At 31.3% G+C, this 72,089-nt stretch overlaps 3 protein-coding genes across 3 annotated transcripts; 2 read left to right on the top strand and 1 right to left on the bottom strand.

Moving 5' to 3' along the window:
- Window positions 1-23,080: 23,080 nt before the first annotated feature.
- On the top strand, window positions 23,081-24,713 carry LOC134827414 (uncharacterized). Its single transcript, XM_063840035.1, has 4 exons — window positions 23,081-23,226; window positions 23,343-23,477; window positions 24,035-24,396; window positions 24,453-24,713. The coding sequence occupies exons 3-4, from the start codon at window positions 24,121-24,123 to the stop codon at window positions 24,663-24,665; spliced, it is 489 nt and encodes a 162-aa protein (XP_063696105.1). The 5' UTR covers window positions 23,081-23,226; window positions 23,343-23,477; window positions 24,035-24,120; the 3' UTR covers window positions 24,666-24,713.
- Window positions 24,714-27,939: 3,226 nt separating this feature from the next.
- LOC134836383 (neurogenic locus protein delta) lies at window positions 27,940-56,214 on the bottom strand. Its single transcript, XM_063851610.1, has 6 exons — window positions 55,761-56,214; window positions 45,411-45,719; window positions 38,997-39,060; window positions 35,081-35,332; window positions 32,023-32,083; window positions 27,940-30,480 (listed from the first exon to the last, which is right to left on the bottom strand). The coding sequence occupies exons 1-6, from the start codon at window positions 55,818-55,820 to the stop codon at window positions 28,785-28,787; spliced, it is 2,442 nt and encodes an 813-aa protein (XP_063707680.1). The 5' UTR covers window positions 55,821-56,214; the 3' UTR covers window positions 27,940-28,784.
- On the top strand, window positions 41,662-43,873 carry LOC134836393 (phenoloxidase 8-like). Its single transcript, XM_063851620.1, has 3 exons — window positions 41,662-43,270; window positions 43,327-43,591; window positions 43,649-43,873. The coding sequence occupies exons 1-3, from the start codon at window positions 41,662-41,664 to the stop codon at window positions 43,845-43,847; spliced, it is 2,073 nt and encodes a 690-aa protein (XP_063707690.1). The 3' UTR covers window positions 43,848-43,873.
- Window positions 56,215-72,089: the final 15,875 nt, after the last annotated feature.

Genomic DNA, 72,089 nt, shown 5'->3' on the forward strand with positions numbered 1-72,089 from the left:
TTTCATTTACTATTTGTGGTTTGAAAATCAGTAGCACGCTGAAAATGACTGAAAGGCACAAAATCTGATGAATTACTTTTGTTTTTTTCTTTTCTTTTTCCTCACAGGCTTTTTGTCACCTACGAACAAAACAATCGAAGAGCATTAAAAGCTTTTATCTATGAAGCGAAGTTATGAAGTATATGGATTAACGTTTATGGTCGTTAATGATCATGCATAAAATGCAAATATTTCGCAATGATTCGTATCTCATAGCATATGCGGCGATGACAACAACCAGATTTCAAGAAGATAAAACGATATTTAATGTGATTTGTATCATTATGCACTTTTCATTTTGTATGGCGCGCGAGATATTTGTGCATGATAAAGCTTTTAAAGTGTCTTTTAATCATTTAAAACTCTGAACAATTGACATTTTGCACAATCATCATCATCATCAACACCAATTGACTACACAATGCGCTCGAGACATATAATTACTAAAAATTTCTGTGCATTTTTTTCTCCGTTTCATGTCAACATGAATGATCTTTTATCCTGAAATGGTAGACAAGGCGCAACCAATTAAGGAAACGTCTCGAAAGAGGAGCACAGAAGCCGTTTATCTAAATTTTTACCGTGAAATTGGTTACGCTTCCGTTTATAAAACTATTGCAATTATCTAAAAAAAAATCGACTCACGAAATGCATCCCTATTAATAGCATGCGATACGCTTTTTTTTCTTTGCAGAGATTTATGAGAGTCGATATCAGACAAGACGAAATTAGCACAACATTGATGTTTTTCTAATCAAACGCGAAACACGAAAAATATTCTTCCTGTACATTACATGTGTAAGTCGAAAACATGCATGTTATACATCATCATTCTCGGCGAGATAGCAAAAAACAAGACAATTTAACGTAAGGCCGCTACAAATGCAAATCAAAAATAAAATCCAAAATTTTTTGAAAATTAAAAAAAATTGAAATACTATTTTCATACAAAATGACAAAATTTTAACAATTTATTTAATAAATTAAAATTAAAAAAAAAAAAATAATTTCTTGAAAAATTGTGAAAATACATCAAAAAACGGTAATTTTTTAAAATTATTTAAAAAACATGCAAAAAGTATTTTTAGAGATAAAAAGTTGATAAAAGTTAAAAATTCAAAAAAAAAAAAATTTTTTTTAATTTCTTGAAAAATTTTTATAATTCATAAATTTTCATTATAAAACGGTAATTTTTGATGAAATTTTTAACTTTTTTTTATTTTACCCCATTGGACTTTATTTTTGATTTTCATTTGGAGCGGCCTAACTTCGTGTTAGGAGAGGAGAGACTATTTATTTCGATTTGGCGAAAACGTTGGATAAGATAAATTTCTGTGCAACCTTGATAACACGGCAAACACGACATCTCAGGAAAAATATATAATTGAAACGAGTGCAATTTCTACGTAAGCAAGCCGAGAGAAAGAAATTAGAAGCAGCGCAGACGAAACCCTGCAGCGATTTATATATAAATTGTCGAAAAATTAACCTATAAAGAGGCGAGTATTTAAAAGAAGAACGACAAGATGAAAGAAAAGGAATGAAGGAAAGGCACAAGGAAAGGAAATCGCTTCTCTATACGAGCGAGGAGAACGCAAAGAATTTATTTGATGTGAATTCGTTAATTCTCTTTTTTTTTCTTAGTTTAGTGCGATTTACAGGCAATTGGGGTAACTTGAGTTTACAAAATGGATCTTCGCGAGTTTAAATGCTCTCAACATAATTGAGGGTTTCGGAAGAACGAGAGGTGAATGAAACTTGATTGCACTATTTATACACAAAAATATTTGCGAAGAATCCTAAACTGCAAATAAATTAATAATAATCGCAAACACGTCATACGAAATGTGTGTGTATGTCTGCTTAAATTATCTTAAGCCTCATCAAACATCAGGCGCATTGTTCTTATAAACGATATTTCTAAAACGATGACCATATTATTATTTTAATTATAAAAAAAGCCAAAATGAAAAGAGGCAAGCAATTTTTAAGGTGCAACGCACACACGAAAGGTGCATGCAAAACGAAAACGAAAACTAAATTGGATAAAGGTTAAGTTGACTGAAAATTGCATGTTATTTTTTGATTGATTGTGATCATCATCGTTGCTGCTCCTGCTGATCCGGAGACGATAAAGAATGTTCTAATCAACGAAATTCGAATTTAGCAGTAGTAGAAAAAAAACGCCTCAAACATGGTAAACCACCGTTACATTTATGATGAGTTTTGGACATGAACCGCTAACTTTTTTGATGATTTAATGAATTTCGTTGCCTGTAGGGCGGTTTGTTCCAAGTAGCCAGTTAAACGCAGCATTTTAGAGACGAAAAATATGTTTTTTTCGAGTTACTTCCAATTCCAAGTAAATACCGATATCTTCTTGATAAGCGCAAAGAGACACACAACACACGAAAAAAATAAATATAATATCAGAACAATATCATGCAATAGCGGTAAAAATACAAAAAGCTCTTAACTTGACACAACATCTCGTATTGGAGAGCAGCACACACAAAAAAAACGAACGAACGATTGTACTTTTCATTGGACGACAAGTATAAAACGTGACAACAACATTTTTGCATGCTCTTTAAATCGAGTTTTTTTTTGTCGATCTGACTGTTTTGTGTTATTCCTCTCTGCTTGCATCCTTGCGATGCGATGCGACGACGACAAAGGAACACAGAAACAGCAGCGAGTGTCATGGCTGAATTAACACTCGCGAAACTTACTTCTTCTTTTTCGCTTTTTTGATATTTAATTAACAGCGAAATGAGTAATTATTTTAATTTAATGGTTTTCTCAACACAACACAATGCGAGAGAAAATATTAGCAAAGGTCAATTCAACGTTCTCTCATAAAAATGTTCAATTTCAGACGACACACAATGCCATGTTGAACGTGACTAGAATTGGTCCTGTGTGTTTTTTCAACGTGCTTGTGACAAAAACTGTGACTATTTGACTTCAAGTTTAAAAATAATAATCTTCACATCAAGCAAAAAAAATCATAAAACTTTTGCGAATGCTTCTGAATCTCCTCCTCTATGGAATTCCTCTATGTTTGATAGGTTGATCATCATCAATAAGACTGATTATTTATTTATTTACGTGTGTTGTGTGTAAAATAAAAATATTTACCCTGCGGATTGAAAAGTGTTCAAATTAACCCCTTAAGTGATTAAATTAATCCCTTGAGAGGTTAATTTAGTCCCTTATGAGGTTAAATTAGTCTCTTGAGAGGTTGAAATAATCCCTTAAGAGGTTATAAAATCCCTCAAGAGCTTAAAATAATCCCTTAAGAGGTTAAATTAGTCTCTTGAGAGATTAAAATAGTCTCTTAAGAGGTTAAAAAATCCCTCAAAATGTTAATTTAATCCCTAAGAGGTTAAATTAGTCTCTTGAGAGGTTAATTTAATCCCTTTAAGAGATTGATTTAATCCCTTGTGAGGTAAATTTAATCCCTTAAGAGGTTGAAATAAACCCTTAAGGTATTAGATTGATCCCTTTTACGAAATAAGACATTAATTTGAACACTTTTCAATCCGTAGAGTATATAAAAAAAAACTTTACAAAAAATAACAAGAATTGCAACCACTGAATACATTACAAACAAAGCATGAATGTTGAAAAAATCTGCTGTGTAGAAGAACTGTGCAGCAACAACTTCGAGACAACGTCGAGTTTACAAGAGCGGACAAAAAAGTTACTTACTTTTACATTAAACATACTTTACAACAATTTAATGGAATCCAACTTTGATCAATGATTTCAAAAGGTTCGAGGGAAAAAAACGTGCAACAGCGTTCGATGATCATTTTTCCTGCGTGTCTTTCGTCGTCGTCGAAATCATATGCGTAAGAAGCGGGCTTGACGACAAACAAGGAGCAATTAAAATTATTATATTAACATCGTTTTCCGAAAAAATCATCTGAGAAGTCGTTCACGTATTTTTTTTTTCGCTTTTTGCATTTGTTTGATAAATGGTTTGTGAGACAAGAAGAGAAAAAAAAACGAAAGAAGAACATGAAATCTTTTCATTTCTCTAATAAATCACTAATTGTGTAATATTTAGTATTATCTGTTCGTATGTCACCGTCTTGTTCTGCGTTTTTTCTCTTCCATTGTTGTTGTCATTTGATATTTTCTACACACACACACAATTTCATATGGTATTGTTCAGGCAATAATAATAAAAAGATACAAGAACAACACAAAAATAAATGTTCCATTCAATAAAATGTTAAACAGTTTGCTCGTCGTTTCCTTCATCATCAACGTTGTTGGTCATTTGTGTGTCTGTGACAACTGATGGTGATGATAGATTTTACCTAAAGACGTGTCATGTCGATAGATCATTCAACTTCGACGGCGGCGGCGCGAAACCTTTTCCATCCAGAACCCATTTACTATTTGATTCATTAGCTTGAGTTGTTGGAACAAAAGACAATAAGGCAAATTATTATTAGCCATTGTCATTTAGTTGTTACAATAAGTTGCGCGAAACACGAGCATTGAAATCAATCAAGTAATTACTTAGGTACTTGAGAAATGATGTTTTTATTATTTATTATCTCGAACAATTTTCTTATGAGAAAAATAAAAATTCCAAAAATATCGTTCTAAAAGGAAAGAAACTTCAGAATTGACATCCGATGACGGAAAACAAGGCAAAAACTTGAATTTCTCCGATTCAAGCTTAATGAGAATTTAAATGAAATCTGCAATCTTAAAAAATTTATCGGATAAAATGTACAACAATACGATAAAATGTTTAATTGCGGAAATGAGTTGCGTTGTGTCTTTCAATACGAAAAAAAAACATGACAACAGAGAGAAGACCTATATCTAAGAAAGCATTGCAGCAAAGTGTTTTCCATGCCTCAGCATCCAAAGCGGGCGATTATTGCATCACATCCAACTCTTTGCATCTATAAAGAGATTTATATTTGATTGAATGATATATCGGTTGACTTTTAATTTAATGAACGGAAAACGAATATATTGCGTATTTTTTTTTTTTTGTTACTTTTTTATTTGTTTTATTACAGCAGCTCGAACGTGAGAATTATTGAAAAATGAGATAAAACGTCGACGACAACCAACTTTTTTTTCTGCAACGTTCATTGGATTTGAAGTAAGAAGCGATTACTTATCAATGTTTCAACACTCGACTCAATGATTCGTAAATCAAATCGATTTTCTAACAGATTTATTAACTTGCCGCAGCACATAGAACTTCGCGCGTACAATAATAATTCATAGAGGAAGGCTCTAAATTTGAAATCGGAGTCGTAAATTTTATTTTGATTTCTCATTACAACTCGTCGAGCATGAATCTTGACCATTTTGTGCATTATATTATTATTAGCTAACAAATATTTGGTGTGACTTGATTTAAAACTTCATTAAATATAAATTATAATAAACCAAAAAAAAAAGTTTAGCTGCTGTTTGGCGAGTCAATTTGTGCAAGTAATGTGGTATCTATTACAAAATACGTGTCGAACATACATTTAAATATTTATTTATTTGCCAAAATGATTGGTAAGGTCGTTCGTTAATTCGCTTTTTTAGCATAGTGCGTTGCGTTTTAATGCACGTTCAGTTGCAATTAATGCACATTTAAATAACAACAAAATGGAATTAATCCAGATTTGTCTCTCAATTTGAGTACACCTTGCGTCGATGTCATGTGCAGCGAGCAAAAAATTATCATAAACCTGATTCTCTGTGCCTGTAACGAGCGAGCATTAGAAAGAAAATATATTGCCGTTCATTTCTTAAGTTGACAACTGTATCCAATGGTAATTCTCCTTTTTTTTGCAATTATATGCCTGTAATGATTATTAAATGGACATGCATCGTGTTAAATTTTTCGTGATTTTTATAAAGATGTACTTACATTTTTTGGTAAAAATTTTCGATCATCAATTATTATCCATCTCCGCATTCACGAAAAAAAAAAAAACAATCACAATATCACACGTCGTTGATGTTTTTTTTTGTTCGATGTAACTACATGCGTTAGCTGAGAAACAAAAAAAAGCGATTGAACACAGAATTATTGATGTAATGATGAGAGAGTTTTTGCCTTACACACTTACGCAAAAAAGGAGACAAAAAAGCAAGAGTCTTGCATCGAGATATAAAGAATGCCGACATAAATAAATCGATATAATTGCCTCAATTAATGATAGCTATTAACAGTTTTGTACAATGTGTAAAATGTGTGTTCGACAACATCGTGTTTGTGCACACAGAGAGACAACAGCTAGTCAGTTAATTTGTGCAATCTGGAGTAGAGTAGTAATAATAATAATGCAATCAAAAAAGCAATATTTCTCCTTTATTTGATTTCTTGGAAGTCTCTCTCGCTTGCTCGTACTTTAAATGTAACATCGAGATATGGCAAGTGAATTGCCGTGCTTTATAATGTGTGATAGTTTTGTAATCATATAAATATTATTAATAATAATGGGTTGCGAGTACATTATAAAACACATAATCTTGTAAAAAGTTATTTGATTTCGATCATCAGCAGTTCATTAGCTATCTCGTCACACACACACAGAGTTTTCACATGGGAAGGGCATCCGCGATCAATTATATTTTACTTTTATCGTCGAGTACTTTCAAATTATATTACAAATTTTCACACAATATTTTCCTTTCTAAATGAAAAGTTTGAAATGTTAACAGGAATTGGATAAAAACCTGAAATTAAAAAAAAATATTTTAAAATTTTTTCTTAAAAAATTATTAAATACTTTATATTTATTAAATTTAAAATTTTAAAATTTTAGAATTAAAATTAAAATTAAAAAAATTAACTTAAATTTATAAAAAATTTTAAATATTTTTTTTATTGTTTATTACAATTAATTTAAATGTAATTATTTTATTTATCATATTTATTTATAAATTTTAATTTTTAAAATTATTTTTAAATCTTTAAATTTTTTATTTATAATTTTATATTAATTAATTATTTTGAATTAAACTTTAATAATTATTTTTTTTTTAATTTTTCAAATTAATTTTTTTTTTAAAAATTTCAAAAAATTTTGTTAAAGGTATACTTAAAATATATATGTATTAAAAAAATTAAAATAAGTATTTTTAAAAACTTTTAATTTTAGTCAAAAAGTGTTGTGTGAATTTTTCCGTCAAATAACAAGTCGTAAATAAAAAAGACAAATTTGTGTGCACTTGTTAGAGTTTTAAGCATTTGGTAAGTTCTATTTAACACCAAAATATTTAAATATTCGATAGTTACGACATCAACCTGAAGCTCATTACTTACGATGTTGTGTCGAACGTGCACACATTTTTTATCCTTGTTGCTTTTTTTTCTCGTTTCAGCTTGTAAAAAAGTTATCAATTTGGTGTCTAACGAACGCGATTCGAGTGTGAGTGAGCAAAAATTAATATTAACGTGACCCAAATAGTATCGAAAAATATATTGTGAGTATTTATTTATATATATAGTGTTCAATAAATGCAATTTATGACTTGAGACAAGTTACAAACAGGCAACATGCTTTTAAGAACTGCGGATTTTTCGTGTGTTTGCCGAGTACTATTTATATATTTTATAATAATAATTTATATAAATATTTTTCAGATTGTTGAGAAAAAAGGCATGCTGCTTACCGCTTGTGTGACTTATATAAAACGGCATTCCATTGCAGAGAGACACAACACACACATGTAACAAGTTCACAAGCTAAACATAAAACTGCAGGTGCTTGAAACTAATTTGTAAGTGAATTCGAGTGCTATGCGAGAGATGTTCTTCTAATGTAACGTGCATCTGTTTCAACTGAATAATCGAGTGTGCGGTGTGGCATATCAATAATTCGTCAAAAATTCTCCTTTTACGGGTATCAATGAACTTTTACGCATGCATTTGCTGTCATCATCATGTCATCTGTTTGCCCACAAAAATTCGGCATTCGAGGCACATACGATCGCTGATAAGTGAATTCGTATTTTCGATGTTCCCTTTTGGCAACATTGTCGTTTTGCGATATTTTATCAAACACTCATCAATGAACGGGCGACGGAAAACGCGCAGCCAGCGCAAAACTGTATCGGTATCGCGAATCGCGACAAAACCTGAAATGGCACGAAAGAGAAAAAAAATCACAACAACAGAGAGCATAGAAATTAAATTAAACATATTTATGCGAAGTGCATTGTGTTCTTTCTTACTTACCATTCCATTGATGATGATGATGGAAATACGACGACGACGACGTCGCGTTGATGATGATGATGAATGATGTGCACAAAAGGGAAAAAAACAACAACGCGAAACGGAAAAAATCATACATATTGAAACTTTTAACTCGCAACTGATTGTGTGTGCGTTCACAATAAAAATATTAATTTGGCATTCAGGCGCCAGGCTAACATTTAACGTTACTCACATTACACTTTATGACTCGTTTAATTTGATAAAGCAATGGCATTCATACGTGCGTTTGTGTGTGTGATAAGAAGAAAAAGATGTTTATTATTGGAAAAATGTCTTTTTGTGTTGTTGTCTCGAGATGTTGTGCAGCGAGAAAAAAGCAGTAAGAATTTTTGCGCCAGTTAGTCGTCCCCTATAGTCTTCATTTTTATGTCTTTGGCGTGCGTGATGTTATGCTTTCGGTTGTTGTAATGCCTTGTTGTTGTTATCGAACATAGAAAAATGTCTGTTTATTCAAATCCCAACTTTAATTATTCCGAAACGTAGATTCTTTTAATGCATTCGGTAGTGAATGACAGGTAGATAGTTACAAATGATACACGAAAACTGAAAGAGATCCGAAAAAAAAAATTTAAGATTGATGCACTTCACTTTCAAATGTATCAGATAATCTTCAAAAACACTTCAATTAAGAATGTTTAAAAAAATTAGAAACGAAACTGTCGGAAACTCACCTGTTCATGAAACAAAATGAAGAGAAGGCACGAATCGCATCGCCTAATTAACACATTACCTGAAGATTTATTCAAAGTCATGAACGACTCCTGTTAATCACTTTTTTTCTCTTTTTTCATTCAATTGATCTTCACAACAATAGTGTTGATCGTGCCTTATGACAGCAGCAACTGTAAAATGAGCGCCTCGGTAAGCAATGGAAAAATAGTTACAGCAACTTACATGATTGACATAATAATGCTTTAGAAGATAAATATTATTAGAAACGAAAAAAATCACAAGAAGCCTCACACACGTACATATTCACAGAATTTATATCGAATTACTGTCATGCCAAATATGGCTTTTTTGTAAGCGTTCGTTATTATTTATAATTAAGTACTGTGTGTGTGTTGCGCTTTTTTTCGCATTGAACAGGGAAATTGTTAGAAAATTGACAAAATTCCCATATTTGCATAGGACGACGACAAACGTAGAATTTCTTCACAATTGTTAGAAAGTACTTACGACAGCAAGAAAATTCAAAAGAAAGATATCTTGATGAACTTTCATTCAATTCATCCTACAATCAGGTCATTGCAATGCGCTAAGTTTGGTGTAAATTGATTTTTTTTATGTCTCTTCTCTCTTACGTTGCTTACAAAGAGACATTTTTGCGGTAATTTTGCCATGATGGATGTGATAGATCTTACCGCGCACAGCAAAAACTTTGGTAATGCGGGGTTAATGCAAATAACATAATTAAATGTGTCAACAGTGTCATGTGAGTTGAGATTGATTGACTTACAATTTTATCGCGATTTTATCGCAATCAATTAAAAATTCCATATCAATGATTTTTTAAATCTTCAAATAATTATAACTTGTAAAATAAAATCTCCTCGATTTTTAAATAAACAAAAGAAAATTTTCTTGACTGTATATTTGAAAAAGAAGAAAAACGAAAAAAAAAGTTTAAATTAACTTTTGATGGATTTCAAAGTTGAAATTGAATGAAAATTTATTTTTGCACAAAAGGCATTGCGACCTATTGTAATTTGTAGCTTTGAACCTTATCTTTCAAACGAATGTAAATTTGACCCTGTACGATAAGTACAAAGCTAAAATTATCAAATTTTATGATTTTGCAATTTTCACATGCAACAGTGTCGCGTATAGAATTTGTCAAAATACGTAATTTTGTTTTTGGGCTCCTGTAAATTTATTTTTGCGCAAAAGGCATTGCGACCTATTGTAATTTGTAGTTTTGAACCTTATCTTTCAAACGAATGTAAATTTGACCCTGTACGATAAGTACAAAGCTAAAATTATCAAATTTTATGATTTTGCAATTTTCACATGCAACAGTGTCGCGTATAGAATTTGTCAAAATACGTAATTTTGTTTTTGGGCCCCTGTAAATTTATTTTTGCGCAAAAGGCATTGCGACCTATTGTAATTTGTAGCTTTGAACCTTATCTTTCAAACGAATGTAAATTTGACCCTGTACGATAAGTACAAAGCTAAAATTATCAAATTTTATGATTTTGCAATTTTCACATGCAACAGTGTCGCATATAGAATTTGTCAAAATACGTAATTTTGTTTTTGGGCTCCTGTAAATTTATTTTTGCGCAAAAGGCATTGCGACCTATTGTAATTTGTAGTTTTGAACCTTATCTTTCAAACGAATGTAAATTTGACTGTCTACGATAAGTACAAAGCTAAAATTATCAAATTTTATGATTTTGCAATTTTCACATGCAACAGTGTCGCATATAGAATTTGTCAAAATACGTAATTTTGTTTTTGGGCTCCTGTAAATTTATTTTTGCGCAAAAGGCATTGCGACCTATTGTAATTTGTAGTTTTGAACCTTATCTTTCAAACGAATGTAAATTTGACCCTGTACGATAAGTACAAAGCTAAAATTATCAAATTTTATGATTTTGCAATTTTCACATGCAACAGTGTCGCATATAGAATTTGTCAAAATACGTAATTTTGTTTTTGGGCTCCTGTAAATTTATTTTTGCGCAAAAGGCATTGCGACCTATTGTAATTTGTAGTTTTGAACCTTATCTTTCAAACGAATGTAAATTTGACCCTGTACGATAAGTACAAAGCTAAAATTATCAAATTTTATGATTTTGCAATTTTCACATGCAACAGTGTCGCGTATAGAATTTGTCAAAATACGTAATTTTGTTTTTGGGCTCCTGTAAATTTATTTTTGCGCAAAAGGCATTGCGACCTATTGTAATTTGTAGTTTTGAACCTTATCTTTCAAACGAATGTAAATTTGACCCTGTACGATAAGTACAAAGCTAAAATTATCAAATTTTATGATTTTGCAATTTTCACATGCAACAGTGTCGCGTATAGAATTTGTCAAAATACGTAATTTTGTTTTTGGGCTCCTGTAAATTTATTTTTGCGCAAAAGGCATTGCGACCTATTGTAATTTGTAGTTTTGAACCTTATCTTTCAAACGAATGTAAATTTGACCCTGTACGATAAGTACAAAGCTAAAATTATCAAATTTTATGATTTTGCAATTTTCACATGCAACAGTGTCGCATATAGAATTTGTCAAAATACGTAATTTTGTTTTTGGGCTCCTGTAAATTTATTTTTGCGCAAAAGGCATTGCGACCTATTGTAATTTGTAGTTTTGAACCTTATCTTTCAAACGAATGTAAATTTGACCCTGTACGATAAGTACAAAGCTAAAATTATCAAATTTTATGATTTTGCAATTTTCACATGCAACAGTGTCGCATATAGAATTTGTCAAAATACGTAATTTTGTTTTTGGGCTCCTGTAAATTTATTTTTGCGCAAAAGGCATTGCGACCTATTGTAATTTGTAGTTTTGAACCTTATCTTTCAAACGAATGTAAATTTGACCCTGTACGATAAGTACAAAGCTAAAATTATCAAATTTTATGATTTTGCAATTTTCACATGCAACAGTGTCGCGTATAGAATTTGTCAAAATACGTAATTTTGTTTTTGGGCTCCTGTAAATTTATTTTTGCGCAAAAGGCATTGCGACCTATTGTAATTTGTAGTTTTGAACCTTATCTTTCAAACGAATGTAAATTTGACTGTCTACGATAAGTACAAAGCTAAAATTATCAAATTTTATGATTTTGCAATTTTCACATGCAACAGTGTCGCATATAGAATTTGTCAAAATACGTAATTTTGTTTTTGGGCTCCTGTAAATTTATTTTTGCGCAAAAGGCATTGCGACCTATTGTAATTTGTAGTTTTGAACCTTATCTTTCAAACGAATGTAAATTTGACTGTCTACGATAAGTACAAAGCTAAAATTATCAAATTTTATGATTTTGTAATTTTCACATGCAACAGTGTCGCATATAGAATTTGTCAAAATACGTAAATTTGTTTTTGGGCTCCTGTAAATTTATTTTTGCGCAAAAGGCATTGCGACCTATTGTAATTTGTAGTTTTGAACCTTATCTTTCAAACGAATGTAAATTTGACTGTCTACGATAAGTACAAAGCTAAAATTATCAAATTTTATGATATTGCAATTTTTACATGCAACAATGTCGCATATAGAATATGTCAAAATACGTAATTTTGTTTTTGGGCTCTTGTAAATTTATTTTTGCGCAAAAGGCATTGTGACCTATGTAGTTTTGAATTTGTACAAAGCTAAAATTATCAAATTTTATGATTTTGCAATTTTCACATGCAACAGTGTCGCATATAGAATTTGTCAAAATACGTAATTTTGTTTTTGGGCTCCTGTAAATTTATTTTTGCGCAAAAGGCATTGCGACCTATTGTAATTTGTAGTTTTGAACCTTATCTTTCAAACGAATGTAAATTTGACTGTCTACGATAAGTACAAAGCTAAAATTATCAAATTTCATGATTTTGCAATTTTCACATGCAACAGTGTCGCATATAGAATTTGTCAAAATACGTAATTTTGTTTTTGGGCTCCTGTAAATTTATTTTTGCGCAAAAGGCATTGCGACCTATTGTAATTTGTAGTTTTGAACCTTATCTTTCAAACGAATGTAAATTTGACCCTGTACGATAAGTACAAAGCTAAAATTATCAAATTTTATGATTTTGCAATTTTCACATGCAACAGTGTCGCATATAGAATTTGTCAAAATACGTAATTTTGTTTTTGGGCTCCTGTAAATTTATTTTTGCGCAAAAGGCATTGCGACCTATTGTAATTTGTAGTTTTGAACCTTATCTTTCAAACGAATGTAAATTTGACCCTGTACGATAAGTACAAAGCTAAAATTATCAAATTTTATGATTTTGTAATTTTCACATGCAACAGTGTCGCATATAGAATTTGTCAAAATACGTAATTTTGTTTTTGGGCTCCTGTAAATTTATTTTTGCGCAAAAGGCATTGCGACCTATTGTAATTTGTAGTTTTGAACCTTATCTTTCAAACGAATGTAAATTTGACCCTGTACGATAAATACAAAGCTAAAATTATCAAATTTTATGATTTTGCAATTTTCACATGCAACAGTGTCGCGTATAGAATTTGTCAAAATACGTAATTTTGTTTTTGGGCTCCTGTAAATTTATTTTTGCGCAAAAGGCATACCTATTGTAATTTGTAGTTTTGAACCTTATCTTTCAAACGAATTAAATTTGACTGTCTACGATAAAATACGTAAAAATTTATTTTTGCGCAAAAGGCATTGCGACCTATTGTAATTTGTAGTTTTGAACCTTATCTTTCAAACGAATGTAAATTTGACACTCTACGATAAGTACAAAGCTAAAATTATCAAATTTTATGATTTTGTAATTTTCACATGCAACAGTGTCGCATAAATACGTAATTTTGTTTTTGGGCTCCTGTAAATTTATTTTTGCGCAAAAGGCATTGCGACCTATTGTAATTTGTAGTTTTGAACCTTATCTTTCAAACGAATGTAAATTTGACCCTGTACGATAAGTGTAAAGCTAAAATTATCAAATTTTTGGATAGGTATAAAATACGTAAAAAAATACGTAATTTTGTTTTTGGGCCCCTGTAAATTTATTTTTGCGCAAAAGGCATTGCGACCTATTGTAATTTGTAGCTTTGAACCTTATCTTTCAAACGAATGTAAATTTGACCCTGTACGATAAGTACAAAGCTAAAATTATCAAATTTTATGATTTTGCAATTTTCACATGCAACAGTGTCGCGTATAGAATTTGTCAAAATACGTAATTTTGTTTTTGGGCTCCTGTAAATTTATTTTTGCGCAAAAGGCATTGCGACCTATTGTAATTTGTAGTTTTGAACCTTATCTTTCAAACGAATGTAAATTTGACTGTCTACGATAAGTACAAAGCTAAAATTATCAAATTTTATGATTTTGCAATTTTCACATGCAACAGTGTCGCATATAGAATTTGTCAAAATACGTAATTTTGTTTTTGGGCTCCTGTAAATTTATTTTTGCGCAAAAGGCATTGCGACCTATTGTAATTTGTAGTTTTGAACCTTATCTTTCAAACGAATGTAAATTTGACCCTGTACGATAAGTACAAAGCTAAAATTATCAAATTTTATGATTTTGCAATTTTCACATGCAACAGTGTCGCATATAGAATTTGTCAAAATACGTAATTTTGTTTTTGGGCTCCTGTAAATTTATTTTTGCGCAAAAGGCATTGCGACCTATTGTAATTTGTAGTTTTGAACCTTATCTTTCAAACGAATGTAAATTTGACCCTGTACGATAAGTACAAAGCTAAAATTATCAAATTTTATGATTTTGCAATTTTCACATGCAACAGTGTCGCATATAGAATTTGTCAAAATACGTAATTTTGTTTTTGGGCTCCTGTAAATTTATTTTTGCGCAAAAGGCATTGCGACCTATTGTAATTTGTAGTTTTGAACCTTATCTTTCAAACGAATGTAAATTTGACCCTGTACGATAAGTACAAAGCTAAAATTATCAAATTTTATGATTTTGCAATTTTCACATGCAACAGTGTCGCATATAGAATTTGTCAAAATACGTAATTTTGTTTTTGGGCTCCTGTAAATTTATTTTTGCGCAAAAGGCATTGCGACCTATTGTAATTTGTAGTTTTGAACCTTATCTTTCAAACGAATGTAAATTTGACCCTGTACGATAAGTACAAAGCTAAAATTATCAAATTTTATGATTTTGCAATTTTCACATGCAACAGTGTCGCATATAGAATTTGTCAAAATACGTAATTTTGTTTTTGGGCTCCTGTAAATTTATTTTTGCGCAAAAGGCATTGCGACCTATTGTAATTTGTAGTTTTGAACCTTATCTTTCAAACGAATGTAAATTTGACGATAAGTACTGTACGATAAGTACAAAGCTAAAATTATCAAATTTTATGATTTTGCAATTTTCACATGCAACAGTGTCGCATATAGAATTTGTCAAAATACGTAATTTTGTTTTTGGGCTCCTGTAAATTTATTTTTGCGCAAAAGGCATTGCGACCTATTGTAATTTGTAGTTTTGAACCTTATCTTTCAAACGAATGTAAATTTGACCCTGTACGATAAGTACAAAGCTAAAATTATCAAATTTTATGATTTTGCAATTTTCACATGCAACAGTGTCGCGTATAGAATTTGTCAAAATACGTAATTTTGTTTTTGGGCTCCTGTAAATTTATTTTTGCGCAAAAGGCATTGCGACCTATTGTAATTTGTAGTTTTGAACCTTATCTTTCAAACGAATGTAAATTTGACTGTCTACGATAAGTACAAAGCTAAAATTATCAAATTTTATGATTTTGCAATTTTCACATGCAACAGTGTCGCATATAGAATTTGTCAAAATACGTAATTTTGTTTTTGGGCTCCTGTAAATTTATTTTTGCGCAAAAGGCATTGCGACCTATTGTAATTTGTAGTTTTGAACCTTATCTTTCAAACGAATGTAAATTTGACCCTGTACGATAAGTACAAAGCTAAAATTATCAAATTTTATGATTTTGCAATTTTCACATGCAACAGTGTCGCATATAGAATTTGTCAAAATACGTAATTTTGTTTTTGGGCTCCTGTAAATTTATTTTTGCGCAAAAGGCATTGCGACCTATTGTAATTTGTAGTTTTGAACCTTATCTTTCAAACGAATGTAAATTTGACCCTGTACGATAAGTACAAAGCTAAAATTATCAAATTTTATGATTTTGCAATTTTCACATGCAACAGTGTCGCATATAGAATTTGTCAAAATACGTAATTTTGTTTTTGGGCTCCTGTAAATTTATTTTTGCGCAAAAGGCATTGCGACCTATTGTAATTTGTAGTTTTGAACCTTATCTTTCAAACGAATGTAAATTTGACCCTGTACGATAAGTACAAAGCTAAAATTATCAAATTTTATGATTTTGCAATTTTCACATGCAACAGTGTCGCATATAGAATTTGTCAAAATACGTAATTTTGTTTTTGGGCTCCTGTAAATTTATTTTTGCGCAAAAGGCATTGCGACCTATTGTAATTTGTAGTTTTGAACCTTATCTTTCAAACGAATGTAAATTTGACTGTCTACGATAAGTACAAAGCTAAAATTATCAAATTTTATGATTTATAACATACGTAAGACTTTGTCAAAATACGTAATTTTGATTTTGGGCTCCTGTAAATTTATTTTTGCGCAAAAGGCATTGCGACCTATTGTAATTTGTAGTTTTGAACCTTATCTTTCAAACGAATGTAAATTTGACCCTGTACGATAAGTACAAAGCTAAAATTATCAAATTTTATGATTTTGCAATTTTCACATGCAACAGTGTCGCGTATAGAATTTGTCAAAATACGTAATTTTGTTTTTGGGCTCCTGTAAATTTATTTTTGCGCAAAAGGCATTGCGACCTATTGTAATTTGTAGTTTTGAACCTTATCTTTCAAACGAATGTAAATTTGACTGTCTACGATAAGTACAAAGCTAAAATTATCAAATTTTATGATTTTGCAATTTTCACATGCAACAGTGTCGCATATAGAATTTGTCAAAATACGTAATTTTGTTTTTGGGCTCCTGTAAATTTATTTTTGCGCAAAAGGCATTGCGACCTATTGTAATTTGTAGTTTTGAACCTTATCTTTCAAACGAATGTAAATTTGACCCTGTACGATAAGTACAAAGCTAAAATTATCAAATTTTATGATTTTGCAATTTTCACATGCAACAGTGTCGCATATAGAATTTGTCAAAATACGTAATTTTGTTTTTGGGCTCCTGTAAATTTATTTTTGCGCAAAAGGCATTGCGACCTATTGTAATTTGTAGTTTTGAACCTTATCTTTCAAACGAATGTAAATTTGACCCTGTACGATAAGTACAAAGCTAAAATTATCAAATTTTATGATTTTGCAATTTTCACATGCAACAGTGTCGCATATAGAATTTGTCAAAATACGTAATTTTGTTTTTGGGCTCCTGTAAATTTATTTTTGCGCAAAAGGCATTGCGACCTATTGTAATTTGTAGTTTTGAACCTTATCTTTCAAACGAATGTAAATTTGACTGTCTACGATAAGTACAAAACTAAAATTATCAAATTTTTGGATAGGCAATTTTAAAATGCAACAGTAAATAGAATGTGTCAAAATACGTAATTTTGTTTTTGGGCTCCTGTAAATTTATTTTTGCGCAAAAGGCATTGCGACCTATTGTAATTTGTAGTTTTGAACCTTATCTTTCAAACGAATGTAAATTTGACGACGATAAGTACAAAGCTAAAATTATCAAATTTTATGATTTTGCAATTTTCACATGCAACAGTGTCGCATATAGAATTTGTCAAAATACGTAATTTTGTTTTTGGGCTCCTGTAAATTTATTTTTGCGCAAAAGGCATTGCGACCTATTGTAATTTGTAGTTTTGAACCTTATCTTTCAAACGAATGTAAATTTGACCCTGTACGATAAGTACAAAGCTAAAATTATCAAATTTTATGATTTTGCAATTTTCACATGCAACAGTGTCGCATATAGAATTTGTCAAAATACGTAATTTTGTTTTTGGGCTCCTGTAAATTTATTTTTGCGCAAAAGGCATTGCGACCTATTGTAATTTGTAGTTTTGAACCTTATCTTTCAAACGAATGTAAATTTGACGATAAGTACGAATGTAAATTTGACCCTGTACGATAAGTCAAATTTTATGATTTTGTTTCACTGCAATAGAATTTGTCAAAATACGTAATTTTGTTTTTGGGCTCCTGTAAAAGCTAAAATTATCAAATTTTATGATTTTGCAATTTTCACATGCAACAGTGTCGCAAATAGAATTTGTCAAAATACGTAATTTTGTTTTTGGGCTCCTGTAAATTTATTTTTGCGCAAAAGGCATTGCGACCTATTGTAATTTGTAGTTTTGAACCTTATCTTTCAAACGAATGTAAATTTGACCCTGTACGATAAGTACAAAGCTAAAATTATCAAATTTTATGATTTTGCAATTTTCACATGCAACAGTGTCGCATATAGAATTTGTCAAAATACGTAATTTTGTTTTTGGGCTCCTGTAAATTTATTTTTGCGCAAAAGGCATTGCGACCTATTGTAATTTGTAGTTTTGAACCTTATCTTTCAAACGAATGTAAATTTGACTGTCTACGATAAGTACAAAGCTAAAATTATCAAATTTTATGATTTTGCAATTTTCACATGCAACAGTGTCGCATATAGAATTTGTCAAAATACGTAATTTTGTTTTTGGGCTCCTGTAAATTTATTTTTGCGCAAAAGGCATTGCGACCTATTGTAATTTGTAGTTTTGAACCTTATCTTTCAAACGAATGTAAATTTGACTGTCTACGTTAAGTACAAAGCTAAAATTATCAAATTTTTGGATAGGTATAAAATACGTAAAAAAATACGTAATTTTGTTTTTGGGCTCCTGTAAATTTATTTTTGCGCAAAAGGCATTGCGACCTATTGTAATTTGTAGTTTTGAACCTTATCTTTCAAACGAATGTAAATTTGACCCTGTACGATAAGTACAAAGCTAAAATTATCAAATTTTATGATTTTGCAATTTTCACATGCAACAGTGTCGCATATAGAATTTGTCAAAATACGTAATTTTGTTTTTGGGCTCCTGTAAATTTATTTTTGCGCAAAAGGCATTGCGACCTATTGTAATTTGTAGTTTTGAACCTTATCTTTCAAACGAATGTAAATTTGACCCTGTACGATAAGTACAAAGCTAAAATTATCAAATTTTATGATTTTGCAATTTTCACATGCAACAGTGTCGCATATAGAATTTGTCAAAATACGTAATTTTGTTTTTGGGCTCCTGTAAATTTATTTTTGCGCAAAAGGCATTGCGACCTATTGTAATTTGTAGTTTTGAACCTTATCTTTCAAACGAATGTAAATTTGACCCTGTACGATAAGTACAAAGCTAAAATTATCAAATTTTATGATTTTGCAATTTTCACATGCAACAGTGTCGCATATAGAATTTGTCAAAATACGTAATTTTGTTTTTGGGCTCCTGTAAATTTATTTTTGCGCAAAAGGCATTGCGACCTATTGTAATTTGTAGTTTTGAACCTTATCTTTCAAACGAATGTAAATTTGACCCTGTACGATAAGTACAAAGCTAAAATTATCAAATTTTATGATTTTGCAATTTTCACATGCAACAGTGTCGCATATAGAATTTGTCAAAATACGTAATTTTGTTTTTGGGCTCCTGTAAATTTATTTTTGCGCAAAAGGCATTGCGACCTATTGTAATTTGTAGTTTTGAACCTTATCTTTCAAACGAATGTAAATTTGACCCTGTACGATAAGTACAAAGCTAAAATTATCAAATTTTATGATTTTGCAATTTTCACATGCAACAGTGTCGCATATAGAATTTGTCAAAATACGTAATTTTGTTTTTGGGCTCCTGTAAATTTATTTTTGCGCAAAAGGCATTGCGACCTATTGTAATTTGTAGTTTTGAACCTTATCTTTCAAACGAATGTAAATTTGACCCTGTACGATAAGTACAAAGCTAAAATTATCAAATTTTATGATTTTGCAATTTTCACATGCAACAGTGTCGCATATAGAATTTGTCAAAAAATACGTAATTTTGTTTTTGGGCTCCTGTAAATTTATTTTTGCGCAAAAGGCATTGCGACCTATTGTAATTTGTAGTTTTGAACCTTATCTTTCAAACGAATGTAAATTTGACCCTGTACGATAAGTACAAAGCTAAAATTATCAAATTTTATGATTTTGCAATTTTCACATGCAACAGTGTCGCATATAGAATTTGTCAAAATACGTAATTTTGTTTTTGGGCTCCTGTAAATTTATTTTTGCGCAAAAGGCATTGCGACCTATTGTAATTTGTAGTTTTGAACCTTATCTTTCAAACGAATGTAAATTTGACCCTGTACGATAAGTACAAAGCTAAAATTATCAAATTTTATGATTTTGCAATTTTCACATGCAACAGTGTCGCATATAGAATTTGTCAAAATACGTAATTTTGTTTTTGGGCTCCTGTAAATTTATTTTTGCGCAAAAGGCATTGCGACCTATTGTAATTTGTAGTTTTGAACCTTATCTTTCAAACGAATGTAAATTTGACTGTCTACGATAAGTACAAAGCTAAAATTATCAAATTTTATGATTTTGCAATTTTCACATGCAACAGTGTCGCATATAGAATTTGTCAAAATACGTAATTTTGTTTTTGGGCTCCTGTAAATTTATTTTTGCGCAAAAGGCATTGCGACCTATTGTAATTTGTAGTTTTGAACCTTATCTTTCAAACGAATGTAAATTTGACTGTCTACGATAAGTACAAAGCTAAAATTATCAAATTTTTGGATAGGTATAAGATACGTAAAAAAATACGTAATTTTGATTTTGCGCTCCTGTAAATTTATTTTTGCGCAAAAGGCATTGCGACCTATTGTAATTTGTAGTTTTGAACCTTATCTTTCAAACAAATGTAAATTTGACCCTGTACGATAAGTACAAAGCTAAAATTATCAAATTTTATGATTTTGCAATTTTCACATGCAACAGTGTCGCATATAGAATTTGTCAAAATACGTAATTTTGTTTTTGGGCTCCTGTAAATTTATTTTTGCGCAAAAGGCATTGCGACCTATTGTAATTTGTAGTTTTGAACCTTATCTTTCAAACGAATGTAAATTTGACTGTCTACGATAAGTACAAAGCTAAAATTATCAAATTTTATGATTTTGCAATTTTCACATGCAACAGTGTCGCATATAGAATTTGTCAAAATAAGTAATTTTGTTTTTGGGCGCTCCTGTAAATTTATTTTTGCGCAAAAGGCATTGCGACCTATTGTAATTTGTAGTTTTGAACCTTATCTTTCAAACAAATGTAAATTTGACCCTGTACGATAAGTACAAAGCTAAAATTATCAAATTTTATGATTTTGCAATTTTCACATGCAACAGTGTCGCATATAGAATTTGTCAAAATACGTAATTTTGTTTTTGGGCTCCTGTAAATTTATTTTTGCGCAAAAGGCATTGCGACCTATTGTAATTTGTAGTTTTGAACCTTATCTTTCAAACGAATGTAAATTTGACCCTGTACGATAAGTACAAAGCTAAAATTATCAAATTTTATGATTTTGCAATTTTCACATGCAACAGTGTCGCGTATAGAATTTGTCAAAATACGTAATTTTGTTTTTGGGCTCCTGTAAATTTATTTTTGCGCAAAAGGCATTGCGACCTATTGTAATTTGTAGTTTTGAACCTTATCTTTCAAACGAATGTAAATTTGACTGTCTACGATAAGTACAAAGCTAAAATTATCAAATTTTTGGAAAGGTATAAAATACGTAAAAAAATACGTAAATTTGTTTTTGGGCTCCTGTAAATTTATTTTTGCGCAAAAGGCATTGCGACCTATTGTAATTTGTAGTTTTGAACCTTATCTTTCAAACGAATGTAAATTTGACCCTGTACGATAAGTACAAAGCTAAAATTATCAAATTTTATGATTTTGCAATTTTCACATGCAACAGTGTCGCATATAGAATTTGTCAAAATACGTAATTTTGTTTTTGGGCTCCTGTAAATTTATTTTTGCGCAAAAGGCATTGCGACCTATTGTAATTTGTAGTTTTGAACCTTATCTTTCAAACGAATGTAAATTTGACCCTGTACGATAAGTACAAAGCTAAAATTATCAAATTTTATGATTTTGCAATTTTCACATGCAACAGTGTCGCATATAGAATTTGTCAAAATACGTAATTTTGTTTTTGGGCTCCTGTAAATTTATTTTTGCGCAAAAGGCATTGCGACCTATTGTAATTTGTAGTTTTGAACCTTATCTTTCAAACGAATGTAAATTTGACTGTCTACGATAAGTACAAAGCTAAAATTATCAAATTTTATGATTTTGCAATTTTCACATGCAACAGTGTCGCATATAGAATTTGTCAAAATACGTAATTTTGTTTTTGGGCTCCTGTAAATTTATTTTTGCGCAAAAGGCATTGCGACCTATTGTAATTTGTAGTTTTGAACCTTATCTTTCAAACGAATGTAAATTTGACTGTCTACGATAAGTACAAAGCTAAAATTATCAAATTTTATGATTTTGCAATTTTCACATGCAACAGTGTCGCATATAGAATTTGTCAAAATACGTAATTTTGTTTTTGGGCTCCTGTAAATTTATTTTTGCGCAAAAGGCATTGCGACCTATTGTAATTTGTAGTTTTGAACCTTATCTTTCAAACGAATGTAAATTTGACTGTCTACGATAAGTACAAAGCTAAAATTATCAAATTTTATGATTTTGCAATTTTCACATGCAACAGTGTCGCATATAGAATTTGTCAAAATACGTAAATTTGTTTTTGGGCTTCTGTAAATTTATTTTTGCGCAAAAAGCATTGCGACCTATTGTAATTTGTAGCTTTGAACCTTATCTTTCAAACGAATGTAAATTTGACCCTGTACGATAAGTACAAAGCTAAAATTATCAATTATAATGATAGTGCAATATGTATAGGCGACAAATGTCGCACATAGAAATTTTCAAAAAATGGAAAATGGAATGCCTTTTTGTTGTTTTCTAAGCGTCAAGTTTCAAAAAACAAACAAATTAATGAAAACTTCTCTTAAAAGATTTTAAATGTGCCATGTGCCATCGTGTTAATAATCCCTTGTTCACTCTTGTGTACTTTTTTTTCGAAAAGATATCAAATCGTTTAATAATCGTCATATTAACATTCCGCGTGCGTAGGTAATTTTTTTCGACTGTGTTTAGAATTATGTGTAATCGTAATGTTTGTTAATAACAAGTGATTTCTCAAGCAGAGTGACACTAATATTTGTCTAAGAATTTGTTTTTTTTTTCAGATATCGCTGAGCTGCGTTTAAAACAGAGAGAAACGAGAGGAGAACAACATAAGCGATTACGAGCTATTATTAGGAGACACGTGTGTGGGCGATTATTGAGTGACTTCTGCATCTTTAAAAATGAATATTCAACAGGTATGTAGATGAGACGCGATTATCGTTTGTGGGCTGTTGGTAAATTTGATGCTGGTTTGTCGTTTATCGTCAAACAGCGGCAACGGAAAAAAAGCTTTGATCGAACCGAATTTTTTGACATGTCTTTTTCAAAAAGAGAACGAAAACAGGTAAGTTCTCATCAAACGAATCTCCCTCACATGGCAAGAACTACATATTCGATGTTAATTACATGAACTATTTATGTAGTTGAAGCAGTTTAAAATCAATTAGACCGTAAATGGAAATCGAATAGCGTCAGAATTTTAATTGAGTCAATGTTACATAGTCGTCGCGGCTCATATATGGCAAATGTAGCATTTGCGAAAAAAAAATAATGATGATTTTTCCATTAACTTAGAGAGTTCTTGCGATTTTACCAAAAAATAATTTTTTATCTATTGTCATTCATCGATTTTAGTTAATTTTGCGTGAAATAAGTTCGTTTTACAATTGTGTCAATTGAAACAACACTTCAGTTCAATTTGAAACGTGAATCATGAAAGTAATTTTTCTCATATATTTTCTATTTTTTGTAGATTTTTCCGTTGGGCAACTTTTTGGACGAACAACGCCTGCGCCTCGCAAGGATCGTGAGTTTCAAACTCGTCGATATCGTTGCGAAATGTACTCAGGAATGCGCAAAGAGTGTGAATGCATCATTAAAGTTGTGAAAAAGAAAACGGGAAGTCTTTTTAGGAATCTTGGATGTGAAATTTTCAAACCAGTTGATGATTTGATGATGGAAGTGCATGCCGTTTATAACTTTACAACAATGAACTTGATGAATAAAGAGCTTTTTGGAAATACATGTCCTGTAGGAACGGATGAGGAGTTTATGGAATTTGCTCAAACCGTGAAGGATTTCTCGTTGAATCTTGTGAAACCATGCAAAATACCTGTAAGTAAAATTATTTGAATTTTTCGCAAAAAAAAACTATTTTTTTTTTATTTTAGGGTCGTTTTGAATCTGTCGATGCAGATTTCGATAGCGGGCTCGTTGAAGCTGTAACTCCTATTTTGCCGAAGGGTGCTTATAACGCTTATGTTCGCGTTTATCGTGCCGAAATGAATCAAACATTGGCTTTCCAAACGCTCTATGGAAGTACCCCGGTATTCGATCCAAGCAGTATTCCCGTCGTCAATTCAATAATGAGCTTCTTTGGTTAACATTAACGCGATGGCAACAGGATGTCTTCAATAAAATGTTCGGATAATCTGGACTTTTTAAAGATTAATCATCTTTATTGCACATTTTACTTATTTATAAGTTTTTTTTGTGTTTTGTATTACAAAACAAGTTAAGACGCTTGTAACGCAATGCAGCGCTGCAATGAATGATATTGAACCAATTTACAAGATTTCACTTCCTTTCTCTTGTGACTGGATTTTTTTTGGCACGATTTACTTCATCATGTAATAGCAAGTCGCTGATTGAGTTAATGTGATAAATTAGTACTCGTTTCTTTGATAATCGAAAAAAAACGACAAAATTAAAAAATAAAAATCTGGATGAAGGCTGCTTATTCTTATCATAAAAGCAAGTAAGAAATACTACAAGCACATATTTAGTCGATTCACGTCGCTGCTTAAAAAGAGGAAAAGTACATTATTGCGTAAAAGCTAATTTTACACGCGTGTCACATCGATAGAAAGAAGTTTCTTATGCATTAAAACTTTTCGTCATATCATTTCAATCCATAACGACGACCAACGTGAGAGAAGATAAATAATGTCGCGCATCTCTCTATGCTTGTAAAACTGAAATCCATTAACCAAATAATTGCATTCATAATCATCATCAAGTTTTTATCGTCGAAAATTAACGGAACACAAAAATTAGTTGCTCCGATGATTCATGGCACTGTTTTCGGTCGTAACGTTTAAACGATCTTATTAAAATTTAACGAGATATTTATTAATTACTGTTTAGACAACAAGTCATTTCGCATAAAAAAAAACTTGTAAGCAAAAAAAAGTTAATCCAAGCGAGTCTTGCAATCGCTATTAACAAACATTACATCCACATAACTTTTAATAGAGGTAATAATAAGCAGAGTAAACGGTTGAGATGTTTGCATTGCGAATATGGATTCTTTATCCGCGGAATTGGCGGAAAATTCAAAACATTTGAAACCATATGCAAAAATCTCTAAAAGGGCATACATTGTTGTACAGTAGCAACAAAACAACCAATAATGAACAAAGATCAAATTTTATAAGCAACAACCAATTAATTGACTATTTTCTATTGGACTACATGCGCTTCGATTCGTACGTTGTCAATAGAAAAAAATATCCAATTAAAATGCACGATTTAATTTTCTTTTTTTGTTGTTACAATTGTATGTTGTTTGCGCGAGTTGATGCAATTACGTGTTTGTTACGCGATAGATATTTCGAATTCGCGAAATATTTTTTTTTTTGTATCACAAAAATGATATTTTTTATTCGAAAAAAGAATACTTTAGAAGTAAGCAAATCACTGACCCAATTATTATTATAAGTAACATTAAAAAACGGGTACAATAAAAAAAATTATTATTAAAAACGTTATTTTTCTCTAATACACTTGATAGACAATATTGTACAACAACACGTTGTTGATTATACTATTACCATTGTAAATACCGTAAAATTAACAGTGCTCGTCTATCGAGCGACGACGACGACGATGATGTGAGCGTAGTTTCTAATCCCAATCCAATCCAATCAACCTCAAAACAAAGTGATAAATGGAAGCGAAGTTCATACAATACTGACCTCACCTATAAATTTTCATTTCTCACGCGGCGAATACTCCGCACAGAACTTGCAGTACTGAAATTGCTTTGGCAAAAACACAGTGCAGAAAAAAAGGAACTAAATCTCTTCTTGCACATGCATTGCATCCATGTTTCGAGATAAATGTCTGTTATAATAAATATTTTTACGGAATAAATATTAAAGATTATTATTTTAATAGTAAAATAATAATAATAACAATATATACTATAAAAATGTTATTAATAAAAGTATGCTAGCCAGCAATAACGTTAATATATTTCTAACAAGATGAAAATCTAATTACTGCTTAAAAATAACGCTAAATAATAATTTCTCTTTTCAATTTGTTCATTCGTAGACGTTCGTTTTGTTGCCTCTTTCATATTACGCGATACTGCAGATGACGAGAGAAAAGAAGAAAAAAAAGGGAAAAGTATTGCACGATCTAGAAAAGTATATAATATTAATAATAATCTTACAGTCAGTCTATTTTTATGAGCCATTTCACTTCTGTTACCAACTCTTGTGTCGTTAATTAGGTAGCAAAAGATTACAGAGAGCATTTAGTTTATAAATATTTAAAAGACCTCTCCTCGTTTATTATTTACTCGTTTCGTCGGAAATGTTCTCCAAGCAAGACAATTATAAATTATAACTTTTTCCTTGAACATTTTTCACATCGAATGACCTCGAAGTCAATCAATTAATCTCGCGAAATTCCCTATTGAGTTGTAACTTTTCTAACTGACTTTGTAACGGAGTATGATGTGAAAATAACGACCTTAAATACTTACGTTTTATCAATTCTCCCATAAGAATCGCAAGGAATGGACTGTTAAATAAAAATGAAAAATCGGTTTAATTTTAGTATTCAATGGTTTTGTACCAATGTTTATTTTGTTCTTTATTTTTTCGTTTTTATAAAAATTTTTTAGGTTTAGTTTTTCTCTTTTGATATTTTTTAAATAATATTATTTTATTTATTTATATATAATATTACAAGCTAACATTTAAATGGTATAGACTAATAAATTGCCTTATTAAATAATAATTTAAGAAGTGTGTTTTAGTTATATTTTAATACATATATATTTTGTGTAAAAAGGTTTTTATAAAGATAAAGGTAAATAAGAATATAATAATTATAATATACAAAAGGAGCATTCATCTACAAATGTTTCGCGACACCAAAAATGACGCGACATCAAAGTTGAATGAATAAGTTTTATAAATACACATTAAATAAATAGGATAAGTTGAAGTGTGTTTTTCTTTACGTATAAGCTTAAAAAATTAAGAGGATCATCTTTTTATACTTATTCGTAATAATAATAATTTTACACAATTAATTTTGTTTTTCTTGTTAAAAAACTTACAACTAACATTTATAATTAAGCTTATTAAATACATTTGATCACAATTTTATGTTCCACTAATTTGTTTTGCTTGAAACTTACACATAAGCTACTATCGGTCAAAAAGTTATGAGAAAGACGTCACAAACATATATAAACATGCAGAATAAATTTGAGGATATAGCAAAGAACAAATATAGTTTATTTTATCAAAAAATAAGGTTTTATAATTAAATAAATTGAATTGACATTCTCTCGCGCTATTTTTTGTTTTATATGAATTTGTTATAATATTCTATTCTAACCTAATATTTGTTGTTGATCCTAATATTATGCATAATATATATATAATTTATTATTTTTTTTATATAAATTTTAAATTTTGTAACAAATTTTAACGATTTTTGGGTACAATTTTATATATTACTATTATATTTTAAGACATTTACGAAGATTCGTAATCTTTTTGTCAAATTTTATGGTTTACATGGGAAAACTGTAACAGAAATGAATGACAATGATGTTTGTTTTTAGCACTTCGTAATTGAGAGAGATTGTCAAAAAATTGTAAAAAAAAAATAATAATAAAGAAATTTGAACAGATTTTTGGTCATAAATTTGAAACGTTTAGAAATTTGTGCGTTTGACCAGATGTTAGAGTAAGAGTTGTGCGTGTGTGTAGTCTAAACTTATTTTTATGAGAGGATTTCGTGGATATTTTGTTGTACAAATTTAATTCTGTTTCCTATACATTCGACTGGCCTGTACGATTTTCGTTTTTGTAGGAGATTTTGTTTTTAGCTTATTACAGTAAGTAGTTTTGTTTTTAGTTAGTGGTTGTTCAATAAATAAAAAATTATGCTTAATATGTACAATTATTATATGGAAAGGGGCATTTGTTCACAAAAGTAATGCCCCGTGTTGATGACTTTTTTTAAACTTATTATGGTAGAAAAAATGTACCTGACAATAGGGAGTTTTTTTTACTAAATTTTCGTATTTTTTTGTTTAAGTCTTGTTTTGTTTGTTTTTCATCTATTAAATTACCACCGTTGTAAATTATTTAGGAGATCTTAATCACATCACCATTTATGCTTATAATTTAATTCTAAGTATAGAAGAGTTGTTTTGTGTGTTTTTTGTGCAAAAAATTATGTGTGAGTGAAACTTACATATGCGGGGGACTGCAATGAGGCGATCCTGATACAAGTTGTCGGGGCAGCGGAGAAACGACGCTCGTTTGCCACCTCGTATTACATAATGCGGCATCCGATAGCACGGATATCCTTTTCATGTCGTACGTAAGATCTTTGGTGACGGGAGATTGGCTATTTGGAGGAGAAGCGGGCGATGTAATGACTTGAGATTGCCGATGCATCATTTTCATCGGATCTGTGTTGAGTTGTTTTTGTGATTTGGCGCGATGCATTTCCGGGTTGTTTTGCTGCGATTGTTGTTGCATTTGTTGCTGTTGGTAACATTCGTTGGCACTGTTGTCACTGTACGTCGATAAGCCTCCATACAGACTAGAATTCATCAAACAATCATCCATGCTTTGGGAATTCGTGATGTTATTGACACTCTTATCCCATGTATTTTTGATGACATGCGGAGCCATATCGCAATTTATTCCGCCGCTACCATTACTTTTCAAATTGATCGAACTATGATGAATGCGTGAGATGTGCGACGCATTTTGTTCATTTTGTTTTCGTGCTTCAGCATCATCTTTCTCCTGTTCGCGCTTACGACGACGTTTCATGCAAATGACAACAGCAGTTGCAATAAATGCCGTTAAAGGCATCGCAATTGAAATAATGGCGATCAAAGCAATTTGTCCTCCGCTTAAACCATCGTTATTATCCGTGCCCGATGTTACAGCAATGTGTCGCGATGAGCTTCCTCCGTCAAAAGCTGCTGCTGACAACGTTTCTTCATCGCACGTTTTTCCGTGAAACCCCCCTGCGCAAACGCATTGAAAGCTATTGACACGATTTACGCAAGTTGCTCCATTTCGACACGGATTCGACTGACACTCATCAATGTCGATACTACAATCTTTTCCCGTAAACCCGGGACGACAATTGCAACGATAATCGTTGTTCAAGTTGATACAACTTCCTCCGTTCGCACATGGTTTCGTCAAACACAAGTCAACTTTATTTTCGCACGTCGACCCAATGAATCCGGGAACGCATTGACAACGAAACTGATTCACCATATCGACGCAAGATCCCCCATTTCGACAAGGATTTCCCTGACAATCGTCAATATTTATTTCGCATCGTGTACCTTGAAATCCGCTTGGGCATGAGCATTTGTAAGCATCTCCTTTGTTAACGCAACTTCCGCCATTTTCACATGGATTTGGACTGCATTCATTCACTTGTGTTTCGCAATTTTTCCCCGAATATCCCAACGGACAATCACACTTAAACCCCAATTTCGTATCTTTGCAAGTTCCGTGCAAGCAAGGTTTTTCGGCGCATGTCACAGTTTTCTCTTCGCAATGTTTTCCGATCCATCCTTTGTGACACTCGCATTTGTATCCTTTTGTCAATTCAGAACATGTGCCGCCATTTTGGCAGGGATTCATCGAACAATCGCTCGTTTCGTTTTGACATTCGCTTCCCGAAAAGCCGGGAGGGCATTTGCATGTGTACAAACCTTCGCCCGTATTGAAACACGTGCCGCCATTGAGACAAGGACGATGATTTGTACAATAATTGAGATCTTGATTGCAGAATAAACCTCCCCATCCTTCCTTGCAGATACATTGCCATGGCGTTTTGCATGTGCCATGAACACAACCGGGATACGGCTCACATTCGTTACACAATGGGCCTTTCCAACCAGCTTGGCATCTGAAAAGAAAAAAAAAATTGAAATCAATATCGAACGTAAAAAAATAAGATGCATGAAAGCAAAAAACAATCGAACAAGCAAGTAAACAATATTTAAATTAAATTGCTTGTCACAATTTATGTTCCCACATTATTAATAAGGTGATTCGCGGTAATCAGAATCATGTCATTTATTAATATGTATGGAAGGTTCTCAGTTTTTTTGCATATTCTTTACGAATTACGTGTGTGTACAAAAGGATGGAAACACTAAACCAGAAAGTAATTGGTATGCATAACTTTGATTTATTATTTTTCCTTTTATTTTTTTGTCGACATTTATCGTTTACTGTTACTTTTTACATGTACACTTTTATCGAGTTGCTGTTTTTTTTTTTGTAATTTTATTTGAAAACAACGGAAACTTTTCTCTCTTTCTCAAGATAATTAACGCGCAGTGATAACCATTTAATTCACTTTCATAAAAAATGAAATGTTGAACAATCGAATTAATTTTTTTTCTTCTACTATTTTTTTTTGCATGTAATTAATTGCATAATAATAATAATTTTCTCTTTATTTCTTTCTTTTGTTCACAAAAAAAAATTGTGACTTATTGTAAAAAGATGGAAATTAATTAAATAAATGTCTAATCACATCGTAAATTCAATTCACTTTTAAGGAAAATAAAAACCTGAATTGCGTGATGATTAAAAATGCTCATTATATATTTCTTTTGAGCATTTTTATCAATATTGAGCAGAAAAATGAAACACCAGTCAACCAAAAGAGTAAATTATGATTCGCTAACAATGTTATTATTTTGTGCGTGCATTCATTTTGCACTACAATTTATCATTATAATATGAAAAGTTGTGCAGTAACTTTATTTTTCATTTTTTTTTTTATTTTTACATAAAGATGAACAGATAGAAACCTATCTCTTGTACGTAATATAAATAATAATAAAAAGGAAGTACCTTACTTTTGGTTTGCTTTTGGTTGATTTCAATAAAAATAATGAAAATTTTTTTTTATTAAAAAAAGGCATCAAAGTAATATTTTTCTCTCGCTCGAACTACCTTCTTCTCAGTTTCTTGTTAAATTGTATTTTCTTTTTACTATTATTTATTTTATATAAAAGTTCTTATCTATCTTTGGCAATATAATAACAACGACATGCAAGAAATTGTGTTATATTATCTGCAAATTAAAATCTACAACTCAACTACTTTGCCAAGTATTTCATTATTTATATTCTGTTGTGTTTATATTGGCAGGGCAGGAGATCACGCTCTCCTTGCCAATTATTATTATTATTATTTTTACGTTTTTTAGTGAATTGCAAGAGTAAGCAATTAAATATTTATTATTAATAACTTGTTTTTTTGATGAACTACACGAAATTTCTATTAGTTCACACTCTTGAAGTACATAACAACTTCGTAATATGTAAATAAATACAATTTTGTATCGAATTACGTCTTGACTTGTTCAATGTGATATTTCGCTTAAAAATATATATATTTTTTTTTATTTATTAATACATAAAAAAATACTTACATGCATTCATTGGGTTTTGAGCAATGTCCATGAGATTCATCACATCCAGGCAAACAGCGAGCTGAAAAAATAAAGAAGAAAAAAAAAGTTAAAAGGATGTCAATTGTCACAAATGTGCTGAGAGATAACAAAGCAAGAAATGAGATCGATGGAAGTTTAACATCATCATTCTTTTATCAATTTATTCAATACTACTGAAATGTAAATGACCGTTCGACTAAAAATAAATATGATCTATTTAACGTAGATTAAAAGAATAACAACAAACACAAAAATCTCTTATGATATGAAAGAATGTCGCGTGTAGGAATTGATAAAAAACCAACATCAATTTAATAATCTTGTTTCATCCACTGTTTAACAAGTATATAAATGCCAATAAAATATTTTTTTAAAGCTGTGCGACAACGACGACGAAAGACGTGAAGAATCTGGTTTGCTTTAAATTTATGCAAGATTTGGATTAACTAGCAGTATTATTATTTATCTTTATCTTTCTTTTTTTTTCGACGATTCTCTTCATCTCTTCTCACCGTGTGTACGTCGATAACTTCTGAACTTGAAGTAACAGGTATCAATTTTAATTTATTAGTCCGAGTTGCATATTAAAACACTTTATGAATCATTCTTCTCTCACATACGGCGATTTTTCTATCTCTCTCTATTGTACGACAGAAACGGCGGAATTATTATCATATATTTATGGGCATCTCTTGTTAACTCAATAAAAAATCACTGAACATCTTCCCATATGTTTAACATATTATAGACGAGGGACAATTGTTTTGCATATTTATATTCCGAAAATCAGACCAATCGAGCGGTATCTTTTGTGATATCAATCAGTAATAATAATTTTTTGGGAAAAAAACGAGATCTGTACCCGATAAGATACGCTCGTTAGTGAAACACAAAATATTTAATAAATATTTACAAATTTAACAAAAAAACATTCGCCGCTCAGAATCTAATTAATACACTTATGGGAAATTGTAACAATTTCAAAAAACGTCGAAAAATTTAAATTCAATTAAAATATCAAAAATGTGTCAATGCGGATCATGTAGTCCATTTATCATTCAAAACGCATCCAAATGAAATATTTTTTGGAGAAACGTCAAAAGTGACGGTATTAAGATTTCCGCTTCACTTTCCTCGCGTCTCATCTCACTTTAATAAAATAATCTAAAGAATAGAATAAATTATTCGTTTTATCCTTTATATCATTATTTACGTGTTTAACTCATTCAATCCTTCTTTTTCCTCCATGTCTCTTTCTTTCTTTTTTTCGGCTTTCGACAGACAGAATATTTTTTTTGTTGGTGTTCTTTTTAATTTCTTTTCTTTCGTCCTCAGATATTCATTTTTTGGGCATCTTCCCACGCCGGGAGCTCTATAGAACATATGTACACTACTGAACTTGCTACTATCTGCATACCCATTTTTTCAGTTCTTCTTTTTTTCTCTACCAACGTACGACGTGTCAAACACATGGAATACAAGTTGTTGTGTGATATTATAATAATAATAACAACAAAAAATATATGTATAATGATGATGAAAAGAAGAAGGAAAGATGTAGTTAGTTAACCGTGTATCCTAATTTCTACACTGCACTCAACTTGATGGATTACAATAATCGCCTCTATTAAGTTTTGTAACGAAATTAGTGGCAAGATAAGAAGGAGAAACAGAAGACTGATGATTAACTTTGCAATTTGTTTATTTGTCTGGCGATGTAAATTTGTTGGAAATTAGTGCGATATGCAGTTGTTTCGGGACGATGGAAGTCAACGCCTCGAGCCTATATGGTAAGTAAGTAATTATCAGTTTCATTCACATTTTTTTGTGTATTTCAGAAATTCAACCTTGAAAGTGAAATCACTCATAACAAAAACTTTCTATTTCCAAAAATTTGTATTTTCTCACGAGACGCCTCCCAAGTACCTTCCATGTTTGAAGATAATCTATTGTCTCCGAAGTTTAGATTTTGCATATCGCGATGATAAAATTTTGACATTTATGTGACATTTTTATTAATTTTCGCGATACAACTTTTTTTTTCTCTCTCTTCATGTAAATCTCTTGTTTTGTACGCGGTTGTTTTTAGCCTTCGGCAATGTTATTTTTCTTTTGTAAATACATTCTCAATGTTTCTCACGTGAGACTTTTGTTCTTGTTTTTATTTATTTATTTATTTAATTCGTTGAGACATTATGTAATTTTCACAGACATTCACCATTCGCATGTTTCTTGCGATATTTTGCTTTTTTTGGCAACGGAGATTTTCGAGCCAATGGAATGCAATACAGGTCAAATATCAGGAATTTGGATGCAATTTTATTCGAAAACGAGGAATTTCTATTGTTTTATAATTTTTATGCCTTTTTTTCAATGCGCCGGTTCGTCGCTTGATGCGTAATTTAAATCTTTTATTTGAGTTGAAGAACGAGTTAAGCGCATTAAGAAGTAATCTAAGAAAGCTTAACTGAAAAGCGGCTGTTTGCATAACAATTGACTTAAATTTGTCATGCTATTCAATGATGTTAATAAAAAAACGAGAAAAGAAGACGACGCGTTTTATGACAAGCTTAAAGACTGTATTGCTCATTTGTGTGTGAGAAAATAAAAGTGCATTGTATTCCGATATGAATTTATGAAAGATTTGTGAACGACCGAAAGTGTGTCAGTTAGATAGATTTCAATAATGAATAAATGAGAGTAATTACGAGGCAATTGTTAATATTTAAATGACCTCTGTACCTCTCGCATCACAGTTTTGTGAATGACAGTTTTGGATATTGCCCTCGTAAGACTCGTAAAAATTCCTTCACACATTTTTTTTTATTGCTCCATCTATAATTGACACGGCAATGTGTTAAAATTATTTCAATTCAGATAATTTTCAGTTTTCACTGAATTTTTATGATGATTCGAAAAAATGTTTTTTGTTGTTGTTCATTAAAAAAAGTGTTTCATTATGACCCGCAGATTAAAGAAACCAAACCCGCATTTCTTCGTAGCCGAAAAATTAAGAAAGGTTAATTGTAATACTTACGTTTTTCACAATATTCGCCTGTCCATCCGGTTTGACAAACGCGTTCTCCCGCAGCGGAGCACGTATAATGCCCAAAAGCATCGTCTCGTCCTCGACACAATTTGGCACAGCCCTTTCCATAATAGTGATTGTCGCATGTCACCCGATATTCGAACGTCAGAGATTTGTTCAAGTTCGAATCGTATGCATCTTGAGTCCATTCGGGTTTCACATCAAGTACTCGTTGGAGAGCAATGCGGGAAATGAGAGAGTCTGTAATGAAATAAGAAAAAAAGACATAAATGAAAAATGTTGTTAAAAATCATAAATATTTATCGAATCGTTAATCGTTATGTTCCCTTCTCTTTCTCATAAGCGCAAACACTCGCGCGACAACACCTATGAATATGTGTTATTATTGCACACATTATCTAAAAAGTTATTGCTTTAACGAGATACACACTAATAACATCATATTTCAGAGACACAAATCATCCGAGATTGGTGAAGATAATCAAGAAATTATTGTTCGTATCGAATGTAATTTATAACTGTGTTAGTCAGCGATTGTCGTTGTGAAACTCGATGTAGCGAGTCTCCAAAAAAAAGTATAAGATAAACATGAGACAACTAAAACAAAAGAATTGTCCGAAAATTTATGCATTATTACTGCAACATACGACAATTTCGGTGCTTTTTAAAAGAGATCTTTGAGTTATGATAAGAAGAGTCAAGTCATGAATTTGATGCAAAAGTTATTTTCAAGTTACATATGTTGTTCTTATTTTTTATTTTTCAACTTTTATATTCCTTCGTTGTAGATTTCTTCGCCGCTCCGAATGACACAAACGAAACAAAAGGCAGTTATTGACGCCATTAGCTCGACAGATGATGAAAAATGATCGATGATGGAGACAACTCATGAATTTTAAATTAATATTTCGCACGTCTCTTGTACTTGTCGTTGTTGTTGTTGGCTTGACTTGTTGATCGAAAATTTTAAATTTCGAATTCAATGGAGCCATGTTTGAAAAAAAAAATCGAAATAAATCATGTGTTCAGGTAAAAAATAAAAAAAAATGATTCTGAGAAATGGATCCTTTTAATTTTGTTCAGGATAATAATGACACATGTGAAGGAATCTAAAAAAAAACCAGTTTTTTTTTTTGAAAACAAAACCAAAAGTTGCACAATGTGTGTTTGGAAAAAATGAATTCCTGATAACTCCATACTGTTATTATCTCGAAACATCTGTCCTTGCTCCTTTGTAAGATTTTGAAATCAATACAAAATGAAACCTTGACATACTGATTGTTGTTCTAAAACACTCACGAGTGATGATGTAAAACTCGAAGCTATCGAATGCGAAGTAAAATATTTGCTAAACACGATTCTGTACATTCCGTCGAATGATTCACCCAACTAGTTTTGTGAAGTAGAAGTTGGAGTTGTGTGTGCCCTTCATTTCACCGCATGCCTGCTCTTCAATTACAACAGCGGGGATGCAAGTCTTATCTACCTTGCTGAAGCAATCGATTGCTTGGAATGTAATGCAAAAGTATGTACGTGAACTCGCAGAACGAAAAAAAAAGAATGCAGCACGCTAAAAAGTGTCTTACAAAAATATAATAAAACGAGATGCATGATCATGCACTTATTGGTCTCTCTTTCTGCATACGACAACGACGACAACGACGAAGGAATTTCATGTAGAAAAGATTTTTCGTTTTGTGTGCTCTTCGTTCATCGTATTACTCGGGACCTTTTAGGTCAAACAAACATCAGTCAGTTGTACTTTTAGTTTTTGCTCATTTTATTATTTCATTGCTTCGCATCTCCTCTCCTCTCTCCGGTTGTTGTTTGCAAAAAAGAAGAAGAATATTCTAACTGTTGTGGCATTTTATGGTTGTCAAGATAAAAACAGCAAATGAACAATAGAATTATTATTTGTAATTTTCGATGATTGTCATTGTCATTGATGGGATGGCATCACGAAGAGGGTGAGTTTTTTTCTTCTTAAGATACAACATCTGTTTCTTGGCTTCTGAACATCTTCCTTAAGCAAATATTTGACCAACTGCCCCTTCAATGGATTCGCATTGTCATTCGATGTCAATTTATTTGTTATTACCGATGATTAATAAATTAGTTGTGTAACATGTACGTTCACAGCTGAGCTAAAAGATTCGCATTTCTCACACGGAAAACGAGAAGTTGCGAGTAAAAAGTAGCTGCTGAAATCTTGCTTCGAGCCATTTACGTCCTTATTCTGACCGTTCATGCGATATTTGTTGTTTCTTTCTCTCGTTCGCTCTTCGTCTCTGATACTCTGATAATGTTATAAAGGTATACATTATGTTGAAATTGAAAACAAAAGTTCCCACAACTTACAACGATACAATTTTTTACACTCAAACAGAGTAAAATATGGTGTAGAACAGGACTTTTAATAATAATAAATGCTAATATAATAATGATAGCAGCAAACTGGTTTCTCCTCATCATCTCCGTGTTCGGCAATTTCGCGTTATGCAACACAAAGGTATGTATGGGAGCCTCGCAGTAACTGATTATGTTTGAACAAGTTATCGCCCCAAAGGGTTTTTGCTTTCAGGGACGCCACAATGTCACATAACGGCATTTCTTTTTTTCATTCATTCACATCGCATCGAGAAATCCTTGGAAATGGAAGATAAACAATGAATAAAATTTAATTACAGGATGCTTAAGAATTTATCGTGCACAGTAAAGTTCGGCAATTTATGATTCGTCAAAGATTCGTGTTTGCTGCACTTCATAAAACACACAACTTTATGACTTGTTAATGTCGACAGATTCGAGGGAATTGTATCAACAAATTTCAAAGAACCTTTTTTTCTCTCTCAGTTTATATAAATAAACAACAAATCTAATTACTCGCGTGGCGTGTGGTTTTCTCATAATCAGACCAATAAATGTTTTATGTTAGAAGTTTGTCGTATGCGCTTCAAACCACACACTTCTTCAGTACTTTGTGGTATTGGCTTGTCTACATCTGTTGAAGAAGACAATTCAATTTGCTGCTGAGACACAAAAAAAAAACCGCTTCCGTAACAAAAAAAAATCCAAATGCGGGCTCATCTTCATCATGTACAACCGGAAATCGTTTGAAATGAGAAGAAAATGTCCTGTATGACGTGATTCGATGCCATTATGATGATGATGAACAGAAGAGCACAAGACAAGACACAAAAGGAGCTGAAGCGTTAACGTAGACTAATTTATGTAAAAATTATTGTTGCATGAAGGCAGCAAACACCGAAGGCTTTTCTGTGCGTTATGAGTAAATTTCAAACTTTTCCATTCACACAATTCAACAATTTCGATCTGGAATGAATGAATGAATTATGAATTAAAATTTTTTGAAGTCCTATTCATATGCAAAATCCATATTTACTTTAGAAGAGTATTCTTCTTCTTTCAATTAGTACACTCAAGGTACACGTGTGTGTAAAATGTCTTCGAAAAAGGAAATATAAGATTGGGGTGAATAAACGATACATATAGCATCTGCCGAGATTGTCAGAGCGTAAACCTTAAGACTTTTGAAGCGTGAATCACATACGTAAAAAAAGAGTCTTTATGGTTTTTTATAAAAAAAAGAAAGAAAATGTGATAGACACACAAAAATATATATAATAGGATTCAATTAGTTATGTCATTCGAAAAATAAAATTGTGACGAAGCAAAAATAATTTCGCTTGAACAGGAAACGATTTTCCTTTTATAATCCTTTAAATCTGATTGATTGTGATTTGCACCCCTACACGCGGGTCATTTTTCAGGATTTGTTTTTTATCTAACAAAAACAGAAATTTTATTTGGAGTAACCATGAGGGAGATTTCGATTCAATTTTTTAATGAAAAAAATAGTGTTAAAAAAATAATGTTTACTTACCAGAAGATCTCAATGTTTCATTAGACGATGAATGCCATGCTTCAATGATTAATGTGAACGTGCCCTGATGATGATGAAATATAACATGAAATTAAAAAGAAATAGAAATAAAATTATTGTTGATGTACATATATTTGTATAAAACGAAGCATAGCACTAACGAGGTGTATATAATTGAAATGAATTTCAATTTTAAATATTTTCTTATTATTATAAGATTATTTTTTTTTTATTGTTATACAAGAACTGTTTATCTTGTTATTATTTGTTTTATGAATTTTTTATGAGACTGATAAAAAAAACTCGACAAACAAAAATTTATATCTTCGAGAGCGACATGATGCCTTTGTTTGCTCAACAAACCAAGTGACAAGAGTTATAATTAAAATAAAAGAAAATGCAAATTTTCACACCGATCGCCCGTAATATGTGTGCGGTATCTCACGCTTTAATTGTCTTTTTATTTGACAAAGATCTTTGAACGAAAAAAAATCAAAACAAACTCCAATATTTGCATATCTTCGCGTCGTTTACAGCTAAAAGTTTAAGGAAGAACATAAAATCTGTAACTTTGAATAGGTCTTGTCTCATGTCTTTTAATTTAATGGGATTTCATGTGTTGTAAATAATCAATAATAATTGTAGGAAAAAGTTTAATGGTCAAAGATCTGTTGTTTTGTACGATTTTAGATAACTGAACATTTAACTTGAGAGTCCATTGAATTGTTTCTGTCTTTTTTTTTCTTATTGGTAGCTACAAGATTCTCAATGCCTCCATAGTTCAAAACATGTCGTTCCAGATTAAAAAAAAAAAATTAAACGAAACACTGCAACAAATGATGTGAGAAATTATTTTATTGTGTGTGGTTTTTGTAAATTGTTATCTTGATAAAAATATAAAAATCTATGTGGGCGAATATTTTTCGATCGTTTCGTACTTTTATGAGTAACGTTTCTCAATAACACACAAAAGTTGTACATAAAATGAAACGTAAGTAACTGAAGTCTCAACCTGTTTAGATTTTATGACTTGCCAAGACAGACAAATGTTGAAAATGACTAAACATTCATAAATTGTAGATAGGCTTCTACTAATGCCCGAAGGCAAAATATTCACAATTTTCATAAAACAGCGTTTGTGTTTGTTAAAAGCATTGAGACGACGATGCATCGTTGACAAAATAACGAAGTATTTACCCATATATCACTTTCATTCTGCGTTTTTTTGTGCTGTGTTAAATGAACTTGAGTGTCATGTTCCATAGAGGATGTAGATTTAACCACATGTCTGATCATTTATAATATTAACGGTGACAAATCGCTATCTCTCTCTTACTGATTAATGATGGTCTCTTGATAATTACATTTATCACACCTCGACGACATTTTTGTTTTTTTTCCAATTTTTTGAGATGGGAGCAAAAACTTCCTTTTTCGATAGATGAAGACGAATCGATAGACAGTTCAAGAACATTTCACTTCATTAAATGAAAAAATAAAATAAAAAAAACACAAGCAGGCAAAAACGATAATCAAATGGATAAATACACCTGCGTTTATATTTTTTAATGATTTCTCCGTCGAGTCTAAATGATGCACCTTTAATTTTTTGCTGCTTGTAACTTTTGCACATGTACGCGAATGTATGATGAATGAAAACAACATACAAAAAATACAGAAGAAGAAGCAAAAATATAATAATAATAACATAAAAAGCTATAATTATATTCATCCATCTTATTTTTATTATTGTGTGTAGAGTAGTGTTCAGCTTTAATACGAAAAAACAAAAAAAAAACAACAACAACAAGTATGAAAAGAAGAAGAAGTTCAAGTTCCTTATCGGTTGATGATTTTATGAACTCACGTTGTTGTTGTTACATAGTGACTCTCATGCATGACCGACAACTTCCCATTTTTAGTTATGAAAAAAGTTACGAAGAAATAGATTTTCGTCTCAAAAAACATTCACCTGCCATCATTTTTTTTTCTCTAAAGACTTCAATATGGAACACTTTAATCACGTATTCAAAGCAATCAATCGCCCCTTTAAAATCATGCCAATTATTATTTTTTCTCAAATGAGAAAAAGAAGAAAAAAAAAATGTAAATATTCCGTTTATTTACAAAAGTACATTTTAGGTTAAAATGTATCTTCTTTGTGTCATGTACGTGAGTGTGCAAGTGATTTCACAAGTAAGTATTAAAAATAATATTATTTTAAAACACTCTTCTTTTAAAGATCGCTGTGTGTATATTTATTCAAATATTTTTCTTTAATAAATAAAATATATCATTATCATATGAATATAAGATATATTGATTTCTCATGTACTTGAAGCGTTACACTCTGTGATGAATGATCTCTTAAACAAATTATTTGTGTATCTGAGATGAATAGCTAATAAAGATGTGGGTAATTTTCGACACGTTTTATTTGTTGATTGAAGAAATTCTTTTTTTTTTCAGGCATTTTCTTCGGAAGGTCAAACAGTTCACAATGCGAACAATCTCTTATCAGTTACCACAAATGCATTAGAAATAACTTCTGATCAATAAACTTTTTTTGTGGTTTTATATCCGGCTAATTTTGCTATATAAATCTTCGTTAGAATGAAATCTGCATCAGTTCAATTTGTGACTTCTAAAAGAAAAAAATTTAAACATGAGTTTTAATAAAAGTTGGCTTTTAGTGAATTGTGTTCGTCCAAAAGAACCCAGTTTCACGCCAAAGTGCAATCATCAATTCTTTCTCGACTTGCCGGATGATTATTTTACGGAGCGTTATCGTACAATTGGGCACAATTTGGAGGAAAAGTACGCTCGTGACACGCAAACTAGAATTCCAATTCCTCGAATTCGTCTTCCCGATTTGAGTTTTGTCGAATTGGATCGTCGAGGTACGTTTTCGCCTTTTGTACCGAAACATCGTAATATCGCGGCGAATTTGATGGGACTCTTTATGGAAGCGCAAACAATTGAAGAGCTCATGGCATTGGGAGCTTATGTGAAAGATCGTGTCAATCCCTACATGTTTCAATATGTGTATCAAGTTGTTTTGAAACATCATCGTTTGTCGAAAGATTTACCCTTGCCGTCGATTGTAGAGCAATTTCCGGAGAATTTCATGGATCCCGTTGTTTTTCCATTGTTGCAAGAGGAAACGAGTGTTGTCGATGACGAAGATCGACGTGTTGTATTTTTGCCTTCGAACTTTACAGCAAGCGATTTGGAAGACGAACAACGTTTGGCGTACTTTAGAGAAGATATTGGCGTAAATATGCATCATTGGCATTGGCATCTTGTGTATCCGTTGGAAGGTCCTCTTGAAATTGTCGCTAAAGATCGACGCGGAGAACTTTTCTATTACATGCATTCGCAATTAGTTGCTCGATATGAATCTGAACGTCTTTCTAATGGGATGCCAAGAACCGTGCAATACGAAAATTTCAGAGAACCTGTTAAAGAAGGATATTTTCCGAAACTTGTGAAAGGAACAAATATGAGGGCAGTTGCTGGAAGAGCTCCAAACACAACTCTTAAAGACGTTAATCGACCAGATGTTGGAATTTTTGTTTCTCTTGCGCAATTCGAAGGATGGTTGGATCAAATTTTGATGGCAATCGATCAAGGATTTGTCGTTGACACGAATGGACAAGCAATTTCCATTAATAACGATCAAGGAATCGATATTCTCGGAAATATTATTGAATCATCTGTATTGAGTGTTAATCCTGATCTTTATGGCGATTGGCATAACTCAGGACATGATTTGTTTGGATATTCGCACGATCCTGATGGGCGTTATCTCGAAGAAGTTGGTCCAATGGGAGATGTAACAACTTCGATGCGAGATCCTGTCTTTTATCGTTATCACAAATACGTTAACAGCATCTTTGATCGTCATAAGAGATTACTTCCGCAATACAATCGTCTCCAATTGAGTTATGATCCTGTGAACATCAACAATGTAAATGTTCAAATCCCGAAAGAAACTGCTGCTCCCAACGTTCTTTTGACATTTTGGCAAAGATCACAAATTGATCTCTCAGGCGGATTAGATTTTCAAGCTGATGGTTCTGCGCTTGTGAGTTTTCAACATTTGCAACATGCAGATTTCGATTATGTAATTGACGTAAGCAACAATTCAAGTCAAAATTTGACAGGAACTTGTCGTATCTTCCTTGCTCCAAATTGCGATGATACGTGTCGTGAATTGTACTTCAATGAACAACGAAAATTGATGGTTGAATTGGACAAATTTACGCTGGAATGTAAGTAAATGTTAAATTTTAAGAAATTTTTGGCTTGAATTTACATTTATTTTCAGTAACTCCGGGAGATAATCGCATCGTTCGTTCGTCATTGGCTTCGAGCGTGACAATTTCATGGGAGAAATCTTTCCAAACAATCGGAAAATTGACGCGTTTGAGTGAAAATGCAAGTGCAGAAGAAATTTCTGATTTGGAATTCTGTGGATGCGGATGGCCTCATCATCTGTTATTGCCGAAAGGATCTCCTGATGGCGCAGCATTCAGATTGTTTGTTATGATTTCAAACTTTGCTGATGATGCTGTTAATACGCCCATCCCTGAGTAATTTTTTAAAATTTTTTTTATGAAAGTTATTTCAAATATTAATTTTTTTTTTAGAAATGTCGCTTGCGGAGATGCACATTCTTTCTGTGGGCTTCAAGATCAATTATATCCCGATGCTCGCCCCATGGGTTTCCCATTTGATCGCCCTTTTGATGTTCCGATGCTCGATGATTTTGTCGCCATGCATGGAAATATGTTTGTACAAGAAGTTACAATTCGTTTTGTTGACGAAGTCGTTAATCGTGAACAATAGAAATCTTTGTTTCTCAGATTAAATGCGTATCTTATCAAATCTGTAGCACGCTTCTGAGCAATAAAACGCTATTTTCTTATTTGTATCTCCCAAAACTAAAAAAAAACAATGTTGTTTGTCTTTAATGGTGGCATAATTATTTTAAATGCTTTAATCACACATGTGTGTCTTTTTTATCTCAACTTAGCGTTGATTTTATCTCACATAAGAGTCTAAAGTAAGAATAATAACACAAATTGTTTGGTGTAAAAATATTGTTATTACGGTGCCGAAAAATGTCTCTTTACTTCTTTTTATTATGTTTACTTTTCCGCTCTTCTTTTGAACAAATTTAAATTTTTATTAGAAGACAAATCGTGACATGATTGAACGTGCTCAGAGGCGCGACAAAAAGAACCCAAAAAAGGCGTTTTTTCTTGAATTTCTTGTTAATTTTAATTATTTCATTCAAAATTCACACAAATAAAAATGTTTGCAGAAAAAAAAGTTTCAGTGTCACGATCGTCATAATTTTAAAAATTGCACACATGCAGAAAAAAAATTCAACTTTTAATGTTTGTTATAAAAATTGAATTGAAAATACAATTTCTTGCATGTTTCGTTGTTTTTCTTGAATTTATTTAATAATATAATACAATAATATATTATTATGATTATTATTTACTTCCAACTGTACAGCTAAGATTATTATTAACATTTTAATGTTAATTATTGTGTGCTTCTATTTTTTTTTCAAACGTGAATCGTTTTTTTTTCTTTAATATTCGAGTTTTTATGTTTGTATTGATTCGTTCGACCCCTTGTCGATTGATCAAGTTACATTTGAACCAAATATACACATGAGGGAAGGTCGATTGATCGATCGCCAAACAGTACTTTTGGGCAGGGCATTTAAATTATTTATATTAATGTGTGTTTAAATGTCCTAAAAAATCATTTCAGACGAAAAAGTTCGTTAAAAATGAGAGTATGAGCGAAGAAATTCAGTCAAGTGTGTCTTTCAGAACATGTTTCAAGAACTCATTATGAATATTTTTTTAATGCAAGGGGAAAATGTAACATTTATTCATTGTTTGTGACGGTTTTTACATATGAAACCGTTGTTAGCTTCCTTCCGTTTCCCCTTCGAAAAAACGATCATTGAGACTTCGCAGCACGAAAGGACTCGAGTAAAAATAGATATTTAAAAGGCAATGACTCGATCGTCGTCATAATCGCAAAATGACCCTCATTTTTGTCAGTAATTGCTAAAAACATTTGAAATTTTATGACACTCGCCGAGCGCAATACATTTCGAAAAAATAAATGGAAAACAACCTGAACATGAGCACATGTGTAATGTGCGTTTGCATGTGTATGTGTGTGTGTTATTAAACCGCGACGGCAGATGTTTCATTTTATTTTTTTAATACGTACGACGACGCAGAACCGACAAAAATAATATTTTAAGGGCTTATGCCATTTCAAGGGACAAATTTTTGATATATACATGTGCAATGCAACGCAATATAAACTTGTTCTTGTTCGCGTATGTTAAAATAAATCCTTGTTACGAGTACTTACCGGCCATGTAAAATCAAAATTGAATTGTATCGGGTTAATCGAGTTGTTGTTACTGGCATGCTGCGTTGTCAAATCCACATTATTATCGCCGACAACGGGAGTACTGACATCGCCAAACGTACACGGCGAGTTTGTATCTATTTTGGCTTGATAATGTTTCAGACACACGCGAAACCGCGTTTTACATGCGCCAATACATTTCCCCGTTATGGGATCCGAACGCCCGCTACAACATACATTTTGATCATCTTTTCCATTGGTATTGAGAAATGTCTTTAGCTTCAATTCAAACACACCGGAACACTCAATCTGAAAAAAAAAGAAAGAAATGTAGTGAATGCGTGTCTTTTGAGAGTTTGAGAAAAAAAATTAAATAAATACAGAAGAAATTCATTCATATTCATGTGCGGATGACGATGTTTTTGTTGTTGTTGTTATGTGTTTTAATATAATAATAATAACAAGACAGACACTCGCTCTTGAAACAATCGCCATAATTAAATGCATAACTCGAACAATAGATGTTTGTCTACCACATTTTTATATTTTTTTTCGTACGTTTGTCTTAATTATAAAGTTTGTGGTAACCTTAATGAGGCAAATAAGCAGCTTACGCCTAAAACAGTTATGAACTTATGACAGAACTTCACACGAAATCACCCCGTTTTTCTTCTTTTCAGCCTCTTTGATGTGAAACGAATAACCAAACATGTGGTCGATAATCACAATTATCAAGCAGCAACAATGAAACATTTGTACATGGCGACGAATATTTGATGCAGGTCACATGATAAAATGTAATCGGAATTTTATTACTTCCATGTAGATAAAAGTCGATTTCGAGGAAAGACCGCTCAATATTCTTAACACACATTACTTTTTAATTTACAATAACTAATAATTCCCGTATGTATTTACAAAACGTCGAAGAAAAAAACGATCAAATACAGCTGTTGAATCGGATCGGATATGAAAGACGACGTGAGCCAATGTAAAGTCGAATTCTAGACTAACACTGCAATAATTGCCATTTTACACATAGAGCAAAAGACAGCAACAAGAGTTTAACGAGAATTCTTTTGTTTTTTTTTATGTATTCTACCTTCGTCATCGGCGTCGCAAGTACTTCAAGTATTGCAGTAAAAAAAAGAGAGAACGAATAAAAAATTGGCTCAATTCAATGGATTCGATATGTGAGTGCTGCATATCAAAATACAATACAATGGGTTAGCAATTTTCTTCTTTTACTTTGCATGCCAGCAAAAGTTGTGTTCTTGTGTGTGTTGGCAATGAGTAAATAAAGAAACAATCTCAAATTAGCTGTTAAATCGTTAAAAAATTGCCATCACATTCTGCATGCAGATTTTTTATTGTTGCATTATTATATTAATATTTTTATTATTTTTTTTTTTTTTGCCTTTAAATTGGATATATATTAAATTTATACAAACGAACGTGTGTAACGACTTATATTTATTATTTTTGTTAACAAGTGATAAATTATGCATGTAAACGTTCTATAGTTGGAGATTTTGCGCTCTCACATAAATTCTTTTTATTATGCTTTTTATTGTATTATATTACTGTTCGATCGTCTCCTTTCTCTCTCTCCATCGTCGTCGTCGTCGTCGAGTACTTAGATTTTGTTTTATTTCGTGTAATAAAAGACGACGATCAGTTACAGATAAGATCCTGAGTCCTGTTCAAGAAACAAAAACACAAAGGAGATAAACAAACTTTGACTAATTCTTTGTTGCAAATCCAAGAAATTCTTTTATATTTGGTCCTTTTCATCCTATTGACAATACAACAGCTTGTGATACGCCACATTAAGTTACATTGTCAAAGATTTGTTCGAAATTTCTTCGTTTATTCGTAAGGAGACAAATTTCTGTTGACATACGAATATTTTTTTAAGCTGATTTTAAGATGATTTATCGTATGCCTTAAAAGTTTTTATTTTTTCAAAAGTTAAATAGATCGTATGTACTTTTAAGAGAAGAGACGAAGAAGATTTCAAAATTACATGTGAGCGGAATACAAATTTTACGTAACACTCTGCGCAAAGGTGTGATTTACCTCAAAAATGTGTCGCGTCGCATACAATATTTACTTTTCGAACATGGTAAAGTCATTAATAATAGTTGAAACATTTGCACATCGATTTATATTGTCGACGTTTCTCGCATTTGGTTGTTTGACTTGAGGATTACCGTAAATTTGACTACTGACGGAGTCTATTCAAATATTTGCACAGCTTTCCTTTATTTATGTCTTTTCTCTTTCTTTGCGCAAAAGATTTATCGGACAACAACCCAAAGTGCAGGGGTGCCATTTTTGATGCATGTTAATGCTCTTTTTTGATTTTGGGAGAAGATCATATTGACGCAACGTAAGCCTTATATCACGAGTCCCGAATCCGATTAACTTCTTTTTTTTAGGGATATTATTGCATCGTTCGTGCCTTTCTTTCGACTGCAATAAACTGCAATCTGGTTAAAAGCGTCATTTTTCTTAATATTCTTTTTTTTTTGCTCGTGTGTTATGAAATAATAAGTGCATCGCCAAGAGAGTTTAAAATGTCATATGTTTCGGATACCTTTGAGACAACGACGCGCAGCTTTTTTGTCTCAAAGTAAGAAACAGACACAAAAACGAACAAATATTTCCAACAACGACAAAACTCGAAAAAGACGAAACATAAAACAGACAAAAAAAATGCATTTTACACGATTACATTTCATTCTGAGAACCTTAAATACTGTGTAAAATGAAAGTATTTAAAAAAATCTGCCTTTTTGTATTATAATTTGGTCTCTTGATTCTTGTCAACTTGGAGAACGACGACGAATGTGTGAAATGCATACTAAACACATTCGTGCGCGAAATGCAATCTAATGCCCCGTGATAAAGTGATGAACACACACAAAAAACGCCAAAAAGTCACAATTTGATTAATTAAAAAATTTGTGTTACAGAAACAGGAAAGAAGATCATATGTTTCATTGGCATGTCTGGTGTCTCTCAAATGCACTTTATTTTTACGAGAGAAGGAAAAAAATCGTTTTCATCCTAAAAATAGATGACATTACTTTCTGTATGCGTGTCGCGCGCGTGTAGACAAAGACAAAAATAATGAGACAGTGACATCCGTGCGCGTTGTTCCCTTTTCTTCTCTTAATGAAATAACGACAACATAAGGAATGTCATCGAACCCCAAAGAAAGACAAGAAAAAAACTGTTAAATGAATCAATCACACGAGCGCTTCCTCAATTGATCATCGTACATTTTTGTCTGCGTTCCAGTTTCGTTTTCGTCTCCGAAGTCGAATTATTTTTATCGCCAATTACGTGATTTATTTGCATTTGCGAACAACGAAAAGAACTTCCTCCATTGAATAAATCTCTAATTCTCTTAATAATTACCACACACACTATAAATAGGCATGTCGCGTGTGAACTCTTAAATTAAATTATACACAAAAGAAGTTAAGATAAGTTAAGTCCCCGAAATATCATTATTTATTGCTGACTTTATTGCCGAAAAGTTTAGATAAGCCATTTTTATGAATGTAATAATCTTTTTGGAAGTGGTTCTTATGAGTTAATATTTTGATGTGACTTAATTCTCAACTTTTATTTATTTATTTATACAAAATTAAACAAATGGGCGATGATTATTCATAAAGAAGAATTTTTCGCAAGTTATTTATTTTTAAATAAAAATACATGGAGACCCAGATTTACAGCGTTCCAGACAAAAAATAAAAGAATATTGACAAGAAAGTCATTAATCAATGTCATAAAAAGTACGTTGTTGGAACAAAAAAAGATAGAGAGTTTGCTTCAGACAGGAAACACAGACAGAAAATTTTCAAGACATTTTTCGTGATACTTCGCTTTTCGAAACTAGAATGAGCTTTAAAATGTAACGGAAAGAAAGGAGTTAGCACGCAACATGATTAATTCTTCAATTCGAATGCAATTGCAATATAAAATGAAATGATCGAGATCATATAAAATATAATGCGAAAAAAAATTGTGCAATTAAAAATTCGATTTATTTTTGGAATTGAAAGAGTTTATCTCTCACTCATAAAGAATAATAATAACTTAATTTTTTAAAACAGTTATCCGCTGCTTCCATTCACTTGCTGGCTACTGATATCGTCGGATGGATATCAATTACTCCAAGATAATTCCATCAAATATCATGCGAAGTAGGTTAATGCCTGTTTATGTTTTTTTTTATTTTTCGTTGTTCAAAAAATTGTTTGGTTCATTGACTTGCGTATCCTTTTTTTTTTGTTTTTTTTTTCAGAAAACGAACCCGCACACAGAACAAAAGAGAACAGACAAGTGAATGACGAGATGAAGACGAGACTCATTATCATAAATCGGAAACAATAACCAGTTTTTATTCCAATATCACAATTAGCGCAGCAGATCGTTGTTATTTTTGTTTTGTACTGAATTAATTTTTGTGCAGCATTTCTTCTTGTTCGTATTATTAGTTAGAGAAGAGTTGCTGAAGTAAGTTAGATGAAACACGAAAAAAAAATGGCAAGAAGACGTAAGAAAGATGAGAAAAGTCAATGAAACATGCATGCGTGAGTTTCGTTTTGCACGGCGTTTTATCATTAGTTGCTGATCAAAATCTGCAGCGAAGATTAGCAAAACATCTTCTTTTCTGTCAATATTCATATTTTATCATATTTATTTCTGCAATGTTGGCAAATGACATTGTTGTACAGCAAGAGACGGGTTTTTTTTTCGGATTTCTGACGCAATTTCTGCACAATAATTATGACTATTGTAAATTCAAATCACATGTCGCTTGATTTCATGTTATTTTATACAAGTGTACAAAAAGTGACTGGAGCGCATTAGAAACTTGTTATTACTTATGTTATATGTACCGTTTCGTTGCTGCTGCAGCAAAACCGACGCATGACTGCAGAATAAATAATGTGCGTTAAAAAACTAGCTCGCCTCTCTCGAGTCACCTGTAAGAATGTGCTTTGTTGAATAATAAGTGTTTGTTTAGCGCGCAAAGAAAAAAAAAGTGAAGTCACTCTCATTGGCGCCATTGCGAATTTGGTTTGGCAAATTTTCAGCACTTCTGAGTCAATTGGATTAACCTGGATCAATAATAATTAAAGTTGCGAAAGAAAATGTTCTCGCATCGAGCAAAGGAGAAGAAGAGGCACAAGAGAGACACAACACGAAAAACCATCACAAAGATAAAAATGATGATAATAGTCTATTAATTTGAGCGAACAAACATTTTTTTCTGAATGAAATGAACACACACCGCATCAAAGTGTATCGCACACAAATTTCATTGGTATGCAAAAAAAAAAAATAATATCAGTTTTACCTGTTTGATTCTTTTCGATTCTTTCGCGATGTGTTTTTTGTTGTTGTATGAGTGTTTGTTTCTCTTTTTTCGCTCAAGCTCACACAGTTTGGTGCAGCAACAACACGAAAAAAAACTAGCAAGAACAACAAGAAAGAAGACGAAGCGAAAAAAAAGAAGCAGCAATAATATCGTCTCTGAACGACTATGCATATCTTATAATTATATTGATACAAGATATGCTCTTGCTACGTGACGTTCGTGAAAACGCTGGCGAACGAACAAACGATCGACGAACGAACGAACTGAGAATATATATGCAATAATAATAATAATAATAATAACATCGGGCAGCGATACACAGAAGAAATATTTATGTATTCAATCATGGGAACGAAATGAAACACACATAAGGCATTTAATTTTATACCTTTGTAAATATAAACTTCTTTTTTTTATATTCTGCCAACTTTTTTTTTCCTCTTCTTTCGCAGTTTTCAAGCTCAAGCAAAAATATCAGAAGAGAAATAAATAATATAATAAAAAAAAGAGAAGAAAAAGAGAAACGCATCGATATCACATCAGGTACGTTGCGTTATACAAGCAGATTAGATCATGCATGAATTTGAGTTGCAGTTTTTTTATGACTCACTTACACACTCATCGTCGTCGTCGAGCTTTCCTAATATTCCTTAGGCTATAAATGGACGTTTTGTAGCTTCTTGCGTCGTTCCGAGATTTTCTTGAATGAAACGAACTGCACACATGTGTCTCAAACAATTTTTCTATTTTATTTTTTATTTCGAAAATATTTTGTTGTGACACACAAATATAAAATAAGAAAGATTTTGGGCATTTTGCCATGGTTTGATTCTTCCTTTCCATGAAAAAAAAATTAAACATTTAAAAAATCATCTGTTGAATTCATGTCAAAACAATTATTAGCATTTTTCGGGTGAGAAATTTATGGACGTCGTGAAAATTGAAATGAGCTAATTTTTCTTCTTTTTTCCATTATTAAAAATTTCGCTATAATAGCAGATGTCAGTTACGAAGATTTATGGAGATGCGTTTCTTTTGAACTTCGCATTTTTTTTTTGTTCAAGAAGTATTTAAAGGAAATACAAAAATTGAACTTTCATCGGAAATTCTTGAAATTTGCACACGTCTTTATACCTTGGAGACACTGATGCCGCGCTTGAACAGATGTTTTCACTTTTAAGGCAATTACATCGCGTTGCTACAAGAGAACGTCATGCATATAAAGTTCTCTTTGAAGGAAAAAAAAGACAAAAGGATGCCGATAAAAGTTGTCTTCGCGATTTTTTGGATAAATTTTTTTTTTGACTCTTAACATGAGTGTGGTCCAAGTAAATAGAGAAAAGAAGAAGATCTCCAAAAAAAGATAGTTTAGTATTTAGTTAGAAAATTGTCGTTTGAACATCTTCGCTACGGGTGACGATGATGAGTTATATTGATTCAAGATCTTAAAATCTCGAGAGAATATGAAACACAAGAATGACTAATCATTTATGTAAATATCAAATAAAAAAGGTAAACATATTTATGTGTGTGTGACAGTCAATTCAGTTGTGTGAACTGGTAAAACTTTCAAGTATGTTTACATCTCAACACGATTCATCACTTAATTTTCTCGCAGCAAATACAAAGTCGTCAAATACGAACATTCCATTTATAACTATTATTGTTCATTATTTGTATTATTACTATTTATATTCAGATATAAATTCGAGAAAAACATTATTATAATAATAATGTATAAAATGTGAAACAAATCTCCGCGCATTGACTACTGACGATATAAAAACAACGACCGCTGAGAAAATGATTCAATCAAATAACAATCATCATCAAGAAAGTATTTATTCAGGTAACAACAACAACTTCTTCTTCTTATTCACATTAAACATAAATATAAATCGATTAACGCACAAGTGTATATGAAGTAATCAAGTTGTTGTTTTTCTCCTTTTAAGTCGTCGTGTCGTGCTTTAAATCGATCGTCGTCGTCATCATCATCAGGTAATTATCTTCCTGGCAATTTAATGATATTTTAAAAAGTTTATCATTCAATTTAATGTAAATAAATGTATGTATAAACGAAAAATATTTGTATGTTAAAAATTTGAGAAAACTCGCAGCCATCTTTCATGACAATCATTTGCTGATCTCTATCTCGTTTATCGTATCGTTTTCGCGTACATATCTTTTTCGCTCGCCAAAAAGGTGACTCAAACAACGTGTTGTTACAGATACACAGAGCGAAAGAATATAAAAATGTGTGTAAGAGGAAAGATAACATTTGGAGATCAAAGGAATTCCTCACATTTGCCAACCAGACAAAAGTTTTAAAAAAATTAACAATTGCGATAACACTTAAAACAACTTTGGATAAAAAAAAGTATAATTTATCGAAGATATTTGCTGTTCTTTAATTATTTATTTATTTATTTTTTATGGAAAAAGTTTGAGTTGCAATCTAGATGCGCGTCACATAAATCACCTTTTTAATAGAGTGAGCTCCGAAAAATTAATTTTTTAATCTTGTTATAAAACGGAATATATTAAAAAACGTTTTGCTGGGTGTTTATAATGTCGCAAAATGATTAGATTATAAAGAAACGTATATTGGAATTGGTCACAGGCAAGCACGCAAAAAAGACGACGACAGAAAACGATAAACGAATAAAGATTAATATCTCTTCTGATGTATGGTTGACTTCATTCTTTTTTGGGTAAAAACGAAAAAATGTTAAACGGTTCTCATCCAATCTAACCAAAAAGTAAAAAAAAAATTGATGTTATATTATTATATTTGGAAATATTTGTCAGTTTTGTTTTATATTTTTAAATATTTTACGATATTGATAATTTATTCAAATTTTTAGGTTAAATATTTTATTATTATATTTTTGTACAAATAAATGTGCCTTGGCGGGACATTCTTCGCTCTCATGTGGGACGAAGTGTAAATTCTAACTCTCGCGCGTTTGATGACCGAACATATGTCTCAGAGGTAATTAATTTTCCAAAACAATAAATTATCGTTATTAATGAACATGTTTATATTATAACCTTCTTTTCTTTGTATCTCCGGCTACTTTTTTTTTATTATGAGAGATTTTTATGATGATTAACAAGAATAAACATGATTCGAATTTGATAGGTTCATGCATACTTTTCATTTAATACAACATTTATAAATAATATAAACAAAAGAATATGTCGCAAACATCGTTCATGCACATTTTTTGTTGCCTTTTCTCTTCTCTCGCGTATATGTGTGTTTATTTATATTGTTAGTGCATACAAGAAAAAATTTACAAACAGTTCCTTTAAAAAGCTGTTCATAGTGAATGCAACATTTTTTTATGCATGGCATGCAGTGATGGATATAATTGGCGTCAAATGAATGATAACATACAAAATATTTTTATTCGGAAAGGTAAATTGTTATGAGAATCGGATATTGTTGACATTGTAAGTTGCCAAAACAAGTTTATGGCAGAAATTTAAGCATTTAGCGCTTTTTGTTGCCGAATGTGTGGGAGTGCGAAACTGCCAAATTTGCCAAAATTGTGAAATCAGCGAAAAAACCCTTTAATTTTTGTCACCCATCCCTGCACAAACCGGCAAATCGTGGGAAACAATTCGTTCTTTCGATATTTCAGCGTACACAAAATACACACAAGTAATTTTACGAACATGATATACACACACTCAATATATTTTTTTTTTGTTTTATACACAGCACACACATTATATTCATTCATTCTTCGATCATCGTGTAGTACCTGTGTATTCAAGCAAGTTTTGTTGGATGAAGATCTGCTTCTACAGTTATTTTATAGGTCTTGTTATGTGTGCGCTTGTGTATTCCGTACATTGGAGTCCATAATTTGTACATGCATTTTATTTTAAGTAGGTTCGGTTTTACTTAACAAAAAAAACTACTAAAAAGAATTAACGATATTGATGTTAAAAAAGTGATATTTCTGCTTGAAGACGACAAAAAAATCTGAGGAAGGTCTCAAGTGATTTGTAACAAAAATCTCAAAGAATCAACAACATATGGTCACCCCATAGAAAGAAGGATGAACATCAGAAAAGGAAACACACACCATCTGAAAAATTATAAATTTTTATAAAAAACACACACATACATATCATAATCACTTAAAAATAAAACATCAAGTAAAAAATTATGGAAACGTTAATGTTTTTTTGTTGCTTGTTTGCTTGTGTGCTGCTGCTGCTGCTGATGTTACAGAAACCGCCTAAGGGTGCTGCTAAACGTTGTTAAACTAAAGGATCAAGTTTATCCAAGCAGTTTAATGAATGAATATGAATGAAAGTTTTTTTTTTGTTCCGAGTGCACATTAGTAACATGTGCATTTTAAAATTCGATTAACTTTAATTTTGCATTGTTTTTAAAAGTTTTTCTTACCCGTAAAGGCAAAAAAATAATTAGGAAACAAAATTTGATTTCAATGCTTGAACGTGGGTTTCAAGGATTTTTTACTAAAATGTAAATTTAATTTTAAAAAAATCTCGGATTTTAAAATCTAATATATATGACCGAAAATGGTTTTTTTTAGATAAGATAGGATGTGATGGGAATTTTATGTTTTTTTCTCATATCCTCCTTCGTACCTTTTTTTTACATTGAATGTCTTTTTGAAAAAATTTTAAAAAAAGGAGAATAGATGCAGGTCAAATATTTCTAAGTAAGAATCCAAGGTTGGGAAGATTACTCGATTAGAAATGATCTGCATCGATACGAACTCAAATTTCATTTATAGTTGATTAATTTAATTGATGCAACAAACAGAAGCTCTCGTCACAAAAATTATTGAGAGACAGACACAGGAAGTATGCAAATTGATTCTATACTCTATTTGACATCCCTTTTCGCACAAACAACAACGAAAAAAAAAACTAAAATTTTTATAGAAAGTTCTTCAACTTACCTGCACAAGATTTGTGAAGATGAGCACACAAAGAATCGTCAAACAGTTAATCCAATGCATTTTGTTGTCTTCTTGTTGTTAGTATATCCAAAAATAGTTGTGTTTGGTCGTCGTATATTTAATAGTAGATCACTTTTATCAGTGAAAAAAGCGGTCGAATGTTCTTGTATGTCCTTTGTTCTGTACTATATTATCCACAAATGCGTTGCATGTGTTGTTATATTGGATAAAATTTAATAAGTATTTTTTATTATTTTAATAATTGTTTATCAGTTTTTTTCTTGATTTGATCATAATTGTTATCATTTTTCCCGTTATTTTAATCAAATTTTTAACAAAAAATGTGACACAATATTATATGTTTATATATGTAATTACACTCATAAATTTGTCAACATATTTATGTTTTTGTTTTTTCCAGAGAGAGAAATCCTCGTGTTAAATATTTTTTATTTAGATTTTTTGATGATTTTTGACTACACAACACGTATCCAAAAATAAATATGTCTGTAATTTTTTAACTACAGCAATTTCTCATCTTTTGGACAAATATTATAATTACTATATTTATTATATTTTGTTTTTTTTTCTGCAAGTTTTTTTTATATTAATATGTATATTTTATTAATATTTTTTATCTATATTTTATTTATCAAAAATAAAACGCACGTTTTCTTTATCTCGGCAATTTTTCACACAAATACCGTTTATTTTACTTTTTTTTTAATTACTTGTTATTTTCTTCTTCTTTTTATTATTTTTATTTTATTATTTTTAAATGCAGATTAGAATTTTTTAATTTAATTTTTTAATAATTATTATTATTTTTTAATTTATATATATTTAATTTAAGTAGATTTTCACGAGACATTAAATCGGTGTGCACGTTCCGAAAGTTGCTTGTCGACTGATTCGGTTGGCTTTCGTAGCGGTTCTCGTTGTGCGTGAATGACATACATATACACGGTACGAGAAGCCGAACACTTTTTATTGTTAGCTGGGATAGGCGGAAAATATGTTTGCATACTGGGGCAACACTCTTTCATGAGTGCAAGAGTGACGAATGAGTGTAATTCCCCTCTTTTCAGCATAAAAAGGCGGGGAAAAGTGATGAAAGAGCGAGAAACAATGATGAAAGAATGAGAAGGAAAAGGTAAAATAACCGTAATGAAGATAATGCTAAGAGAATTTAAAATCTGTTCTCTTGAAATTTTTTGTTTCGAATTCTTTTTTTTTTAAATGTATGACTGAAAATTTTGTAATTTCAACTAATTTTATTTTATATTTTTATAAACTTTTATTTTAAAATTATTATTTTAGTGTCAAAAATATTTAAAAATACAACTTTAAAAAAATTATTAGAAAATGTAAAAAATTCATCTTATCTCAAATCATCTTATTATTTATCAAATTTTTATATTGCAGTTGCCCTACAATTTTGGAACCAACACGTTTTCGGTAAAACTATACGTTTCCGAGAATACGTTTCATGGAGAAAAATGTTAGTTTTGACATTTCAAATGTTATGAGCGAAAAAAATTTTTTCAAAAATTTTCACTCAAATACTCTTATAATTTATTTATAAATTTTTATATTGTAATTGCCCAAAAGTTTTAATACCAACGCGTTTTTGGCGATACTATGTTACCGAGCATATGGAGCAAAATGTTAGATTCAAGCATACACTGTTGAGATAAGAAAGAAAGTAGAAGTAGTTGGTTATAAGAAGTAGAAGTAAGGCTTACTGTTTAGCCAATATAAGGACCATTTCAGCCAAGTTTGTTGGATCGAGGGCGGAAATCGGTCAGATGTTCATTTGCTGTACTTCTCCATTCATAATCTTGGCTTTGACGTATTCAAGGAATTGTTTGCCGGCTGCGTTCATGCCCCGGCTGTTAGAGAGCGAGTTGTGGGCATTGGCTCGTTGCCAACGATCGCGGCCTATGTGACACACGTCTAACATTTTGTTTTCCGCGTGATGACAGACAATCTTCGGGATCATCGTTCCAATTGGCGCAACCGCCACAAACAACTCTCTTTCATGGGGCTCCATCGTCAAGAGCTCTGAAACAATTATGAATTGCTTGCGGTACTCGGGGTAGCTGAATTGTCCAGATACTGGATTTTGCGGCAACATGTCGTAGCTGCGCTCTTCAGCGTAAAGCTTCAAGGCCTTCTTTGACTTGGTTTCGTGCTGTGATATGCGCCCTGCTGCCCGGTACGAAAACCCCCCGTAAGAAGCCAGGGAGGCGTTTGCCATCACGAGCCAATAGACTCGATGGCCTTGGTGTTCTGCTCGTTCTTCCTCGAAAAAGTCCTTAAACATTTTCGGAAAGAGGATGTAGACTACGGCATCTTTGTGATAAGTTGTCTGCCGAACGCTGTCCCATCTAAAAAGAAAAAGGAAAAAAGGAGACATGAGACGAGAGCCAAAAAAAAAGGAAATGAAGCAAAACTTACATGTCCGAGACGAGTTGCCACGGGAAATCGCGTGCAATTTCGTTCAGGATGTGCCCAATCCTGGCCATGACGTCAAGGGCTCTTGGATCCGGATATTTTTGGGCCAAAAAGACCAAGAAATCGTAGACCGAAATCAATTTTTCCTCAGCTGAATAGAATTGTGCGTCCATTTTTTGCCTTTTAGTTTTTAAACTAAGTGCAAAGGATTTATGATGGCAAGAAAATAGTTCTATATTTCTAAATAACGATTAACATTTCAATTCTAAATTTCAATCTTAAAGAACTTATTTCATAATTTATAGTTTATTTTTCGTTATATTTTTTTAAATTTTTTTTTTTATATTTTTTTTAATTTTTTTTTTTAATTTTTTTTACTTTAAACTTTATAGCTTTATTTACGCTATGATAACATATTAATGTAATTTTTGGTTGATATTTAGATTATTTGAATAAAACTACAATATAAATCTTGTAAAAAACAACAAAAATTATTTTAAATCCAAGAAATTAATTGCAAGGCTAATGTGATAAATCGCACACATGCATATTTTTTTGTATGAAAAATGGGAATTATGTGCGATTTATCACATTTACTTTTCAATTAAGAAATTTAATTAATGTTTAATAATTTAATTTTTTAACATTTTATTTTTATGATATCGGACTGAAGCTGATAAATAAAAATTGAATTAAACCCATCAAATCGAGAAAATCATGCAAATAAGGTAAATAAAGTTTTCCATTGTGATCGTAAAAACGCGAAACATCAATGTGCATGAATCTTTCGCATTCTCCAGGTGTAGTAAACTTCGGTTATGATCGGCTCGCAATAACATGGTAACATACCCCTAAGTTCTTGCCGAAGCGAAAAACTTGTTCTACATAAAACTTTTTTTTTATTACATATGATGATATTACTTTTATTTTATGTTACCCCTTTCACACATTATTCAACTTTGTATGACGAAGAGAAGACAAATTTTTAATGCGGGACAACTGCGACAGACAGATGCATATATTTACGTATTATTGAAGAGAGTTGCAAGCATGCTTCGTTTAAATGTCGCTTCGTCGATGGCTATTCGATCAAAATCTCTCGTATCTACTGCAACTTGACCATTCATCTGCTGTTTTGTTTATTTCAAGCTAATGAGCTCGTGTATGGTTGCTACAAATATGAAAATGAAGCAGGTGTGATTATTATTAGCACATATAAAGTCAATTATTATGAATGCATCTCGCATGGATATGTTGTTTTTTGTTGTTTATGAATCGCGCGCCAAAAAAGTTAAATGGTTAAACACACATGTTGCAGTTATAAAGGATTGAGGGATTCGAATTGGTCAGCAAATCAAAATAATTAACTCTATTAAATGTCTATGTCAGCAGATGGTTTACGACAAGTCTATTTTCCTTCGTTTATATCATTAGACTCATTTTTTTTTGAGTAGTTGTTATCTTCACGCTACATATTATTATTATTATTACCTACATAAAAATATAATGTTTGATACTTTATCACATTTGTTTGTAGTATGACGAACAACATAACATGGCGGCATTCGAGAGTCGTGTGTCACAAGCGCATTTTAATTAATTCACTTCAAGTGTGGCTTTAATGATATTCATTATTTTATAGTTTATTAATATTACCGTAAAACAGTCATTTCAACTAATTTGAATTATTATCTCGAAGTATTGTCGCAAGTGTCAAAACGTTCTCGATTTCGAAAAACTAAAATAGAAACTAACTTCGACAGCATTATTTTATAATTTTTTAAATTTAAAGAAGAAACAGAACGTAAAAAAGCACATTTAAAGCATCATCCCCAAAAAACATCTGCTTCATACACATTTCTATAGACTTTGCTTTTTTATTATGTTCACTTCTTCTACATGCGTTCTTTGCTGCTTATAACAACAACAACGTAATGATAATAATAATAATGAAAAATATATAAAAAAAAATCTGCAATATAGCTTACGGGTCATTTAAGACTTTTGAAATAAATTAACAAAAAAACGATGTTGAACGATTTTGCTTCGTATTTGATCGGGCGCGTGGCAATGTTGCTTGTTTTCAGAAGTTTGTGAAGTTTGTCAATATTGGAATCATTCCGAGAAATAATTAGAAAACGAAGAATTGCAATTTTATCCTCCTCTTCATTCAAAACCATTTGTCTTCTTCTTCCAATACACCCGGCATATGTCTTGTGTTAGATAATTAAAGCAAAAAAAGAAATTTGAGTTGCTTCACATGTGTATTCGATTTTTCGTCGAATCAAACTACTATAAAAAAGATGAATACGAAACAAAGGCAATTAGAGATGAGCTTTTCTTGTCCAGCTGGTTTATGCAACCTTATGCAAAGAACAAAATGATGTGTTATTGTTTTCTTCTTGCCAACTGAATATGCTCAAAAAAAATATGAATATGATACTTGCGAAGGATCTTTTCTTTTTCTTCCTTCTTGTTTGCCCAAATTTGGAGCATCTTCAAAATTTCTTTCATTCATCATCTGCTTATGAGTAAATTTGTCGTGTACGACGAAGAAGATGCAAAGCAACAAAGTTACAAAAAGTTGCTTTTAATTAGTCGTCAGTCACAAGTGTTGTTTATATTTGCATATAATAATTTTCGTCATCTCTAAAGACGACATCTGAGTAGAAACAGATGGAAGATTTTTTTTTACTTTAGAGGCACGTGGCATATACAAAGTAAAATTTTGGAAGTACAAAGGCTATTTCTGTTGTCTACGCATCATATGTGCAATAAAGGATTAAAACTCATCGCAAGCGAATTCAATGTCAGGCGGTAAGTTGATGTCGCAAAATAGTGTGACAATTGACCGTATGTTACGATAGCATCAATCAAGCACGAAACAGCAAAAACCAAAGCAAAGCAACATATTGGTAGCAATCAAAAAATAATACAATGACACTATTTGTTATTGCTGTCGAAACGTACATTGGGAAAAAAAAACCTTATTTTAATAAGGAGGCGTAACAAATCTTGTTAAGAGTTCGGAGATCTTGATGTACGATAGTAAGTATTGACTGTTCTTTTTTTTTTAGTTGAATGTTAAACCACAAATAATAGGTTTGCGTATATGATAGATTTTTATGTATATGGGACAAAAGACAGAACAACGATGAGGAGGAAAGTACTTATTATAATTCTTATTTGTATTCGCTGTGGTTTCATGATTAGATGTGTGTGATTTGTGTTTCGTTTTCTATGAATTGCTTCTAACAATGGAAACAGAAGGCAAAGACATTTGTTCTCTTAAACGGCAACAATTTACACCTTCTTCTTCAGAATTCGTGTAGATTATCAGCGTCGTCTCCATCTTGAATGACACACATTTGAAGCTTCTTAACGCCATCATCATCATCGACGTCAGAAATTCAGGTGCTATATTCTCGCGTAAATACGCGTGTCCCTTGAGGGCTATTATGCACAAATTCATTGTCATTAAAAGTTTTCGCTGCCCATCTCTCTCTCTCGCTTTTTCTTTCGATCTTCGTTCGCGCCCGAAAAGGCAATGCACTTTCGCACAACAAACAAGCGAGCGAAATGTTATGCGTGAATTAAAATGCAAGATGTGTCTGCACATTCAAAAATACACTTTGGGCGATCCATTGCCCATCAAATAAGACACTTTGTCAAGCGTTTTTATTTGCGATGAGACCGTAATGATGACTGAAAAAAGATACGAAAAAAAAAACAGAGAACTGCAGATACAACAAGTTTTCTCTTCGCACAACTCTTTTTTCTCGTATATTATAAATATAAATGGCAATAATATTATTATTATTATTTTATAATGTGTCCCTTTTTTCTTCGTCGTTCACATACGTTCGATGGCGTTCGCATGTAGTATTGCGAATTGTGTAAGCTAATTATTATTCTCTTTCAGTTGCCGTTTTTTAAGCTGAAATATATACGATGAACGAGTTCCATGTGCAATCTTCATATTCCCGCGTATTACATTTTTAATTGATTGGTTTGAATATCAATGAATTCTCAATGTACTCGACAACAGGTAGGTACTTTCCTTCACTCGAAGCATGTTGTTGATTATTGTTTTTCTTCTCTTTTGTCTCTTCATCATATATGTGTTTTGTGTGTCAGTAGATAACGAAGTTGAAATATCTTGTCGCGTGGCTTTTCCTTTTATGCTTTGGTACTACCAGTTGTTGTCATCTTCGTCGTTGCTGCATCTCCTTTTTTGATTGATTATCATTAGAAATTACTTGTAACTGCTACAGTGTGGCGCCATTGCCATATTTTGACTCTCTGCGATTTACTTTTTTTTCGCTCTGATGCATTTTTCTAAGATTCTAAACATATTTTCCCAAAACTTCATTGTTGATGTTTAATGCAATTTCTTTAAGTTAAAATGGGTTTTCAAGTCATCTCGAAAAATCTACACATTGAACTTCATTTTTGTTGAAGATAACAATCGTCGAATTTGATGCCAGATTGCATCCTTTTTTTAATTTTTTATTATGAAAAAAAAAATGTAGCCAAGAAAAAAAACTTACATAACAGCAGATGAAGGACTGACTACAAAAGGTTGTTTTTTTCTTACGAAACACAATGAAAAAGGATTAAATTTATAGCGTCATAGTATCAAAAGGGTTCCTTCGTAACATCTGATGTTTTTTAATCATCATCATTATTTCTATAATAAGAAAAGGAGCTCGAACTGTTTGAATCATCTTTCCCACTCATGCAATAAATTTTGTAAAAAATCATAATTTGTGGAAGAAAAAAGTGTGCAATTGTCCAAAAATATCCACAAAAATAAATATCCTTACGAGAGTGCATAAAAAATATTTGTGAAACGAATATAAAACCGGATATCAGTTTCCTTCCGAATGATTGTGTGTTTACCTTTTTGAATGCACAGTGTACACACGAAGGAGGTTAAAGAAAACAAAAACATTTTTAAAGCAGCTCTTGAGCAGCACATCTGTTGAATGAGATTTACTTTGCTTCATTATTATAATGTACTTTTAGTTTTCTTGAAGAAAAATAAAGGAAGACAGAAGACGATTAAAGCGTATTAACGCCTCTCCGTCAATGAATGGCAATGGTCGAAAATCGTTGGAATGTTCGATTCTCGACGACATGCAACAAAACTCTACGAGGGCAAGGGTTACTTAAATCTGCAAAACGCTATGTTCGTGTCCAATTTCTGTATAATCATCGTCGTCGTCGTCGGTATCATCTGTTTCGCTATTCTTTCCCGCATATGTTGAGCGTAGGTTTTTGCTTACAATTTAAGGCAACATCAGTTTGCAAAAAAGTAAAATCGTGAATGAAATTAACGAAATAAAGTGAATTTTTAAGTGAATGAATTTGTGATTGATTTATTCACTAAATGGCATCAAGAGGTGAATGAAAGACGCACGTGATCTTAATTTGGTTGGCATGAAAATCAATCCGCAATGATGGAATGATAGGTTGGAATGTAAATTGCTTTTCTGCATGCTTTATTGCTTGCTTCCTTCTCATGGAAAAACGATAAAGATGAACATCAAAGAAGATTCTCCTCTCCGTCAAATGACATGCTAATGCATTCACTTTTGTCTGCTGCAATTTTTTTCTTCTTCGCAAATCCTTGGGTCTTGTGAAATTCCGTTACGTAATCCTTTTTGAATTGCATTTTTTTTTGTCACAACTGCAATAAAAGAAAAAAAAATATTGTTCTTCGTTCAAAATAAAGAATTCTTTATCCCCAAATAGAGTTGCATTCAAATTGAAAAAAAAAAAACTTTGAATTAGCAAGCAAATTCGAATTACAGTATAACTTTTCTCGAATGTTTAATTGATTGTTCTTAACCTTAAAATTGATCAAAATTACGGAAAACTTCTTTAGATGTCTTTTGGATGGTTTTTAAACTTGAATATTGATAAATAAAAAATACATATAAAATACGTAATTTTTACGTAAAAAATACGTAATTTTTATTTAGAAGGCCCATTTGATGGTTTTGAAGCTTCAAATTGAACAAAAGTTATGAAAAATGCCTTTGGATGACTTTTGGATGGTTCTTCAGCTTGAAAATTAAAAATTATAAAATACGTAATTTTTACGTAAAAAATACTTTTGAAAGCCCATTTGATGGTTCTTAACCTTGAAAGTACATAATTAAATAAAATAATAAAATAGAGCTTTTTTCATGTACCAAAAACAAAGTAGTATATGGAACATAAACAAAAAAAAATGTTGTCTGACATTATCTATCAAAATATTCATTGAAATTATTGATGCGTTTCTGAACAAAGACAATGTTTATTAGCCGTATCAGATTAAAAAACACAAAATCGTTGCATCTGTCCTTGAAAGAAAAATATTATTAAATATTTTATTGCTTTCGAGGAACGAAGGGGTTGAGTAAACATCGATTATTATCACAGTCTTTCATCCATCAGGCCAAACTAATCAAAATCTTAATGCAACAACAATTTTATGTCTCACACACTGAAAAAAAATTCGGAAAGTTAGTATTTCATTTCTTCAAATAATGAGAGTGTCGTCGTCAGAGATACTTATTTCCTGCTTTGAAGTGCTTTGTTTTTTGGCAAACATATGTCGGATTGTTTTGCTCTCTCTGTACGAAAGATGTTTTTCTCAGATTTTGTTTGTTCCTCCTTCTTGTTTCTTGCCAGAAATAATAAATAACGTCTTAAAACAATGTAAATATGGAAAAAACGAAGCAATTGTCAAGCAAATATCCTTCTTTGGGTAACAAATCTGACGCCAAAAAAAAATTACACAGCTTCAGGTAGAAATTTGATGTTCATTTAGACGCCATCCAAATTTTTGGTAATTCCTTATTTTAAATTTTATTGCAAGAGAAATGGAAATTCAGAAAATTTTGGAAATTTTTCACATCTGTTGTTATAAATAATATTCTTAAATCGAGCAACAGGATGATGATCGAAATCTTTATGAGGTAATGAAAATCCAATCCGGGAGTAGTTGAGATTTAATATCATGATTAAACAAATAAAGTTTATGGTTTATCTCGTTAATAGTATAAAAAAATCAAATGTAATATAAAACGATGAACGAAAGAAATGAAGGAAAAAAACGAAATTCAAACATTTTAACAACGGATATCCGATCAACAATAATTTTTATCATGATACAACACCCTCTGCTACCTACAAATATATCGCTTTATTTGCTGTGCTGCATTTTTTCGGGATCTTAAACACTATGGCGAATATAAAAAAGGCATTCAACAAGCACCTATCTGGGAAGATCTTCGACGAAGGATATGGAACACCGTTAGAACGTAGGTACCATGAGAAGATTCTGACAGTTGCATGAAATCTCGTATAACATGTGGTTTCTACGACAATTCGATGCAGTTTTGAATCAAATTATCGCTTTGCATCCCTCTTAATGTTCATTTTTCTCCAATTTCCGAGTAGGTGTGATCGCTTCTGATTTATTGTATTATAGTATTTTCAAAGACGATATTTTTTGGAGGAAATATTTCAATTATGATTGGCATCCGGTAATGTATAAATAAATTGTAATGAATGATGTCAAGATGTTCATTTGGTTCTTTGAACAAAATGCATCTCAATTCGCACAAATACGCCCTTTTCCTCGATGTGCATTTTTTGCGTTTTGCAACATTTGGCCTAATTCTTTGCAAATTTATTTTTATTTAATGTCTCTAATAATAAAAATAATTAGCTTTATTTCTTACAATAATTTTTGAATTTCATGTTTATACTGCTGCTCTTGTATTCTCGTTCTCATTACCTTGAAACGCTATCTTAAAAGTATAAATATGAAAATATCTCGCGCGCGGGTACAAACAAACAGCAACATAAACCTTTCATTTTTTTTTTATATTGCAAACATATTTTTTTTCCTTATAATCGCGCAAAAATATAACGTCGACGACAACAGCGTCGTTGAAATGAATTTGATTAGCATTAATTATCATAAAATGTATTTACTTTTGTGTTATATTTATTTACAATGAGCTGTAAAATATAACTAATTGCAAATAAATAAAGTATTTTGTTTTAGTAGTTCAAAAATCGAGTTACTCGGAAGGTTTGTTGTTCGCGTCAACCTTCTCACAACTTTGTTTTTTTTTCTCTCTACTCTCAAAACATAACTTGTATTTAGCTGATTATCGCTACAATTACGTGTCGACGTCTTTGTTGAACATTTTTTTTTTTTGTAGATCACTCGAGATTTTGTATTGTTGAATTTTTCATCAAGTTTCATAATTTTTCAAACGACGACGACGAGAAAAAAAGCAAAGCGCGTGAACACAACATCAATCATTACAAGAATCTTACTTTTGGTATCGAATAACAGAAAACGTCTGTCACGTGAAAGAAAAATGCAACAGTTGGTAATGATTAAAATTAAAAGAATTTGTAAGATTTTTAAGGCCAAAATTTCAATTGTCGCCAAAACTTATCATCAGATAAGATAAGAAACTGTGCTTTAGAAGAGATTCTTCTAATGATATATTAGAAAAAAATTTTTTCTTCAATTCTTCAGTCTGAATTTCTATGCTATTTTTCATTTTTTTATTTTTTAAAGATGTTCAATGTTCAAAAAAAATATATCCAAAAACCCATAGAATCTGGAAGAAAGACGAAACAAACACCTGGCCTCTTAATATATCTTTTTACTCATACAGAAATGATTTTTTAGCATTATAACATTTTACGAAAAAACCTTGTCCTGATGATTTTTATCCTTTGTGAGCGTTTTTCATTCATTTTTATACCTAAAACAGACAGAAAAAAAGTTTGTTACATATTTCTTAACAAAAATGTTTTTCAAAAATGTTAAAAAATTAAATCTAGGTATAGAAAAAAGACGAAAAAACTGTAAAGAAAGAACATAAAAAAATTTGATCCTTAATCCTCATAGAAAAATGGCACGTGCTTTTGACTGACAGCCTGCATGCATTCGATATATATATGTGGGAGTGAGAGAATACAAACCGCATTTATATGAAAAATCAAACATTTAATGCCTTTTTTAAGCAAATGAGAGGAAGATGCTTGCAAGATGTTTGTCTTCTTCTTGACCTGAGACTCGAGCTAAATTAAAAAATAATGAGAAAACAGAAGCAAAACAGCAGATGTTGTTGCATTGATTAGATAAAGAACGACGCCTATAAAAATCAAAATAGTACAATTATTTTCAAAAAGAATAGAATCAAGCGTAAAAATGATCACGTGCTCTTTTTTTCCTTATCAGTGATCAATCAAAAAATTTTACAGTTATTCGAAAAAATTTTTTTTTCTTTATGAATATTCGGAAAGAACAATTTTAATCCTTTATGCATGTCATGTGTCTAATATGCATGTGCTCAAAATTAAAAAAAAACGTGCAACAGGCTGCTTCTATCCCTTATGCTCACAGATTGCAACACCTTTCGAGAATTGTTCTTTTTTTATTCTAATAATTGGCTATTTAAACCTTTTTTTATGTATTCATCGATTCAATTGTGTATCAGTTGAAAATCTATTGATATGTTCGAGAAAGACACATGTTGCTTCTAACTAAAAAAAAAAACTTTGAATATGCTAAAAAAAAATCCAAATGCATTTCAACTAGTTGCATCCTGCACCTTTTCCTGTTGATTCATTGTTTGTTTCACCTTCCGCTAATATTTTTTCCTCCTCTCCTAACAACATGTTGCTTACCTTTTTGTCCTATTTTGCATCAAGTTTCAATTTATTAGACTACCTTAGGATGGAATTCTTCCTGTTCGTAAATATTTTAATATCAAAAAAAAAAAAAATTCCTCTACATAAAATTCTATTTTTTTTTTCACAACATGTGCAAGTTTTGTGTGTGTCAGGTAAAGGTGCAGTTTGCATCCAAATTAAATACGGCGCGTTCAAATTGAATTTGTGTGTTTGTCAAAATAAATAAACACATAAAAAAATCATTTTTGCACATGGTGCTATTTTTTTCTTCTTTCGTTTGAACAGACTTTTATTTCGACAACAACAAAAAAAAAAGACCGAAGATAGATCCGAGTGATAGCATTAAGCGCAATAAAAGAAGGACGACGTCAGTAGGCAGCAAATGTGCAACTGTTTAAATGTAAATATGTGAAGAAGAGATTTGTATCAGCAAGAAGGAACTTTTTTCACGGCGACTGTCTGAAGACATGACAAAGCGTAAAAAAAATAAGAAGTTCATTTTAGTAACAGATCACTGAAGATGAATTGAATAAAGTTCACGAATTTGATTGATTTCGACAGTTTTTGGTTTGTAACAAACCACCCTAAGTAACTTTGATTTCAAGGTTACACGTGAGAGATTAGAAGCCAAATCGTTCAATAAAAAGATTTTCTGTCAAAATTGAGTAAAAAATGACGAGGGGAAGTTTTTTTCCTTAAATAATCTTCTTATGCGATGCGTTTTTGTAATTGATTATCAATCGATGACTTTAACTTTGTTTGAGGTTTAACTCTAAACAATGTAATATCTTGCAATTTTCTTACATCATGAGAACGAAATATTTCCATGACCAACTATTTCCATAGAAATAATTCAATTTGTTCATGTTTGCATTTAAAAATGGCTCATCATACAGTTATTTCAGAAAAATCGGTCGTCGTCGTTTTTTTCCTGCTTGCTTACTTGTCAATATGCCCAAAAAACAACAATACATATTCGTGAAAAGTCGTGCGCTTGTTGCAAAAAAAAATAGAAGAAGATCACAAGCAGCGCCCCATGTACTTATGGAATTCTTGTTTCTGATTTTTGTTCGTTTAAGCAAGAAAATATTCGATGTATGAAGAAATAACGATGAAAATGCAACAAACGCTAATTCGTGTTAAGATGCACTTTATTTGCATTATTATTGTCTTGCAACTTGCGCCAAATACCATTTACTATGAAAAATACACAACAATTTAAAGGCAGAGAAACGGTTTTCAAAAAAATGATTTACAATTTCAACAAATACTTCATGCACATTATTTTCCTTTATTATTGTTAAACATACGTAGGTACACGACGACGACGACGAGGAGAAGAGTTGAGTCGAACAAAAAAAATGTACTATAAAAAACAACACAATTGTTCTACATCTACATTACTACTATAGCCAAAACTCGTAAGCAACAAGCCCTGACAACACACACATAAATATTGATACAATAAGCCATAAATTATAAGGAGCTCTCGGTTTTTCATGCTCTTTGGGTTTACTTGAGAGATCTTATTATTAATAATATTATTATTATTATTTGTTTCAGCTTTTTTTCGTTGTTTTTGCTCTTTTCAAACATAAAATATGAATATTCGTAGCACGTTTAATGTTTTTCTGTTGTTATTATTCACTTATATTCACATCACTTCTATCGCGTTCAATTACGAGATCTCAGGATTTTCCATTGGATACCAACATCGAGCATATCGAAAAGTAATTTCAAACAGCTAAAAACAAGTAACTTTTAGCTCCTCCTTATTAATACAGTCTAGTTAGTTTATTTTAATTGTAAATCCAGATGCAGATACCGATTAATGTTAATAAGTCGTGGATTGCAACTCCCATAAAACAACTATGATTGGTGAAAATATTGCATTTAAGATAAGTTTTATTGATAATTAATGAGTTATTCTACCAGTTTTTTATTGCATTTCGTTATTGAATTTAATCTACGGAGAAAATGAGACAAAAAACTCAAATGACATCTTATTCAAAGCTTTTTGAAATTCAAAACTCGTCGAATTTTTTCATAAGAATTGTTTTGATAATGATTTTTGTGGCAGTAGGAGAGAATTGTGACCAAAAACTGCAAGACATTGCACAACAAAAGAAAATTTGTTGCAATTTTTTCTTTGTTTATTTATTTTTGCTCTGCAACAAGAGACGAGCTTGTCTTACATGACTCGTAAAAAAAATACCAAGTCCTTTCTTTTTCTTTCAATGCATCACAAATGATGATCCCTTGAATAGAATCTAATAGACTTGCATTCTCTATTGAAACTCAATTGAAGTTACGATAATGCGAAATAAAAATACAAAGACTTCTCACTGTGAATCTTGCACAACATGAGTTAGACATCCTTGAATGCATTTCTGTGTAATCATTTTCTTCTTCTCAAAACATATGTCTCGTTGTACAAAAAAGTATCCTCGACACACACCAAACAAAATTAAATTAAACTTTAATTTGGCGTTGATTCCGTTTTTATTCCTTTTGACAACGGGACATGTGTTGATTTGATTTCTGTTACGTCTCAAACCATATTGAACTACTTTTTTAATATTAAGAAATGCAAATGACGCAGCGAAAAGGACCGTCACATATGTAACAGATTTACATTTCGAGATTTATACGCATCTGTTGCTCGTTTCTGTCTAAAACTTCATTTAACAGCATCTTGGATGCAACAGTTTTCGAATTGGAGAAGTGTAAAATGTAACATGTGCGGGAGTTTTGTATTGCACTCAGGTACCTAAATTTGATTTTTGTTCAAAATAATTGGCATCTCGAAAGATCTTTAAAAATTTCTTATATTAGAATTTCATTTAGGGCACTCCAAATAAAAATCACAATTAAAGTTCAAAATTTTTAAAAATAAAAAAATTTTAAATAATGTTTTCATACAAAAAGACAAAAATTTTAAAATTTATCAAATAATATTTACTTTGTTATTTCAAATACTAAATAAATTAAAAATGAAAGAAAAAAAATTTTATAAAAAAATATCTGTCAAAAAATTTTATAAAATTAAATACAGTAATTTTATGAAAAAAATTTTATAAGAAGAAAATTTTAGTTTTAGATTTTTAAAACAATAATTAGTAAAAATTTTAAACTTTTAAAAAAACTTTTTAAAAAATTATAAAAATTTTGTGTATTTACATTATTTTTCAAAAAAAATTTTAATTTTCACTTTTTATGACACGGTCATTTTTAATGAAATTTTTAACTTTTTTTTCATTTTGCTCTTTTAAAATGTGATATCGGACTTAATTTTTATTTTTCACTTGGAGCGCCCTTTAAATCCTTAAAGTTATTTCTAATAAAGCACTTCGGTCATCTACTTCTTCTTTGAACTATTTTTATTGCCATTTATTGGAATATTAAAAAAGCAATAAAATTCGCGATTACTTTCAATCGTTTCTGCATCAGAGTTTCAATTTCCTTTTTATGTTTGCGATACGCTTGAACCGCGTCTTGATAATAACTCAGTCAAGCGAGTAATTGATAAAAATGCTTCTGTAAAAATGCAGCAACTTCTTCTCACAGAAACTCGCCGTCGTCGTCTGTTGAGAAATATTAAACCACAAAAAATTGAATTCGTTCGCGCAAAATCCCTCGGATTGATTTGCTCCGTGTCGATAAGCCACACCATTTATTTTTATTTGTTGTAATATTCCTACCACAATTACAACAAGTGTTTATCAAACAAAAGCTCATTCCGGATTTCCATTAATCAAATAAACCTTACTTGCACTGTACTGTATCCTCCTTATCTCGTAGCGAAATCTGCAAAGTTAACATTTAATAAAGCAAAAAACAATACACATGAATTTATCCCACACACATGCAAAAATCAATTACTTTATTACAAGAGCATTATTATTATACATTTTTGCCATAATATTACAAACAACACACATTACCAACAAAAACAACAGCGATCAGTGTCTAAATTGCGTGTAATTTGAACGGCTTTTTAGAGATTTTAATCTCTGCTGCGCGATACGAATGCTTTGAATATCTTTTGTAGGAAAAACAAACAGCGATATCGTGATCGTTAGATATATGTTGACGATCGGCAAAACAAACGGGCGACAGGATAATGTTTTTGAGAGGAGTAACATTTGAAAC

This window comes from Culicoides brevitarsis, chromosome 1 (genome assembly GCF_036172545.1).
Source record: "Culicoides brevitarsis isolate CSIRO-B50_1 chromosome 1, AGI_CSIRO_Cbre_v1, whole genome shotgun sequence".
Taxonomy (NCBI): Eukaryota; Metazoa; Arthropoda; class Insecta; order Diptera; family Ceratopogonidae; genus Culicoides; species Culicoides brevitarsis.

Bases quoted from the DNA above. Each gene is read 5' to 3' on its own strand.
- LOC134836383 (XM_063851610.1), bottom strand. From the start codon at position 55,820: ATGCATTGGATTAACTGTTTGACGATTCTTTGTGTGCTCATCTTCACA. The intron at 32,084-35,080 runs GTAAGTATTACA...TTATTTTTTCAG, and splicing joins AGGCGAATATTGTGAAAAAC to CTCGCTGTTTGCCTGGATGT. The intron at 30,481-32,022 runs GTAAGTATTTTT...TTTTCTTTTCAG, and splicing joins TCAAAACCCAATGAATGCAT to ATGCCAAGCTGGTTGGAAAG.
- LOC134827414 (XM_063840035.1), top strand. From the start codon at position 24,121: ATGTACTCAGGAATGCGCAAAGAGTGTGAATGCATCATTAAAGTTGTG. The intron at 24,397-24,452 runs GTAAGTAAAATT...TTTTTATTTTAG, and splicing joins TGAAACCATGCAAAATACCT to GGTCGTTTTGAATCTGTCGA.
- LOC134836393 (XM_063851620.1), top strand. From the start codon at position 41,662: ATGAGTTTTAATAAAAGTTGGCTTTTAGTGAATTGTGTTCGTCCAAAA. The intron at 43,271-43,326 runs GTAAGTAAATGT...ATTTATTTTCAG, and splicing joins GGACAAATTTACGCTGGAAT to TAACTCCGGGAGATAATCGC. The intron at 43,592-43,648 runs GTAATTTTTTAA...TTTTTTTTTTAG, and splicing joins GTTAATACGCCCATCCCTGA to AAATGTCGCTTGCGGAGATG.